Source organism: Xyrauchen texanus, chromosome 26 (genome assembly GCF_025860055.1).
Source record: "Xyrauchen texanus isolate HMW12.3.18 chromosome 26, RBS_HiC_50CHRs, whole genome shotgun sequence".
Taxonomy (NCBI): domain Eukaryota; kingdom Metazoa; phylum Chordata; class Actinopteri; order Cypriniformes; family Catostomidae; genus Xyrauchen; species Xyrauchen texanus.
In genome coordinates this window covers 3,255,384-3,327,472 of record NC_068301.1, presented here as the reverse complement: position 1 = coordinate 3,327,472, position 72,089 = coordinate 3,255,384, and the positions used below count along the sequence as shown (strand labels likewise).

At 40.3% G+C, this 72,089-nt stretch overlaps 2 protein-coding genes across 5 annotated transcripts in view; both read left to right on the top strand.

Moving 5' to 3' along the window:
* The first annotated feature begins 12,235 nt into the window (after positions 1 to 12,235).
* Positions 12,236 to 58,245, top strand: LOC127619785 (sorting nexin-13-like). 3 transcript variants are annotated; one of them, XM_052092768.1, is made up of 26 exons: positions 12,236 to 12,378; positions 24,027 to 24,139; positions 24,257 to 24,359; positions 26,095 to 26,184; positions 30,559 to 30,680; positions 30,919 to 31,040; positions 31,189 to 31,293; positions 32,958 to 33,046; positions 36,746 to 36,829; positions 37,101 to 37,239; positions 37,422 to 37,510; positions 38,928 to 39,027; positions 39,111 to 39,307; positions 39,538 to 39,642; positions 41,688 to 41,820; positions 41,907 to 41,944; positions 42,037 to 42,106; positions 45,367 to 45,509; positions 47,167 to 47,274; positions 47,368 to 47,478; positions 49,516 to 49,677; positions 49,982 to 50,053; positions 50,201 to 50,346; positions 53,002 to 53,070; positions 53,152 to 53,264; positions 53,846 to 58,245. In XM_052092768.1, the coding sequence occupies exons 1-26, from the start codon at positions 12,367 to 12,369 to the stop codon at positions 54,076 to 54,078; spliced, it is 2,868 nt and encodes a 955-aa protein (XP_051948728.1). In that variant the 5' UTR covers positions 12,236 to 12,366; the 3' UTR covers positions 54,079 to 58,245. The 3 variants fall into 3 exon arrangements, with proteins under 3 accessions (XP_051948728.1, XP_051948727.1, XP_051948729.1); XM_052092767.1 differs by having other exon boundaries at positions 45,316 to 45,509; XM_052092769.1 differs by lacking the exons at positions 45,367 to 45,509; positions 47,368 to 47,478; positions 49,516 to 49,677; ... (3 more) ...; positions 53,152 to 53,264; positions 53,846 to 58,245 and having other exon boundaries at positions 47,167 to 47,253.
* A 9,386-nt stretch (positions 58,246 to 67,631) lies between these two features.
* LOC127619784 (serine/threonine-protein phosphatase 6 regulatory ankyrin repeat subunit A-like) overlaps positions 67,632 to 72,089 on the top strand; it is a 42,397-nt gene continuing 37,939 nt past the window's right edge. For both annotated transcript variants that reach the window (XM_052092766.1, XM_052092765.1), the window contains exons 1-2: positions 67,632 to 67,977; positions 71,533 to 71,616. In XM_052092766.1, the coding sequence (XP_051948726.1) occupies positions 67,849 to 67,977; positions 71,533 to 71,616 (213 nt within the window). In that variant the 5' untranslated portion in view covers positions 67,632 to 67,848. The remainder of the gene's footprint in view (positions 67,978 to 71,532; positions 71,617 to 72,089) is intronic.

Here is a 72,089-nt window from a genome sequence, read left to right as displayed (position 1 = left end):
TTGTGCAAAAGACTTTTAAATGAAGATATTTAGTTCATTTGGGGCATTATTTAATTATTTTTATATAATAATCCTACAACAAAACTCATTATGTGTATATTAAAATACATATTGTCAGATGAACATCATGATTTAAGTCTTAAATGGCGAAATGAATGACTTGCAGTTCATGTTTTTGACTCACTAAAATGAACTGATAAGAGATATAAGAGCTGATAAGAGTCATTCGTTCGGCAGGTAGCGGTGTATGTTCTGCTGTCTAGATTCAAAAGAACCATCTCATATGAGTCATCCGTTTAGGAATTGGGCTGCACTGTTCAAATTGGCACAGTAGATTCAAAAGAATCGGCTCATAAGAGTCATTTATTCAGGAATCAGCCTCCACTGGTCACGCTGTATATTTCACCCTATAGATTCAAAAGAATCGGCTCATAAGAGTCATTCATTCAGGAATCAGCCTCCACTGGTCACGCTGTATATTTCACCCTTTAGATTCAAAAGAATCGGCTCATAAGAGTCATTCATTCAGGAATCAGCCTCCACTGGTCACGCTGTATATTTCACCCTTTAGATTCAAAAGAACCGGCTCATAAGAGTCATTCATTCAGGAATCGGCTACAATAATTCTGCGCCATTGAGCAGCTTGAAATATTGACAGAGTATTTTGTTCCTTTGTATAGACAAAAGAATGCTCATTCAAAAACCCTTAATGGAAGTTCATAAAAATTATGAGGTTTTTGGTATTTTTCAGTTCTGACATGTTTTTTCCCAACCCAAACCATGGCATACTCTGAAAATTGTACTTCACAGTTTAAATAATATATCTTTCTTTCCACATTAAAATAGGCTACTGGGGGTGGGGGGGAGGGGGGGGGGGGTGTTGCCCTACTTCATGGTCCAAAAATAGACTTAATTTCTTATTTTATTTCTTATTCTGTTGGTTTGGGGTTGAAATATGGCCTGAACATGTTTAAGATTTACCACACTGTCTCTCTCCTAATCTCTCTCTGTACCCTTTGAATCTCTCTCTATCTCATGTATTCTCCGTCTTTGTCAGAATCTGTTGCCTCGAATCCTTTGTGGACAATCTTTCTGTCGTTGTCTGTTTTTCTGCTGTTTGATCTTTCTTCTTATCTGTTCACTTGACATGACTGCAAAAAGCTTTCAAAGAGCAACAGATGAGTCTGTATCATCTTCCGGCTGCATGTTCTCATCTCCTCGCTCTTGCAATCTTCTCTTTACCTGTTTCTCTTGACAGTTTAAGCTCCGTAAATCCATTAGCAGGTTCATTTCAAAGGGAGATTTGGCGACATCCTGTTTTCAAAAGTCTCATCAGTAAATAAACAAAATGAGTTCACTGTCTGCAGAACTAAGATTGAAGCTCATGGAAGCGAAAATTCGAATTTTTCAGTAAGAGTTTTTGGCATCAAATTTACATAATTAAAATAAAAAAATTGTATGTCTGCTAAAAGTTTATTTTGTACTCTTTTAGGAATACACAAGCATATAGATGACCTCAGAGCTAACAGACATGGACTAAAAGCCACAAGTCTCATGTCACCCGCACTAAACTACCCTGTGGGGAAAACACCTGACAATCGGCCAGTGTCGAAAGAAAAATAGGATACAAAACAGCGGCTATTGCGGAATTGTGGAATACCCCGGGCCTGCATGAATTAGGAAATGGAGGAAATCTTTTTGTAATCCAGAAACAGCACAATTCCCAGGAGAGAGACATTCCTAATGTCTGACAGAGATGTAGTTCCTCTGTGGTCGCAAATGGCATCACAACGTTTTTTTCCCCAAGCATTTTTTAGTGTTTGCAAAGGCAAGCACCACTATTACTAGACTAGAATAGAACTCCAAGACTAGTATATAATGGAGACTTGGGGATGGGATTTTTTGACTAAGCAACCACCCAGAAAACCTTAGCAACCACATAGTAAAGTCATAGCAACCACATAAAACCCCATATCAATTGCATAGTAATGCCCTAGCAAACACCCAGAACACCTTAGTAACCATATAGTAATTCCCTAACAACCAGAAAGAACACCATAGCAACCACCTAGCAACCACAAAAAATAATCTAGCAACCATTCAAATCACGAAAGCAACTGCATAGTAATGCCCTAACATAAATCCAGAATACCATAGCAACAACTTAGCAAACAATCAGAACATCAAAGCATCCACCCTGAACACCCAAGAAACCAACTAGAAACAACCCAGTACATTTTTGCAACCACATAATAATGCCCTGGCAACTGCCAGCTACACCCCAACACCCTAGAAACCACCCAAAACACCCAAGCAGCGCATATTAATGCCATAGCAACCACCTAGCAAACACCCAGAACATCCTTACTTCCACATAGTAATGCCCTACTAACCACACAGAACAGACAAGCAACCGTGTAGCAACCACTCAAAAGAAATCATATAGTAATGCCCTAGCAACAACAAAAAACATCATAGCAACCACCCAGAACATCCTAGCAGCTGAATATTAATGCCCCAGAAACCACACCAAACACTCTAGCAACCGCCTTGGAACCACCAAGAACATTATTGCAACCACATAGTAACACTCTAGCAACAACAAATTACACCCTAGTAACCACCAAAAGCACCTAAGCAACTGCATATTAATGGCCTAGCAACCACCCAGAATACCCTAGCAAACACCCAGTATATCCTAGCGAACACCTAGAACACCTTAGCAAGTTAGCAACCACCCAGAAAACCCTAGCAACAACCAAGAAAACCATAGTAACCACATATCAACCACCCAAAATACCATATCAACCACTCAAAACACCAAAGCAACCACATAGTAATGCCCTAACAGCAACCCAGAATACCACAGCAACAATCTTGCAAACACCCAGAACATTGAAGCAACCACCCATAACACCCTAGCAACCACCTAGAAAGCACCCAGAACATCCTGGGAACTGAATAGTAACGCCCCAGTAACCACCAAGAACAGACTAGAAACCACCTAGTAACTACCTTAAATACCCTTTCAACCATGCAAAGTACCCTAGCCACCACCCAAAACACCCAAGAAACCACATAGTAATACCCTAGTAACAACCAGAACACCCTAGCAACCACCCAGAACGTCCTAGCAAGTGAATAGTAACACCCCAGTAACCACTGAGAACATCCTAAAAGCCAGCCAAAACATCCTAGCAACCACCTAGAAACCACCCAGAACATCCTTGCCTCCACATAGTAACACTCTAGCAACCATCAAGAACACCCTAGTAACCACCAAAAACACCCAAGCATCTGCATAGTAACCACCCAGAACATCCTAGCATCCGCATAATAATGCCCTATCAACCACCCAGAATACCCTAGCAACCACCTTGCTAACATCAAGAACACCTGAGCAAGTTAGCAACCACCCATAAAACCCTAGCAACCACCAAGAACACCCAAGCAACCAAACACCCAGAACTTCCAAGTAACCACCCAGAACAACCTAGCAACCACCAAGAATATCCTATCAACCACCTAGAAACCACCCAGAACATCCTTACAACCACAGTAATGTCCTAACCACCCAGAAAATCCTAGAAACCACCTAGAAACCACCAAACATCCTTTCAACCACATAGTAACAACCTAGAATCTGGCTAGCAACCACCCAAAATACCCTATCAACCACCCAAGACACCCAAGAAACTGCATAGTAATGCCTTAACAACAAACAGAACACTTTAGCAACAACCAAGAACATCCTAGCAACTGAATAATAATACCCCAGCAACCACCCAGAACACCCTAATAGCCACCCAAAACATCCTAGCAACCACCCAGAACACCTTAGCAACCACAAAGAACATTCTTGCAACCACATAGCAACACTCCAGCAACCACCAAAAGAACACACTAGCAACCACTAAAAAACCTAGAACATTCTAGTAAGCGCATAGTAATGCCCTAGCAACCACCCAGAATACCCTAGCAACTACTCTGAACATTTTACCAAGTTAGCAACCACACAGAAAACCCTAGCAACCATCAATAATGCCCTAGCATCCACCTAGACACCACCCAAAACATCCTTTCAACCACATATTAACGACCCTAGCACCTGCCTAGCAACCATAAAGAACTCCTTTGCAAAATGCTTAAGACAACTCAGAACACCTAAGCAACCATATTAATACTGTTGCAGTCACTCACAACAGCTTTGTGGCATCTGGTTCTTCATGGGAATGCACCGCTCACATTTTCTTCAGAAAATGAAAAAAATCGACTCAGTAAATATGAAATATGAAATACAGAACTGAGTGCTGGCAATGAGGCCTGGATCACTCGCACGCACACACACACACACACACACACACACACACACACACACACACACACACACACACACACCAATAGCTTTCCTGGACTTCCTCTGTAGACAAAACAAAGGCAGTGTTGTACACAGGTCATCTACACAAGTCAGTGGCAGAGAAACAGGCACTCCCAAGGTAAAAGGGGACAGATAAAAAATAACCACGACAACAAAACAAAGTCTGTTCTGTATAAAGACCATAAACTCTTTCTCTCTGGCTGTGTTTGGAATTAAACGCTGGGGTACTGCTTACTGCATACTGTACAGAACTCCACAAGTATGTGAAAAAAGATATTGATTCTAGTTAATTCGTCACACTGAAAATGGAAGGTCAGGTCCATCATATTGAGGGATGCAGTAATTGAATACGAAGTAATACTAAGAAATTAAGTAGGTCATTCACAGTGTACATACTGCAAAAGTAGTACTACAGTATGGAAACATGAGCTATCAAGAGGATGCACGCGCATGCAAACAGGTTTGAACACTCATGCAACAGCTCCTTCTTGAGGCTACATGACAAAAGTACATGGCAGTTAGAGATGGTTAGACATGACACATCCCAAGGGTGAGTGTATATATATGTGCATATATAAATAATTATATTGCAATAATCGTATATAATTCTAATATTCCTTGTATGATCCGTGCATGATCACTGCAAAATGTCATGGAGAATCTGTCTACGTTTGTGTATTGAACGCATCTCCTCGGTGCCACCTGTCAGTTGGACACCATCTGTCTCCATAAACCAGCCAGAAACATGTCCAGAACGTGGTCTGCTGCGGGTGGACACCAGATGAGGCTAAATATACTTCACCGACATCTGCACATCACCTTTACCTGTGGCCTGAAAACAGCCCCTAATAATGGAGTGGTACCTGAGTCCTGAGACAAGCTCATTGTGGGGGTGTGTTCAGTAAGTGATGCAACCTAGGGGGCCTGGGTAGTTCAGCGAGTAAAGATGCTGACTATCACCCATGGAGTCGTAAGTTCGAATACATGTGCTGAGTGACTCCAGCCAGGCTTCCTAAGCAACCAAATTGGCCCGGTTGCTAGGGAGGGTAGAGTCACATTGGGTTTAACTCCTCGTGGTCGCTATAATGTGTGGTTCTCACTCTCGGTGGGACGCGGGGTGAGTGGATGCTGCGGAGAATTGCGTGAAGCCTCCACATGCTCTAGGTCTCCGTGGTAAGGTGCTCAACAAGCCACGAGATAAGATGCGTAGATTGACAGTCTCAGTCACAGAGACAACTGAGATTCGTCCTCCGCCACGAGGACTTTGGGAATTGGACGCTATATCACGAAAAAGGTTTACGCTTAAAACCATCATTTGAATGGTTAGAATCTGAACTTTTCAGAGATAACCAGCACATCTGCATTTATGTTACTTACAATAACAAAATAAGGCTTCAAAACATTCGCGTTGAAAATTAGCGCCCCCTAGAGGAAAGGGGTAGAAATATTTATATGAAAATAAAAAGTCTTTTACATGCGCCGTTTTGTGGCCCGTTCTTCATAAAGCTTCACTTTGGGGGCCGATCAGGGGTGGATTTGGGCCGGCCACGAAACGGGCTGAATGGGCTGAAATGAGCTTCCTCGTTATGCAGAACGGGCCACAAAATGACCCAATACAGCCACCCCCGCTCAACAACTTTTGGGCCAGTTTCTATGTAAAATCCTGGGTCGATTTCTCTTCCCGGTCCGCCCCTGATCGCAGGCCATTCGGACCCGTTTCGAGGCAGGCCCATCGGGAAAAGTCCCGGTTCTCCCAATGGCCAGTCCACCCCTGCTTTTTGTAATTTGTCCACAGTATTTGTTAATGGTGAGCTTTTAAATTTGAGTGTGAAAAATTGTGGGCAGCAGCAGAGTTTAAACTGTATTTATTTTCCTGTGCAATAATGGTAGAAATGTTGTTTTTTAGTCAAGACATCAAGGTATATGGCTATACAGAAATCGACTGGAAAAAAATCTTCTAAAGAAATATTCAATGGGGTGTGACAACTACATATAATACACACCTATACACTTATAATTCCCTTATACTCAATAATAGCACCAGACTGTGACACATTCATTGCTAATTATTGTACTATATATAGCAGACCTGTTGATGTAGCCAATGAACTTTTCCTGAGGTTGCCATGGATAGGAGCCATAACAATCCACCTGTGCATGCTTCCGACTGTCTCATCTTTATGCAATAACACACCACTGCATTAGAATGAAGCAGAGATGCACTGGAGGAACAGGTTCTGAGGCATCCTCAGTGTGTGTGAGTGTGTGTGGATGCTGTCAGTTCTATTAATAGCGCAGTGATATTCCCCCATGCATCCAATGAGGAAAAGATGGTGGTTATACAGTATTCTATACCTGTTACCTACGTCTCTAAACCCTTCTATTAGAATAAAACAACAACACAATAATTTCAATTAAATTACATCTGCATTACAATGAGTATTTTTACAGTGCATTAGTGATTGCAATGTGTTATTAGACCTATTCTGGTGTTAAAACTGCTCCAAATAATGCCATATATTATAATGCATCGTGTTATATAATTGTATGACCCTAAATAACACATCTATCTATCTATCTATCTATCTATCTATCTATCTATCTATCTGTCTGTCTGTCTGTCTGTCTGTCTGTCTGTCTGTCTATCTATCTATCTATCTATCTATCTATCTATCTATCTATCTATCTATCTATCTATGAGAACGATGAAAACCCTAAAAAAGAAGACCGCACTTACCTGAGAGACTCTGTTAGTATTTCCCTGTTCCTGCTCGTTTGTGGGGTGAAATGAAAGAAATGATGGCGATCACACACTCATTCATAAAAACACCCTTCAAGGCTTCAGACGCGCGCGCGCGCATCACTCAGTGCACTCTTTCTAAATAAATAGCGCATCTCCACAACAGTGAAGAAGATGCACTAGACTGGTATCACAGCGCACTGGTCTATAGGAGGTGTCGGGATTTCTCACATGACATTTACAGTCTGATATGTCTCAAAATGACCAAACGCTGACAGTGTGAGAACTTGGCTCGAGCCATGCTTTGAGATCGATGTGATTTCACCACATAAAACAGACATGTATTCTTTCAGCAAAGAAGGATCAAACATCAAAGTTAGTCAGTGTAATTATTCATGTGTAAATTATTGACATCTGAAGCAATGCATAGAAGGCGTTGTCATGTGGCATCTGTCTGAGGCGCATCTTATCACGTGACTTGCTGAGCACGTTACCGCAGAGACGTAGCGCGTGTGGAGACTTCACGCTATTCTCGCAGCATCCACCAACTCTCCACGTGACCCACTGAGAGCAAGAACCACATTATAGGGACTACAAGGAGGTTATCCCATGTGACTCTACCCTCCATAGCAACCGGGCAAATTGGTTGCTTAGGAAGCCTGACTGGAGTCACTCAGCATAATTTGCTATTCATATTCTAGGTCATATTCACAAAGGACCGGTACTAGTTTGAGATATTTGGTTGGGCCTGACCATGGAAAGGGGGACTTCATTGTTTCGCCATTTTTTAGCGGGCATCATAAATTTCTGGAGGGTTCAAAGAAAAAGGAAAAAAATATATATGTTTCTATATTTCATATATATCATCACTATATCTTACCCCACCACAAAGCCTATTTCTGTTTTATTTCATTGCATATTTCATAGTATTGTATTAATATTCAATTATATTTATTTATAATATTCAAAATATTCCAATTTATAATTTTTTTGTATAAAGAGTAAAACCATATCTGCTTTCGTGTCATTACCTGTTTATCCGATTCTTTCTGTATGCTCAAAACTAAATAATTATTATTATTATAAAAACTTTTTGACAATTAAAGGGACAGTTCACCCAAAAATGAAAACTCTCTCATCATTTACTCGCCCTCATGCCATCCCAGATGTGTGTGACTTTCTTTCTTCTGTTGAACGCAAATGCTCTGTAGGTCCTTGTAATGCAAGTGACTGGTGGCCAGAATTTTGAAACTCAAAAAAGCACATAAAGGCAGCATAAAAGTAATACATACAACTCCAGTGGTTTAATCCATGTCTTCTGAAGTGATCTAATCGATTTTGGGTTAAAACAGATTTTACTCCCTTTTCACTGGAATCTTGCCAGTGCGGTCACGTTCATGATTTCAAGATTGATTACACTTCCTAGTGCTTGATGGTGCTAGGAAGTGTAATCGAGCTTGAAATCATGATCGGCAAGGAGACTGATTTACAGTGAAAAAGGAGTCTTATGGATTACTTTCATGCTGTCTTTATGTGCTTTTTGGAGCTTCAAAGTTCAGGCCACAATTCACTTGCACTGTATGGACCTACTGAGCGGAGATATTCTTCTAAACGTTTGTAAAGTCATACACGAGATGGCATGAGAGTGAGTAAATGATGAGAGAATTTTCAATGTTGAATTTTCACTATCGCTCATTTATGACATGCAGTTGCACTTAAGAAAGATTATGCATCAAGTCTGTGAACTGTGCAGTTGTTGTGTTGTTTAAGGAATGTGTCACCTTTCTTCCTGGTCCACGTGTGTTAAGTTCACTTCTGGCCATAAACCTGAATAGGGTTTAAAGTTTATTTGTAATGATTGAGGGTAACGTCATAAGGAACTCATGGAGGAAACGTATTAACATGTTTCTTATTTCTGCTTTGGGCAACTGGATAAACTTAAGCCTTATGCTCCATATGCTTACCTGGAATCAGAATTGGACTTAAAATGTGAGGAACATACCAACCTTTCGAAGGAGCCATTGTATCTGCAACATTTGGCCACAATGGTTCTCTCGGGCGTAGCGTCCCTTCCTCACCCCTGCCTGCAGTGTGACCCAGCCGGGGCTTTGCTAAACTGGAAACAGGTAAATTCCAATACTGGCAAAAACATAATGTCACCCTGTGTCTGTTGAGGCACTGCAGTTAGATTAATCAAACATATACACTGTAAAACATGAAAGCCCCATTAAATTTTGCTAACTTATTACTAATCTTTAACTCCAGTTGTCATGACAAGTTTTGGATAATAAACTCAAGTTTATACATTTTAAAAAAATTACACTTAAAGCAAACCATTGTCTTGACTGCTTGTGAGTTTTGTCTGGGTTTAGTGTTTGTGCGAGTGACAATGAGCGCTGTCTCTACGTGATTATTGCATTATTTTGATTTCACACACGTTACCCTGATGGTGTTTAGTGTTTGTGCGAGTGACACTGATGGTGTTTAGTGTTTGTGCGAGTGACACTGATGGTGTTTAGTGTTTGTGCGAGTGACACTGAGCACTGTCTCTACGTGATTATTGCATTATTTTGATTTCACACACGTTACCCTGATGGTGTTTAGTGTTTGTGTGAGTTACCCTGATGGTGTTTAGTGTTTGTGTGAGTTACCCTGATGGTGTTTAGTGTTTGTGCGAGTGACCCTGATGGTGTTTAGTGTTTGTGCGAGTGACCCTGATGGTGTTTAGTGTTTGTGCGAGTGACACTGAGCACTGTCTCTACGTGATTATTGCATTATTTTGATTTCACACACGTTACCCTGATGGTGTTTAGTGTTTGTGCGAGTTACCCTGATGGTGTTTAGTGTTTGTGCGAGTGACCCTGATGGTGTTTAGTGTTTGTGCGAGTGACCCTGATGGTGTTTAGTGTTTGTGCGAGTGACCCTGATGGTGTTTAGTGTTTGTGCGAGTGACCCTGATGGTGTTTAGTGTTTGTGCGAGTTACCCTGATGGTGTTTAGTGTTTGTGCGAGTGACACTGATGGTGTTTAGTGTTTGTGCGAGTTACCCTGATGGTGTTTAGTGTTTGTGCGAGTTACCCTGATGGTGTTTAGTGTTTGTGCGAGTTACCCTGATGGTGTTTAGTGTTTGTGCGAGTGACCCTGATGGTGTTTAGTGTTTGTGCGAGTGACCCTGATGGTGTTTAGTGTTTGTGCGAAAGTGACCCTGATGGTGTTTAGTGTTTGTGCGAGTGACACTGATGGTGTTTAGTGTTTGTCATGCTGTAAGTGACCCTGATGGTGTTTAGTGTTTGTGCGAGTGACCCTGATGGTGTTTAGTGTTTGTGCGAGTTACCCTGATGGTGTTTAGTGTTTGTGTGAGTTACCCTGATGGTGTTTAGTGTTTGTGTGAGTTACCCTGATGGTGTTTAGTGTTTGTACGAGTGACACTGATGGTGTTTAGTGTTTGTGCGAGTGACACTGAGCACTGTCTCTACGTGATTATTGCATTATTTTGATTTCACACACGTTACCCTGATGGTGTTTAGTGTTTGTGCGAGTGACACTGATGGTGTTTAGTATTTGTGCGAGTTACCCTGATGGTGTTTAGTGTTTGTGCGAGTGACACTGATAGTGTTTAGTGTTTGTGTGTGTGACACTGGTGGTGTTTAGTGTTTGTGCGAGTTACTCTGATGGTGTTTAGTGTTTGTGCGAGTTGCACTGATGGTGTTTAGTGTTTGTGTGAGTGACACTGAGCACTGTCTCTACATGATTATTGAATTTTTTGATTTCACACACGTTACCCTGATGGTGTTTAGTGTTTGTGTGAGTGACACTGAGCACTGTCTCTACGTGATTATTGAATTTTTTGATTTCACACACGTTACCCTGATGGTGTTTAGTGTTTGTGCGAGTGACACTGATGGTGTTTAGTGTTTGTGCGAGTGACACTGAGCGCTGTCTCTACGTGATTATTGCATTATTTTGATTTCACACTCATTACCCTGATGGTGTTTAGTGTTTGTGTGAGTTACCCTGATGGTGTTTAGTGTTTGTGCAAGTTACCCTGATGGTGTTTAGTGTTTGTGTGAGTGACACTGAGCGCTGTCTCGACACAATTATTGCATTATATTGATTTCACACACGTTACACTGGTGGTGTTTAGTGTTTGTGTGAGTTACCCTGATGGTGTTTAATGTTTGTACGAGTTACCCTGATGGCGTTTAGTGTTTGTGCGAGTTACCCTGATGGTGTTTAGTGTTTGTGCGAGTGACACTGAGCGCTGTCTCGACATGATTATTGCATTATATAAATTTTTAAGAGCAATATCAAGTTTATGACATTTTTTCACTGTAAATTTGACCTATTTTTATATTTTTTTACTATGCCAGCGTGGTCATGTAAATTACAACAGTTTTAAAGTGTACAATTTACAGGTTGGTCTGTAATGTATAATATGTGACCAAAATAAAGGCTTCTATTCTAGGCTTCTTCTATTACTTACCAAATATAACATTGTAAGTCTCATTTCTCAAATGTGAACAGAAATATTTGTTATGTAACCGCTGTCTTGGTGCTGGTTCAGCAAAATGTTCAAATTTGCTGATTGTGAAATATTATTTTTCCACAAACCGGTGGGCGTTACTATGTATAGATCTTTGCTACCAAACATGGCCTATGTTATTCAAATTTAACAAAAAAATAGTAGTGCACAAGTCATGGGTGATATGGGTGTGTCATCACACGCTGACCAATCACGGAGAGCGCTACAGGCACTACGGCGCCGCCCATCGAGTAGTTGAGCAAAAGATAAAAGGGGGTCCTAATAGTAAGTACTTGTAAATAGAATACCATAGGGTTCACAGATAACATTATAAATATAGTTATATCTGAGGCATTGTGTTTGAAAATATTAATAACACACGGAAATATATACGTCATATATTCAAGATAATGCAATCGTATATGTTATATAGTTCACAATAAAGTATAATAATTATACTATTTAGACAAAACCGCTAGCTTTGCAGCTAATCATCCGTGCGTGCGATTTATGTAATCCAATCAGAGGCCGTGTTTGGGATCACATGACCATTCCCCAGAATCGTGCAGGAGTGTTTGGTGTTGTTTCGTCGAGCTCGCGCTCATGGCGGCTGCACGGAGGGCGCGAGCAGTCCTGAAGCGCCTCTGTTTGTGAACTCTTATAGAAAGTAAACGTTAAAAATGCGGCGGGAATAAACGGAACAACCTCCGGTTTTACATTTTAAATAATGTTCGCAGAGGTAAGTCATTATTCGCCCACAATTTGGAGACAGTTTTGTCTTTTTAACCAATTCACGCACTGCACAGCTGACGTTGTTAGCTTAGCCGTGTGTAACCTGAACAGGTAAATAGACATGCACACTGAATCACACACACATACACAGTTATATGCAAACACACAGACTTTGACTAGGCTTGTTTTCAGTGTGGGATTACACACACTAATGCGATGGGATTAGATGTTTGTGATCACTGACAGCTAGCTCAGCTAATATCAGATGTAAAACGGTGTGTTTATATGATTGAAGTGTGTGACAGCTGTGTATAAGGGGTTCATATGTGACGTCTAAGCATGTTTGTGTGTTTTCGACGTGTTGCTGGATGATAATAGGTGGGAAATGACACATGCGACGTGTCGTGTGAATTAAACTTTGATTGTTGTCAGCCATATGTGTGTATAAATTCTTAGTTATCAACGTAACGTATATTTAAGTATAAGCACCTGTTTTGAATATATGTGACAAATAACCCCATGTAAACTTTGTAGTTCAAATTAGAGTCGGTGTTTTTGAGTATGAGCCGACACACTCTCATGGCGAAATCGTCAGGATTCATACGACTTTTCTAAATTCGTCTGTATGGTACGACTTTCACAACACAGCCAGTGACGTCGCTGGACATCGTTTCCCTCACAGTTACTTGCTTCTGTCACACACAACAGCTTCCTGTCATGTTTACACACTACTGATTGATTAGGTTTATAGATAATAAGCATGTTCTTAACGCCTTGTGCGTGAAACCCGCTACTTCTGTGTTAGACATCTTGGTGTTTGCGCGAACAAACTCGTACGAAATCATATGAAATGCCAACTCGTAAAATATGTAGGATTTTCATTAGACTGGGTTGGTACGAGCCTGATAACATTCCAGTTGATTGAAACGTGTTATGTGTGTGCGTGTGCGTGTGTATTCTGATTTGTGCGTGTTTAGCATCTATCAGTTTCACCGATTAATCAGTGGCGATAGTTGCTTTTTGGAACTAATGGTTATCAATAGTTACTGATAGTTTTTGCATTGTTTTGTCATTTCAAAATAAAAGTCCCCGGTTTGTTTTGTGCTTGTTTATACTTAAAAGTCCAAATCTTTTGTTTATTATTGTGATTTTGTTTTGAACGAAAAAAATGCATGTGAGATTTTAATCATTTTGGACTCGTTCTCTTGGCCCTCCATATTTAAGAAAGAATAATTTCTATATATTTCTATAAATCAATTTTAAAAGCCATCGGCTGATTAATAGGTTATCAGCCTTTTCCACCACCTTAGTTATCGTATCGGCAAAATCCACTATCGGTCGACCTCTAATTCTGATTCACAAGCTCACGATTCTGTTCTGATCTCGATTCAAATGGCTACATTTCTGTTACAATGTCCCTTTTGCTAACATAAAATTTTTTTTTTTTAATTATAAACAAACTTACTAGGTGCAATTTGAAAATATACATTTTTACAAATCAAATTGTATCATTAGTTTTTCATCAAATTGGTTACATTTTAGCTTTTGAAAAATGTTCAAATTCAGTCTATTCCATCAATTAATGTCTAGAAATTGCATATGTTCCTTATGTGTTTTTGTAACATTTTTGTTGTTCACTTGCATCATTGTTACTTAACATTGATATGTTTAACACAAGTTTAATCAGTACTGTCTCTTTAAGACTACCAGCATCAATCAGTAAGCGCATATAATGAGAGAAGGTTTCTTTAGTGCATCCATGTGTGATTGGAGTTGAAAGTTTCTTTTTTGGTGTTGTTTTAATTAAACAACTGATGCTAAAAAACCCAACGGGTATCTGTGGATCTTGTCTTTGGACACAGAACGAGTTAAACGGATCTATACATCTCACTGGTGAGTGTAATCTGAACATTTACTAGCCAGTTTTTAATCACAGACATTTTTAGTCGCATAGTGTAAGATTTGTTTTTACATGCATTATAGAGGGTTGCCACATAGAGCAAAATATCGATCTTGGGATTTAAGAATCGATATCGATATCATTCAAATGAAGATCGGAAAATCAATATTTTTACCCAGCCGTAGTTTTGACTATATAGGATAATTAAACCCGTGCTTACTGTGTAGTTCAGATCATAAGGCCTCATTGTATGATGCTGGTCATGTGTGGAGGTTTTTGTTTTTTTCCCGCCCCATTGTGGAACACCCAATTCCCAATGCGCTCTAAATCCTTGTGGTGGCGTAGTGACTTGCCTCAATCATGGTGGCGGAGGATGAATCTCCGTTGCCTCCGCGTCTGAGACCATCTTATCACATGGCTTGTTGAGCGCATTACCGTGGAGATGTAGCGCATGTAGAGACCCATGCTATTCTCCGCGATCCACGCACAACTCACCATATGCTCCATAGAGAACGAGAACCACATTATAGCGACCACGAGGAGGTTACCCCATGTGACTCTACCCTCCCTAGCAACCGGGCCAATTTGGTTGCTTAGGAGACCCGCCTGGAGTCCCTCAGCATGCCCTGGATTCAAACTCGTGACTCCAGGGGTGATGGTCAGCGTCAACACTCGCTGAGCTACCCAGGCCCCGTGAATGTTATTTAGATGTTCTGAAAATATGACAACAATCTGGTTTTATTTCAGCCTTTGATTATATAGTACTAAATTAAAAACACCTGTTTTGACTGTAGTGGACAGTTCAACAAATGCAAACTGGGATCAGATCGTAAAGGTGGTTATAATAACAAACTGGTTGAATGACATTATTCTGCACTGTTGAGATTATTCATCCACTGGTCACATTAAATCTGTGGCTGTGTTGTGTCGCCTGATGACAGGTGCATGAGGTGAATCCTCTTTAAGGACGCTCGCACGTGTCTCTGCCGATATTTGAGGACTGAAACACATTCACTATGTCTTTGGATTTCAGGACTGGACCTATAAGTTAATTTACAATGGCAAATGTTTAACTAGCCCAACGAACCAAAGAGTTTCTCACATGTGACAATATTACAGGTCATTTGTTTGGGTAAAAACTGGGCCATACCTGTGCTCTAGAACATAATGTGCTATTGCACATAATTGATGAAGTTTCTCTTTCATAATGCAGAAAAATCACATGTACATTTATTATCCATAGCATGTAGTAGAGTTGAATGTATGTATAGTTGAATGGGATACAGCTAGTTAAGTGTCAACAGAGGAATGCTGTAAATGGCCAGTGCTTGACTACGAGCGGTTGTCATGTTACAACACAGTAGCTCAGTTTACCTGCGTGTGCTGAAACTGTCACTGCGTGTGCCCTGTTCATGCAGAAGTTGTGAGATAAGCGCTCATGTCAATCTCATTATCTGATGTTAATCAAAGCTTTGGGAAGCTCCTAGTTATGGGGTGTTAATTAGCTGGGTATCAGTTATAAAATATGTTTATTTGGCATTGGCAGGCTGTTTTTTTTTTTTTGCACAGACCCTTGTTTGTTTATATAGTGTATCATACTTATAGTAATGAATAATGATCTCAGTAGACAGAAGAAGAAAAAGTGGCAACACTTAATGGCATTTGGGACTATAGCTGGCAATATATCTCTCTTTTTTTTTTGCCTATTGAGAATATTAAATATATCTCGATCATGTATTTGCTCTGTGTTTTCCGCAGGGTTTTGTGAGACTGTGCTGGGTGGACTTTGGTCCCCCGTAAGAAAATGTTGTACATTTTAAAGTTAAATGCATCAATCTGTTGCACTTTGAGAGCAAAATTAAGAGGCTGGATAGATCTATGAAGAACTTTGTGCTCTTGTAAACAATTTTGTGCAACATTGGTTGTATAGATATTAGTGGTTATGACACCAAAGTCACACCCACAAAGCATAAACGAGACCCAGTTCACAAATGGTCAAAACACAAAATCTACTATACATTTGAGACAGGACTCGTCATTAAGCATTGTCACGCGCTTGTCCGAGTAAAAAAGTTACTTGAATGTTATATATGTTTCTAAAATGATGACTGATGGCCAACCTAATAGTGTACCTATACAATCAACTCGATTCTCTGCGACAGAAATGTAAACCCCACTGGTTAAGACTGGAGACTGTTGTAACTAATGAGGCTTTTCCACTGCACGGTACAACTCGACTCAGCTTGCTTTTTTGGGAGGTTTTCCACTGTGGATAGTACCTGGTACCTGATTTTTAGTACCACCTCGGTCGAGGTTCCAAGCGAGCCGAGCCGATACTAAATGTGACATCAAAATCCTGCAGATCACTGATTGGTCAGAGAATCGTCGCTACAGGCGTCACTGGATTTCCGATACATGACATCAACCCGCTAGTTATAAAGTTAGCAACAGCGATAGCAGTATTGTTCACGCAACTTTCGGATTGTGAAAAAAGAAATGGCTGTGCGCAAAACCACGCCGTGGTCAATAAACAAGGTGCAGATGGTCCACTCGTTAGCGATTAGCAAAACGATAAAGTCTTTCAGGAAGTGTCTCAGCTGTTGGCCGCACACGGCTACCACCGGACCTTCCAACAGTGTAGGGAAAAGTGAAAATAAATGTAAAAGTGACTACAGAACTTTTTAATTTATTTTAAAATGTTTACTTCATGCATTAAACATCTTGAATGTGCTGGGCTACAGTGGCTGTTTATATGAAACGATACTTCCTTTGATAAAAATTAGAAATAAATAATTTTTAAGCCATTTCAGAGCCAGTGTTTCTCATTAATTACCTAGACTGTGGTGCCCGCCAAGGTCTAATTTGTCCCGCCACAGTATATATGTGAACCGAAAATGTTTTTACACTTCTCAAAATAACGAAAGATCTCTAACTTTGTGTTTTGCGCTGTTCCTTCGGCAAAGCGTCTCTCATTCCCGTCAGTCAGTAAGCCCCACCCCCTGCTGTACGTGTGCATGTGCGCATACTCAGACACACACACAAAATAATGCGTTCCCAAAATAAATCTTTTCGAATTTGTGTTTGTATTGCGTTTCGTTAATGTAGTTAATGCCGCATAAAGAAAAGAAAATAGAATTTGTTTAATTGTATGTTCAAAGGGAAAGTGGTCTTGCATTATTTTATGTTTAAATTGTTTCTTTAATACAAACATCTATAAGTGAACCTGCTGAATTTTGCCATTTCACGATATTGTAGATCATCACCTGTCAATTACCATCGCAGTCGGCATCTGGACATCGTCCTAATCCTATCGCCAAATCCTTGGGTGGAACTTTGTTTAATTTTTTGGGAATTGATTGAATTGTGAAAAGAGGTCTTTATATGACAAGTATGGAGGACAAAACATGCAAAAATAATAAATAAATACATAAATAAATAAATGTAATAATAAGAAAATAAATAAAGGAATAAATGTCTTGATAAAACAAATATAATTCGTTTTTAATGAAAGTTATTCCTGAATTTATTTTTGTATGACTTTTTTCCTTTATTTATTATTTTCTCTTTTTATTTTTATTCTTTAAAACTTTTTTTTATTCTTTCATTTGTTTTGTTTTTATTATTTATGCATTCATTTATTTTTATATTTATTTATTCCCACATGTATTTATTTCTATATTTAAATATTCCCACATGTATTTATTTTTGTATTTATTCTTACATTTCTGTCTCTTGTATGATAATGATGTGGGCGTGGCCTGTTTACCATTGGCTTATTGTAGATTGAAGCGTGTGCTCGATTACTCTTGTCTTGTTTTGATGTGACGTCAGATCATAGCCATATCACGTGTAAACTAAAGCTATTTGTGGGGCTAAAAACATAAGAGCTTAAGTCAATCCAAGATTTATTGGTTATACTACAATCACAAAATAAACGGGGAACTGTTTCTTCAACAAATCCACAAAATGAGCAAGCTTCATAAATGATATGATTTAAACTTTTCTGTGTATATAACTTAATTTTTTGATGTCTGCAAATCCATAATATTGTTTTCTGTTGTTATGATTGTTCATTATAAAAGATACAACCATGCTTCATTTCCCTGATCGTTTATGTATGTTTACATCTGCAATATAAATATAAAAAAATCTATAGCTGACTCTTCACATGTATCTAGAGAGTTGCGCGACATGCGAATGAAGTCGATAACCGTGCATCAAATAACTGTTTCATTTAGAGTAGAGGTGCTTCTTGATGTTTTAGGAGAGCTGTATGCCGGTATGAATGTTGAAGCACATCCTGGATTGTTAAACTCTCTGCAAAACGTTTCCTGCATATTCAAAATCTGTGCGAGTCAGAGGGTGCTGAGGTGGGACGTCCATCTGCTCACGATAAGTGCTATTGAGTCTTAACCAATGATGCACTGGAGCTCCGCAAGGACCGCCTCCCTCATTTCCATGTTGTACACAGAAAAGTAAAAATAAATACATGTATAAATAAATAAATATAATATATAAATATGGAAATAAATATATGTGGGAATAAAAAAATAAACAAAATAAATTAACACATAAATAAAAAAAATATGCAAAATAAATTAATAAATAATTAAAAGTTAAAAAGAATAAAAATAAAGTTAAAAATAAATATAGAAAATAATAAAGGAATAAAGTCATACAATAATACATTCAGGAATAAATTAAATTAAAAACTAATTGTATTTGTTTTATCAAGACATTTATTCCTTTTATTTATTTTTTTATTATTACATTTATTTATTTATTATTTATGCCGGTTTGGGCCTCCATAGGTCTTTATATGACAAGTAGTTGCGCAAGTGGGGTTAATATATAAAAAGGGATTGTTGACGTCACCTGTAGCCGTAGTGTTATATGCGTGTGTCACTCTTTTCCTGTTAAGCAGAAGGCATAGATCTCGATTTAATACACAGTGTTTAGGGGCAGTGGCACTCGAGCTCTGGGTTTTTACACCAATCTTAAAATAGACACAAGTCTGACTGCCCTGAATTAAACTCTGTTGGCTGATAATGTTTTTGTGACATCATATTCACACTTTAAACCTTCGGGAACTCTAGCCCAAGGTGGATTTTGTTTATAGGTCTTTGAATGGCGGTCAGTGGATAATAATCTTAGTCAGGCTAAAGACTCTTCTGACCTCTTCTCTGAGGACATTTCAAGACACGATGCTTAACCAATGAGACCGCTGTAGTTTAGAGACCCATTACCGTTACAGCTTTACACCTTTCTGTACACTTTACCATTGAGAAATGTAGGATTAGGCAGGTAGTTTATGTATGAGATGTAATAATGCCCACTTGCAGCTCTTCGTTTACATTACGTCTCTTTTCCCGCCGGATGAAGATAACGACACTATGACCTGCTTTGGTGTGAAAACATGATAAAGGTAAAACGCCTGGCGGATTATTGTGTGTTTGATGATAAAGAGAACAGCTTTAGTTTTCTAGTCCGTGGTGGCTCATAATCTGCTGTTATCTGCTTTATCAGTTTGTTTGGTGATAAGAGAGGCTGAAACTCGCTTTTCAGAGCACTCCGGAAACATTCCCGCTGTTAAAGACGTTATAGCAACAGTCAGATCATATGTGCACTCGTACAGTCTCTTTCATCCAATATAAACTCTTAGACTGATAATATTAGCTAGTACAGTATTGAGTGATATACCAGTTAAATCAATATACCGATAGCGTGTTAGCGTGCGCATCAGCCGGCAGAACTTTAAATCTCTCCCGGTCTCTTAATTAAGGATGAAATAAAGACATATCGCCATGCTGTGATCTGTGTTACTATCAGACACTCGAGCAGCAGCGCTCCTCTCGTCTCACGTGTCATCATTATAGTTTTATATGATCTCAAGTTACGTTAAATGACATCAAGCAACTATTCGACAATGGAATTTTTTTTTGTATTATTGCCGAGATTTGTAGTTACAAATGACAATCCACCGAGTGCAACGCTTGTTAGTGTTTTCCATGAAGACACCCACCAGAGTTTTGTAGACAGCCGAGGGGGCACGAAATTTGACGTGGCTGCCTAGTAATTCTCTATGAAGGAAAAACCCTGTATATTTGTGAAAGCCTAGGCCTGTGTCTCTTATAAGTTCATATTCTTATTCTGCTGTTGAAAATTATCAAGAGTGCGTAATTTTATAATTCGCTATTGATCTAGTAACAGCTGCGCCCCGTTTGATTGACAGGCGACTTATGTGTGTGTGCGCTGAACATGCGCGTGATCGTGATCATATGAAAACAGTCTCCTCCCCTAACCAGTGCATTTTACATTTCAAGGAAATCCACTCTTAAAAATAAATGAGTAAATGCCATTTGAACTATTCCTTTAAGTATCCCTAAAGTGTTGTTTGTTACATGTGCAAATTTTTTTTTTTTTTAGCTGTAATATTTTCGAGTCTTGTGACACAGCAGCCATGTACAAGCATGTTTGTTTTTCCCACTGATAGCAAACACATGTATGCATTGTGGCAGGAAAAAGGATGATCTCTAGAACATTACAGCAGCACCCAGTGAGGATTTGTTATGCTGGCTTTATGATTCATCCCTCTGAACAAATCCATTGGAAGTCAGCAGAAGTCCTGAATAATCTACCGAGTGAATCGGCAGGGGTCACAAAGTTCAGGGTACTTTAACCAGTTGTGTTGTTGATGTTGTTGAGCCGTGGAGGTTAAATCAGTACGTTTGTATGGCCTTTTAACGGTTGACTTTTAACATGACGTTAGCTCCACATCGCAGCTTATGATGCCTTCCTTTGGAAGTTCCTGCTTATGAGTTCAGAAGTCGTACAATGCAATGTGCATTTTTTGGGATGCACTGATCGATCAGCCTCTGGTCTCTATCAGCCGATATTCCTGTATCATTGCATCTGCAATCGGCCGATCATGCTTAAATTTTTTAGCACGCATGAAATCAAAGATACGCCGCTACACTAATGAATTAGTACTTGCTCAGCCCTCGAAATAGGGCATTGAGGCCACTGGATGTGGCAATTATATTATTATTATTGAGGCATTTTTGTAGTCTGAAAGGTCATAATTGTATCACATTGAAATAAATAAAAAGCACCATAATGTTAATAATATACAATTCTATATATTTATTGTGTACATACTAATGGTAGATGTAACAAGGTAAAAGGGAAAGGATGCGGCGAGAACCGGCTTGACAATATAAATAATAAATTAATAATAAACTTGAACAAAAAGACAAACACATGCCGGGCAGCTGCTCGTATGTATCTATCTATCTAGCTAGCCTGCTTCCAGTCACCTTTATGCCTCTAGAGGGCTTGATTAGCCTGATAAACAAAAAAGAAAAACTTTTACATTTTAAAGTTAAATACTTCCATCTGGTGCACTTTAAGAGCAAAATTAAGCGGCTTGTGTTGTGCTCTTGTAAACAGTTTGAGCTCTTAAAGCTGCAGTAGGCAACTTTGAAATAAATTGAATTGTGAGCACCAGTGCCCCCAATTCTTCCCCATATACATGATGCTCTTCACCCCCAACCAGGGTTACTTGACAGCTGTTCACAAACCGAGCCAAGGCCTGCCTTTCACTGAGTCCGTGGTGCTAACTAATTTCTCACAGGGCTTCATGTAACTTAGACACCATGTTTATATATATATATATATATATATATATATATATATATATATATATATATATATATACTATATTTTTTTTTTTTTTTCAATGATAAATACTACCTACTGTAGCTTTAAGAATTTCGTACTCTAAGCATTCTGTAAATCAGGGTACAAACTAGTGATGTCCGTTTCAGCTTTTAATCTTTTAACGTTAACTCCGACTGCTAACGATAGCTAGCTAGTGAAACCGTAAGCAGTGTAACGTTATGCCAATTAACCTAGTAATGCTTACGTTAATCATCTTGATTCCAGCCAACCTGTATAGCTATTATATTAATTATATTATGCAATAGTAAAATATTTCTGCTTTAAGTTTTTCACTTTCACACATTATTTTAAGGCTCACTCACAAGCCCTTATTTCTCATGAAGGAAGCCTTTGAGATTTTGTTTCTTGCATTGGATCATCTCCACAGAAATGGAGCATCTCCTCTGTCTCACTGCCTGTTATTAACCCTGTGTGAATAAACCCACAATGACCATGGATATTTGACATTATGTGGCTGTTAAGTGAAACTGGAGTGCTTTGCATTCACAAAATGAATACGTTTATAGCTTGTTTATATTTTCGTGGGAGTTTGCCGCAAGTCTGTATAGACGGCAACTGAATGAGACAAGTGTTTTTTCCGGCACGCATGAGACATCATGCAGGGAAAGACGAAGCTGAATCCAGCTTCTTAGGGTTTTTTTATTCAGTAAAAGGGACTCGGTGCTTCGAAACTACACAACTCTATCACTGGCAAGTGAAATGTTAATATTTACTTGTTGCCAGTGGCTAATAACAGACATTTTTAAAAATGTACTCACATATGCGAGTGATTTACTCACAATGTAGAGGGCTGGTTAACGTTTCTTACCTCAAAAATGTGTCATCCTCCTCAACCAAATAACATTAGACGGATCCAGGAATACTCCAGTGCAGATATCTGCGTGTGCGTGTGCGTGTGCGTGTGTGTGTGTGTGATCGCGTGAGTTTACGGCAGCGGGGGAGGAGCTGACTGAACTGACTGGCGCACGAGAGAGAGCTTAAAACGCAACCTTTTATTGTATGTTCTTATGAGACTGAGAAGTGCAACAATATTTTAGATGATAAGTGTAAAAATGTTTTCGGTTCATTACGAGACCGTGGCGGGGCAAATTAGACTGTGGCGGGCTGCCATAGTCTAGTCAATTAATGGGAAATGAGAGATGGTTACGTTGAGGTCCCGGTAGCCGTGTGCACTCGAGAGATAAATTGTGGATAAAATATAATTTTGCACTACTGACTTCAGACCTGTATGCTCCTTTCCTGGAACTTGGCATGGATCCAAAGCAATATTCTGACATTTTTCTTGATATTGTTGCTCCCTCCCGCTGATGGTCACAAATATGGCCGCTGCTAGAAAAAGTGACATCACTGAAACAGGTCAGAGTTATCCTGCTACTCATTGTCTCCAACTGTCGTTCTTTCACTGATGATCATGTGAGGAGGTTCTTGGGTTATGATGATGTTTATGTAGCTCAATTCATCCTAAGAGAGAACGCTCCTGAGCTTCTGATCAGAGGACGTGAGTGAGTGAGTGAGTGAGTGAGTGAGTGAGTGAGTGAGTGAGTGAGTGAGTGAGCGTGCGTGCGTGCGCGCTGCCTGCCTGCCTTTCTGCGAGTGAGTGAGTGAGTGTGTGCGTGCCTGCGAGTGAGTGTGAGTGTGTGTGTGTGTGTCGTGCACGCTCAGGAGAAGGAAGGGATGGCACAGATTGGTTTACTGTGTTTCCTGTCTTGGGAAAAACAGGAAACCTGGCCACTGGACACAATCTCACTCGCTCACACTCGTCTCTCTGTTCTCTGTCTTTTTTCTTTTTTTGTCATCTGTTTGTCTTTTTAAGACCCGTGTAGCTCAACTGGATGAACATTGGTCGTGGTCAAAGGGTTTGATGCACTTTAAGTTGCTTGGATTAAAGTGTCTGCCAAAGTTATAAATATACCCATCTTAACCTGTCAGAGAAATGAATTAAAACACACTCGGTAAGCCATATGCTTTATAGGAGATAATGTAATTAACTGTGTTTGTGTTTGTTTGTGTTTCAGGCCAGTCTGTCCGTCTGGGGATGGGGGGGTCTGGGAGTTGTGCTCTTCCTCATCTCATTTGGACCCTTTGCTATCTTTTATCTGGCCTTCTACATCCTCTGTTTCATTGGCGGGTAAGTGAAACTGGAAAAGGCCAAATGAATAATTTATTTATTTTCCAATATCTCTCCTCTGTGGCACCTGTTGTTGATGCTGTTGTTTGATGATGAAATGTCTCTGTCTCTCTTTAGGGGATTTGTAGTGCTGCTTTTATTTGGAAAGACAAACTCAGAGAAACACTTGGAAAGGTGTGAACACTCCTACCTGCCACCTACACAGGCGGCCATAATGAAGGTATGCAAATGCTCACTGTAGCGTGTTCAAGTGTCAAATATTGTTTCTCTTAACTCTTTAGCTATTTAGCTATTATTGGTTTATATACCAATAATATTGGTTTTCCCCCCTAGTTACAGTGAGGAAAATAAGTATTTGAACACCCTGCTATTTTGCAAGTTCTCCCACTTAGAAATCATGGAGGGGTCTGAAATTGTCATCGTAGGTGCATGTCCACTGTGAGAGACATAATCTAAAAAACAAAATCCAGAAATCACAATGTATGATTTTTTAACTATTTATTTGTATGATACAGCTGCAAATAAGTATTTGAACACCTGAGAAAATCAATGTTAATATTTGGTACAGTAGCCTTTGTTTGCAATTACAGAGGTCAAACGTTTCCTGTAGTTTTTCACCAGGTTTGCACACACTGCAGGAGGGATTTTGGCCCACTCCTCCACACAGATCTTCTTTAGATCAGTCAGGTTTCTGGGCTGTCACTGAGAAACACGGAGTTTGAGCTCCCTCCAAAGATTCTCTATTGGGTTTAGGTCTGGAGACTGGCTAGGCCACGCCAGAACCTTGATATGCTTCTTACAGAGCCACTCCTTGGTTATCCTGGCTGTGTGCTTCGGGTCATTGTCATGTTGGAAGACCCAGCCTCGACCCATCTTCAATGCTCTAACTGAGGGAAGGAGGTTGTTCCCCAAAATCTCGCAATACATGGCCCCGGTCATCCTCTCCTTAATACAGTGCAGTCGCCCTGTCCCATGTGCAGAAAAACACCCCCAAAGCATGATGCTACCACCCCCATGCTTCACAGTAGGGATGGTGTTCTTGGGATGGTATTCTTCTTCCTCTAAACACAGTTAGTGGAATTATGACCAAAAAGTTCTATTTTGGTCTCATCTGACCACATGACTTTCTCCCATGACTCCTCTGGATCATCCAAATGGTCACTGGCAAACTTAAGACGGGCCTTGACATGTGCTGGTTTAAGCAGGGGAACCTTCCGTGCCATGCATGATTTCAAACCATGACGTCTTAGTGTATTACCAACAGTAACCTTGGAAACGGTGGTCCAGCTCTTTTCAGGTCATTGACCAGCTCCTCCCGTGTAGTTCTGGGCTGATTTCTCACCTTTCTTAGGATCATTGAGACCCCACGAGGTGAGATCTTGCATGGAGCCCCAGTCCGAGGGAGATTGACAGTCATGTTTAGCTTCTTCCATTTTCTAATGATTGCTCCAACAGTGGACCTTTTTTCACCAAGCTGCTTGGCAATTTCCCCGTAGCCCTTTCCAGCCTTGTGGAGGTGTACAATTTTGTCTCTAGTGTCTTTGGACAGCTCTTTGGTCTTGGCCATGTTAGTAGTTGGATTCTTACTGATTGTATGGGGTGGACAGGTGTCTTTATGCAGCTAATGACCTCAAACAGGTGCATCTAATTTAGGATAATAAATGGAGTGGAGGTGGACATTTTAAAGGCAGACTAACAGGTCTTTGAGGGTCAGAATTCTAGCTGATAGACAGGTGTTCAAATACTTATTTGCAGCTGTATCATACAAATAAATAGTTAAAAAATCATATATTGTGATTTCTGGATTTTGTTTTTTAGATTATGTCTCTCACAGTGGACATGCACCTACAATGACAATTTCAGACCCCTCCATGATTTCTAAGTGGGAGAACTTGCAAAATAGCAGGGTGTTCAAATACTTATTTTCCTCACTGTACCTTGTGTTTGTTCCTCAGGTTTCAGAAGAAATGAAATCAGAGCCCAAAACCATAAAGATCGACCGGCGTTTGACAGGATCCAGCATCATAGATGAACCTCTGCAGCAGGTACTACTCAACTGAACAAAACAATAGACAAATGGACAAACAAAGTCAGTGAAAGTAGCAAGTAGGGGGGGATTTGGAATTTCAATTTGTTATACCCAATTCCCAATGTGCTCTTAAGTGCTCGTGGTGGCGTAGTGGCTCAATTTGGGTGGCGGAGGATGAAACTCAGTTGCCTCCTCGTCTGAGACCGTCAATCTGCACGTCTTATCACGTGCCTTGTTGAGCTACCGCGGAGATCTAGCTCATGTGGAGGCTTCACGCTATTCTCCACGGCATCCACGCACAATCCACCATATTATGGCGACCACGAGTAGGTTACCCTAACGTGACTCTACCCGCCCTAGCAACTGGCCAATTGGTTGCTTAGGAAGGCTGAGTCACTCAGCACACCATGGATTCGATCTTGCGTCTCCAGGTGTGGTAGTCAGCGTCAATACTTGCCGAGCTACCCAGACCCCCTCCGAATCTTGCTTTTGAGGAACGCTAGATCAGCTAGTTTGAAAGTTTAGGCTGAACTGGTGTATTCATAAAGCTGATGTGCACATGCCACTGTATTTTATTTCACTCATATTACACACATATTTGGTTTCACATGCTTTTCAATCAGGGTTTAAGTCTGCTTTCAATACACATATTCTATATGAGTCACGTGTTCTTAAATACGTCATATTATGCACTTTTGTAGCATTAGGTCCACTTATAATGTCAGTCAAGGTCTCTTGCACCAAAACAGTTGTATTGATGTTTCATGGCCATTTTCCACCCTCGGTTTTGGTACTGCATTTTCAATACTCCTGTTCGTAAATAACATCTGTTATGATCGGCTAATCTCGGCTATATGAATGAGCTCATGGTTGTGGCTCTTTTCTTAGACCAAGAAAATCCCAATTTCTATGACCCTTTAAAACCGTGTCATACCGTAAGGGCTCTCTTTGACTGAAATTGCTGGGAGGTTTAGTTTTTAGTTTTTTCGAGGAAATTGTGTTACGGTTAAACACAGTCAGCAGGTTTGAGAGCTGTTCTGTTCAATGTGGACACCTCCAGATCCTGAGGGCCTACCCAGAGTTCCCTGCAGTAGAAGTGAGAGCTCATTATATCTGCACTGCGAAGAATTGATAGCAAAACGCACTTCCTTGTTTGATGTTTTTCACACACACACACACACACACACACACACACACGTTCTGAAACACCATGTAAACGAGACACTTAACACACCCAGGTTTCTCACAGAGAACGCGGCTTAATGTGGTCAAGTAAACAAATGAGCGACGTTTTAACAGTTTTTTGAGGTGTGCGAATGTGCGTAAACAGACAGAGTAACAAACGTCATAGGATGGAGCCCAACAATAATTCAACACAGTCTAAATAATTCAATTTCTCAGAGTACAGAGAATGCACACACATTAGAAACTGTACCCATTTATACACACCCATGTAAAATATTGACTGTCCCTTTCGTTCACTTAAATGCGTTTGTACACTGGGGGAATCCCAGAGTTTTACATAAGAGGGGAAACCCCAATATTGCAGCGCAATTCCACTACAGGTCGCGATAGAAAAGGAAACAAACACAGCATCGAATCTGGAAATAAAGCAAAGCAATGGGAAATTAAATTGTGAAGTCTTCATCGGATACCATGTTTGTTATTTAAAGAAACGTCACGGGAAAAATTACAATTGCTATGGAGAAAGCTGCTTACTCACCGAGCGCATGTATAGGCCTTTATCACACTTTCGCGTTCGTACAGCGAAGCTTTGCATAGTAGCATAAGCCAACTTCCGCTGCAGGCTGTTTCAATGGCAGTGCGCATAGTGCATAATTATAATGGTCTATTTTATGTACAATTTATCTCAAATAATTCATCGAAACAGTCCTACCTCATCTTTCAACCATTACTCATGGATGGTGAAGCTAAGAAAATGGTGTCATGGTCTCCAGTGCTTTCACTCGCATCAGCTTGTGGCTGTAGAGTGCCAATACTTCACATGTAGAGATGTGTTTTTGTATAGAGAGTGTGTAGATGACATGAGGTGATGATCTGAGGTTAGTTACGTTGATATCATTAATATTATAGGTTGTTATGGCCACCAACAACAGCACAATTGAGCCTGAAATACATTTTTGCTCCAAATAACACTTATATTTTTGTTGTTCTCTGGATTGCTCATTTTGGCAGTTTTGAGACTAGAAATGGAAAACTGGCACTCAGAAGCATCCATGGCACCAGCGCCACCCAGTGGTTGGTTAGGAAAACACTTACACAGTACATGTAAACGGGAACGCTGCTTTCTCGCAGTAAGCCACTATCTGGTGTCCATGTATACATAGTCAGTGTCGAATTATGTGCTGGAAATTATGCAGATTTTTAACATTTTCAACACGGTGAAAATTTTGGCAAAATTACAGCTTGACTGAAAATGACACCCAATGAAAATATTCTACTCACCAGGGATATTTACCTTGAATGTTTTTGTTTCTTCAAACATCACTTGTCTCAAATTTCATCTTCACTGACCACTTTATTGACATGGTTGACAAGTACACACCGAAATTTATCATGGACAAAATTGATGGATGAGGTGGAAATTATGTGTTAACTGTCTTAATTATAAAACATTTCACACAATAGGTATTTAAATAGTTTATTGCACTCTATGTTTTGATGATCATAGTTTTAACCGTGCAATAATTTGGATTTTCGTTGTTTAACCCTTGTGCGACCTTTGGGACATTTTTGTCTTTTCAATCATGTTGGCTGTGTTAATGCCAGTGGCATACATTTTGCCAAAGGTTAGTATTTTTATATTTCAACCTCAGTTCCTATAATACATCTATAATACACTGTGTACAGCAAATAGTTACACTCAGGACAAAATGTCCCCATTGAAACCCATTAAAACAGCAATATTTGATCCCAGTGCCATTAAAGCATAAAATCATGAATTCTATGATATTATGCTTTCGTTCCAGAGCCCTGGCTTCATAATTAAAAACATTTATATTTTCCACCAGATGGCGCCATTTTTCTCATATTTAGCCTATGGAGCAAATACAAGCTTTTCCCCTATTCACTGTTTACTGTATTATAGAGACCTGCAGGACAACTGAATAAATGATGCAGCTAAAAGTGTGTGTGTGTGTGTGTGTGTGTGTGTGTGTGTGTGTGTGTGTGTGTGTGTGTGTGTGTGTGTGTGTGTGTGAGAGTGAGTGAGCGTGTATTTATCACTTTGTGGGGAACAAATGTCCCCATAAGGATAGTAAAACCCGAAATTTTTGACCTTGTGGGGACATGTTGTCGGTCCCCATGAGGAAAACAGCTTATAAATCATACTAAATTATGTTTTTTGAAAATGTAAAAATGCAGAATGTTTTCTGTGAGGGTTAGGTTTAGGGGTAGGGTTAGGTTTAGGGGATAGAATATAAAGTTTGTACAGTATAAAAACCATTATGTCTATGGAAAGTCCCCATAAAACATGGAAACACAACATGTGTGTGTGTGCCAGAGTGTGTTTTGTATGCGTGTATTGAGACATTTTTGTGAATGTGTGTTTAAATAAAACAACAGTGGTATTATGTAAACAAACTGGCATTTAAAGTGTTAGAATCCTGAAAATGAATTAATATTTGAAAATTAGTTATGATCAGGACTGATGTTGGTTAAAAAATCTGTGAAAGTGGAAAATAATATTTATATATAATATTATTTTGACGTGGACATTTTTGTCCTGTACGGACCTCTGAATAAGGTTTTTTTATTTTTATTGACGCACAAGGGTTAATATTGAAAGTCTGGGTTTGGGACAAGACTATACAAAAAATCTATACAAAAAAAGGCATTTAAAAAAAAAAAAGTTTCAAATTCAGTTTTAGTGTGACTATAATATAGAATATAGAAGAATATAATATAAAAACAAATTTTGTTTTAATATAACCTTAATTCTTGTGTCATGAAAGTGCCTGAAGTTGAAGAAAACCCCATATATATACCCCAATTCCCTGCTTGTTCCTCAATTTTCTGCAGTTCAACTCAAAGCACATAATGTACAATGTTGATGGTTTCAGCCTTATGTGTGCTATCCAATAATGTTTTTTTTTCTAATTAAAAGTTTGAAAATCCCTTGTTGATTTATAATGGTAGAATATTCAGCATTTAAAATCCACAATGCGGTGATGTCATTTCTGCATTTGCATAGCTTCCTTTTTTGCATCTATTTAACTGTATTTAGCCTTCTTTAAATTGCAAAGACTATGTTGTGTTATTGATTCTCATACTCTGAACCAAAGCCTCAAACTTTAGCACTATTATTTTGCAGACGCTGCTGTTTCTTCAGGAAGCTCTTCTCTGATCCTCCTCTTTTATCATTAATCAGGTGATCCAGTTTGCTTTGAGGGACTATATCCACTACTGGTACTACACACTGAGTGACGATGAGACCTTCCTCCTTGAGATTCGGCAAACAGTTCAGAATGCCCTTGTAGAGTTCTCCACCAGGTGAGACACACGCCTGGCCTGTTTACCCACAGACTCCGATCTGTGCCTGTCAGTAAGTGTTTTCAAAATCACTGCTGCATTAGTGTGAATGTGAATGACAGATTGTGGTTTTTCAGGGCTCATTTAACATCAACCCCAAAGCAAGCACTGCATACAGAAGTTCTTGCACATTTTCCCAAGAGACAGACTGGAGAGAGTAAATTCCACTTAATGAAGGGCTCATTCTTCCCTATCTCAGGTCTAAAGAAGTGGACTGGCAGCCGTACTTCACCACCAGACTGGTGGATGATTTTGCAACACATCTGCGTGTTTTCAGGAAAGCTCAAGAGAGGCTGAACGAGAGAGAAGATCCGAAACAACGTAACTACCTTTCTACCTTCTCACTGAAATGAATGGCTGGTTTTCTAACACTTATTCCCAGTTATGGAGTAAAGGACATCTGCAACGGGAGCTCACTTCTGATGACTCGGCGTGTAAGAATATGGCTGTTTTTGTGTATTTGTTGCAGGTGACGCTCCGGACGAGTTGCTGGACTCGTTTTTTGAGGCAGAGTTAGAAATGGAGAGGAAGATTTGTAGAGACATGGTGTGCATGTCCCACAAACATGAAGAAGGTAAGACAAAAGGGAGAGATGGCTTTGTCTCTATAGACAGTTTAAAGACTCCAGCCCAGGAGACTCTGTGTCAATAGAATTAGATTTGAAGTTCATATCTCTAAAGGGCAGATTCCCATTGGCCAGACCAGCTGAAAGAAATACAAAACACACACCATAAATGGCACAGTCCTGTCTGGAATGCTAAAGTGGTGGATAGACAATTGAAGAAATCTAGTAAACCATTTATGGGTGTAATTCTACCTCAATGTGAAAATCTGCACTTATATAGCACCTTTTTAACCTTAACGGTATTCAAAGTGCTTTACACTGTGACTCAAACACCAATGGTGGCAGAGCTGCCATGTAAGGTGCTAGCCAGCCATTATGAGCAACTTGGGGTTCAGTGTCTTGCCCAAGGACACTTTGGCATGTGGAGTCATGTGGGCCGGGAATCGAACCGCCAACCCTGCGATTAGCAGCTGACCCGCTCTACCACCTGAGCCACAGCTGCCCCGGCACAATACAAAATTGTTATCTGAGAATTTTCAATTTAATATTAAAAATACAAATATTTTAAAATATCTAAAAATCCTTTAATAAAAGATGCATTGACCCGAGAAGCAACATATAAAATATTTAGAGTTAGATCTTGAATATAAGTATATATTGTCTTTAATGCACTCGCAGAAATCATACACTTGTATACAAAATACACTTATATTTAAGATATATTCTCTAATTACCTTATTTGTTGCTTCTCAAGTGAATGTTTCTTGTTTTATGGATTTTTAGACATTTTTAAATGGAAAACAAGAGAAAAACACTCGATAAAAACAGGATTTTTTTGCAGTGAATTTCTTTACTGAATTAACCTTAAAAGTATTTTTTCCCTTTAATTCAGTGAATGTCATTTAAAGGTATTTTTAAAAGATGATTTTGTCCTCTATATTGTTAGTAAGCACGTTTAATACAACATTTAAAGTCGAGGCACAAGCTGAATAATCAGTTAAGAGTGAACGATTAATCAATGCAATAATCGTTAGATTAGTCGATTATCAAAATAATCGTTACATTTACATTTTACATTTATGCATTTGGCAGACGCTTTTATCCAAAGCGACTTACAGTGCACTTATTACAGGGACAATCCCCCCGGAGCAACCTGGAGTTAAGTGCCTTGCTCAAGGACACAATGGTGGTGGCTGTGGGGTTCGAACCAGCAACCTTCTGATTACCAGTTATGTGCTTTAGCCCACTACACCACCACCACTCCATTACACCAATCTATTACCAGATGAAGGGTTTAATATACAAATATTGTACCAGATGAGGTATATTGATGAGCAATACAAATTAAAAATGATAATCGCCATCTCCAAAAAGCAACTATCAGCACTGATTAGTCTGTAAAACGGATATATAGGTCAACCTCTAGTTACAAACAAAGAAGTTGCTCCCTAGCAACTAGGCCAATTTGGTTGCTTAGGAGGCCTGGCTGGAGTCACTCAGCACACCCTGAATTCGACTCCAGGGGTGGTAGTCAGCGTCATTGCTTGCTGAGCTACCCAACAAAGAAGTTCTTGTGTTAATCACGAACTTGCCAGATATGAATGTATGGAAGCATAAATACTGTATTTGTTTAATCTGTACCCGGAAGTTTGACTGTAGCATGTTTGCTGCAGGTTACCTGCGGGATCTCTGTGAAGTGCTGCTGTATCTGTTACTACCTCCTGGAGATTTCCACAACAAAAACATGAGATACTTCCTCAGGGTAAGAAGCTAACTCACCCCACATCTGTTTAGGTCAACCGTAGACCAAACCAAGACATACATAGTGTTCTGCATATGGCTGCTTCTAGCATTTTTGTTACTTTAGGTTGTTTGTCATGTCTTTTGTCACACTTTCCTGATCACTTTCACCAGGGATGAACTGTTGAACATTCGGCAGAGCATACCTGATCATTTTTTGCCGGTGTTTGATTATTCGGACGTTTTGTTAGACATCTTAGTTGGAGGCGCAGCGATGCTCTACACACGGGTGGGAAGCGAGCTGGCGCGCTTGTGAAGCTTCGTTGACGCGACTTGAGGACTCCGTTGATGAGTATTCCTCTGGCGAATGTCCGTTCCCTCGCTATAAAACGGGAGAACGGTTTCTGCTCACTCAAACAAATAAGGACTTCTAACTCCGCTGCTCTGTGTTTCACGGAAACCTGGCTGAATGAAGCCATACCTGACAGCGTGTTTCATCTTCCGGGCTTCCAGCTGTTCGGAGGTGATCGCATTGCAGAACCATCAGGGAAAATGGCAGTGGAACATGCTTTTACATCAACGAAAGTTGGTGTACAGATATAAAAAGGTTGAATATGATGTGCTATCAACTGTAAGCCTTTCTACTCGCCATGTGTTTATATCCCCCCACAAGCATGTGTGAATGCAGCGTTGCAACAGCTGGCTGATCACATCACAGTCATGGAGCAACAACACCCGGACTCTCTTATCATTACTCTAGGAGATTTTAATAAAGCTAACATCACCCTTAAACTGCCAAAATACAAACAGCACATTGCATGCCCCACCAGAGACATAAATATACTGGATAACTGCTACTCCACTGTAAAGGATGCATATCACTCAGTCCCACGTGCAGCTATGGGTCTCTCTGATCACTGTCTGGTTCATCTTCTCCCGAAATACAAACAGAAACGGCTACAGCTAAGCATGTTGTAAGGACTGTGAACCTGCCTGTCTGAAAGTCTGCACTGACCAGCTAGCCCCCATCTTCACACAGATCTTCAATAGATCACTGGAGCAGTTTGAAGCTCCCTGCTTCTTCAAACGCTCCACATTACGGTCCCCAAAAAAACTTCATGACTGCAGGCCTGTCGCTCCCATGTCTGTGGTCATGATGTCATTTGAAGAGACTGGTTTTGGCCTACCTGAAGGACATCACTGGACCCCTGCTGGACCCCCTTCAGTTTGCTTACCGAGCAAACAGGTCTGTGGATGATGCTGTCAGCATGGGACTGCATTATAGCAGCACGTCTGTTCTTTAATCAACCAAAGAGAGCGCATGTTACACCAATCTTTGTCTCTCTTCACTAGCTGCCGGTTGATGCACGTATCAAGTTCAAGGCTCTGATGCTGGCATACAGAACAGACACAGGGTCTGCTCCAGCATACCTTGACAAGTTGCTCCCAATGGCAGGCTAGCACCTTGCATGGCAGCTCTGCCGCCATTGGTGTATGAATTGTGTGTGTGAATGGGCGATTGGGACACAGTGTAAAGCACTTTGGTAACCTCTAAGGTTAAAAAAGCGCTCTATAAATGCAGACCATTTACCTAAAATAATTTCTGCAGAGCTACGTTCCCACCAGAAGCCTTCGGTCGGCTAATGAGCAACACCTTGTTGTACCAACACAGAGGCACCAAAACGTTGGTGAAATGACCTTCCACCATGTGAAGTTGACTAAATTTGTCTTAAAAAAATGGCTAAAAACACATCTTTTCTATGAGCACTTACCCAGTCACTAAAAAAACAAAAACAATACTTGTTGCTTGTCTATTCTGATGCTAGTGAAACTTTGTAATACGGCATTTTTCGTAGCACTGTCTCCTTAAGATGATTCCCTTTTAATGTATTCCTCTTTTGTTAGTCGCTTTGGATAAAAGTGTCTGCCAAATGAATAAATGTAAATTATATCCTGTAACACCTCGACATACCTGGGACTTATGCAATGATCCTATCTGTTGACTTTAGTTCAACCGTCAATACCATCATGCCTGATCTTCTCTCAACCAAACTGACCCAGCTCTCTGTGCCCACCCCAATCTGTCGATGGATCACCAGCTTTCTGACTGATTGGCAGCAGCTAGTGAGACTGGGGAAACTCACATCCGGGACCCCCACTATTAGCACCGGTGCTCCTCAGGGATGCGTTCTCTCTCCACTGCTTTTCTCTCTGTACACGAATGACAGCACTGCAAAAGACTCTACTGTCAAGCACCTGAAGTTTGCAGATGACACCACAGTCATCGGCTTCATCCAGGACGGTGAAGAGTCTGCATACAGATGGGAGGTTGATCAGTCACAACGACCTTGAGCTGAACACACTTCACAATTTGAACAAAAAATGTCCAGAACTTCTTAAACGACTTCAAAGTGTTCTCATCAAAAAATCATCCACATGCAGCAATGACGGCTTTGCAGATCCTTGTTATTCTAGCGGTCAGTTTGTCCAGATACTCAGGTGACCTTTCACCCCACACTTCCTGTTGCACTTGCCATAGATGTGACTGTCTTGTCGGGCACTTCTCACGCACCTTACATTCTAGCTGATCCCACAAAAGCTCAATGAGGTTAAGATCCGTAACACTCTTTTCCAATTATCTGTTGTCCAATGTCTGTGTTTCTTTGCCCTCTCGAAACTTTTCTTTTTGTTTTTCTGTTTCAAAAGTGTCTTTTTCTTTGCAGTTCTTCCCATAAGTCCTCCTGAGTCTTCTCTTTACTGTTGTACATGAAACTGGTGTTGAGCGGGTAGAATTCAATGAAGCTGTCAGCGGAGGACATGAGAGGCGTCTATTTCTCAAACTAGAGACTCTGATGTACTTATCCTCTTGTTTAGGTGCACATCTGGTCTTCCACATCTCTTTCTAGTACCAAATTAGCCATTTAGCATGATTACTCGAGGATAAGGTGTTGGAGTGATGGCTGATGACTTTTGGCCGCCAGCGTGTGTATGTACATTATATATATATATAATGGAAAAAATGTCTTTTGAGTATTTAAAAATGTGTAGATATCATGTTTTGCTGATAAGCAGTGTTAAAGCCTTGTTGAATGTGTGCCCCATCCTGTTAAAGTAAAAGAAACTGTGACATATGATTTACTTTGAGATTGTGTGGGGTTTGTTGTGGTATGGACGTACAGTATTATTTTATTTGTGCAGGTCTGAAATAAGGTCTTAAAAAGTCTAAATTTTGACTTTTAAAATCTCTGCAGCAACCCTGCATCCTGTGCATTCTTGTTCTGAATTGTGGCTGATTTATAAGTTATATTTGATAAATAATAATAATAATAATAATAATAAAAAGCTCTGTTGTAGTCTTTCCCATTCATTATCTATAGTCGGTCATGACTGAGAACAGTAAAGCAATCACTTCTCTTTTCTTTTTTTACAACCACTTAGACTTATCGAATCAAGTCCGTGTTTTTTGTGTGTGTTCAGATGGTAAGTGGAGGAAAAGTCACCAAGTCTTGTATCGATCAGATAAAGGAAGCCATTTTTATTCAATCGACAAAAGTGATTTTGGTCAAAAATGACCGACCAGCACCGGAAGGATAATACACTATAGCTGGGAGCATATTTATTGAACGCAAACAGGTCTTGACGCGAAGACTATGGCTTCAGATTAGGTGTCTTGTAAAGAGACAAGCATGAACTGATTGATTGTTTGATTGATGTCCTGCAGGAAGTGTTGGCCAGAGGAGTTCTGCTGCCTTTAATTAACCAGTTGAGTGACCCGGATTACATCAACCAGTTCATTATCTGGATGGTGAGACAGATGATGCTCTGTTACTTTCTTTGCTGTTGTTTTTGGTGATATGATTATGATCAGGTGTTTAACTACATTTTGAAGTTTTGTATTAGATTTTTTAATGTATAAAGTTAATTTGACCATTTTTCAGCCTCTTTCTGATGCTTTGAATAAAACAGGCTGTTTTTTGCTACTGCACCTTTAAGACGACTATATGTAAATTATGTGATTGACTAGCCGCTTATGCATACTGCATATTTATGGTAAAGATTTGTGTTTGTTTAAACAGATCCATGATTCAAGCTGTAACTATGAGGCCTTCATGAACATCTTAAAGCTGACCGACAAACCAAACGAGCTCGAGGCCGTCAAAGACAAAGTCCTGGAAGAGCTTCAGTATTTGCGATCTCTGGACACCGCTGGAGATGGTACACTAACATGCGCACGCACTCACTTCCCCTCTCAGAAACAATACTGTTTGCGCACACACACACTTGAAGAGTTCATAGAAAATAAACACGGATATCTGTATAAGTTTAGGGCTTCCGAATAACAAACACTGTTTGCTCCATCTGTCTGTATTTCTCTCTACTACATCTCTGACTTCCAGATATCAACATAATAAAGAATCAAATCAACAGTTTGCTTTTTGTGAAGAAAGTCTGTGAAACCAGAATACAGAGGCTACAATCAGGGAAGGTAAACAAATGCCAACTGTTTCATTTACATTTCTTGGATTATGATTCATGAATATTCTTGATGTACATATTAGAGGAATTTTCATAGTTGATTGTCTTAACTGATTCATTGATTGATTAATGCATATGGAGGAATACAAACATAATGTACACATAGATTTACAGCAATTTAAATAAATATAATTAAAAACTCCCAGTATTGGTATATTCAGTTTGCTGTATTTTAAAGTATTTAATTAGTCTAATTAGTTTACTATAAATGTGCAGGTAATACTGACATGACTCTTTCTCAAATTAAACTTTAATTTGTAGGTCATAATAAATTCCAAACATGCGTTTTGTCTCGATTATTACATTTTAAAAATAATTTAAACTATTAAACACATTAATAATAATGTTAATTAAAAATACAGATATTAATTTTTCAAGTTGACTTAGAATATTTAATTATATTATTTAAATATTAAAAATGTAAAAATAATTTAAACTATTAAACACATTAATAATAATGCTAATTAAAAATACAGATATGACTTTCAAGTTGACTTTGAATTTTTAATTATAATTAAGTTATTAAAATATTATTTACATTTTTTTAATTATTTAAACTATAAAAAACATTAATGCAAATGTTGATGAAAGTACATAGTGACTTTCATGTTAAACTTTTTTTTGTGGGTCACAATATATTTTAAACATTACTTTAAAAATGTTGTATTATAATTTATTACTTGGATATTAATTTAACTTAATAAAAAAATATATATATATATATATATATATATATATATATATATATATATATATATATATATATATATTTATTCTCTCCCTTTTCTCCCCAATTTGGAATTCCCAATGTTCTTTTAAGTCCTCGTGATGACGTAGTGACTCGCCTCAATCCGGGTGGCGGAGGACGAATCTCAGTTGTCAATCCACGCATCTTATTACGTGACTTGTTGAGTGCGTTACCATGGAGACATGGCGCGTGTGGAGACTTCACGCTATTCTCCGCAGCATCCACGCACAACTCGCCACGCGCCCCACCGAGAGCGAACCACATTATAGCGACCACGAGGTGGTTACCCCATGTGACTCTACCCTCCTTAGCAACCGGGCCAATTTGGTTGCTTAGGAGACCCAGCTGGAGTCACTCAGCACACCCTGGATTCAAAACTCGCGACTCCAGGGGTGATATCCAGCGTCAACACTCGCTGAGCTACCCAGGCCACAATTTTAAAAAGAATTTAAACTACAAACAACATTTATAGATCATTAATCTTTAACACCCCTAATCTCTTCTGTTATCATCACGTCATTAGAGAGACCATAAAAAAAAGAATAAACCCTTTTTACAGACTCCTACTCTACACCTTCAACACCAAATGAACTCTTAAACATTTGTTTCTGCCAAACAGGAAGTCGATGCTTTAAAACTTGCTGCTAATTTTGGGAAATTGTGCGTGATTCCGTTGGAACACATCCTAGTGCATAACATTGCACTTCAGTTCTTCATGGGTGAGTCAAGATGGACGCAAACCGTTCTCTCTTCTGAAACACTGCATTATCAGCTCACCCCACATTACTATCTCTGTTTCAAGACTACATGCAGCACATGGGTGCACAGGCGGTTCTGTTCTTCTGGCTGACGGTGGAGGGGTATCGGGTCACAGCGCAGCAGCAGCTGGAGGTGTTACAGAGCAGCCAGAGAGACAGAAAGAGTCAGAGCATCCAAACCACCAAAGGGCTACTGAGAGCCGCTGCACTGGGCGTCTATGACCAATACCTGTCTGAAAAGGTGAGCAGCAGAGGTTTCCAAAATCTGAAAGCTCCAATCTGATTGGCTGGCTTGATTTTGGAGAGTCTGAATGAAGTTGTGTCAGACGGTTTCTTGTCTAAGTGGGCAGTCCTTGGCCAGAATAAGCTGCAATGTGGACCAGATTTTATACTCAAAGTCTGGCACTGTTGATTGGGATAGGGGGGCGTGAATCCATGCGGTGGTGATTGAAAGGTGCTCTCTCCAATCAGGCCTCTCCCAGGGTGCAGGTGGACGAAGCATCTGTTGCCAGATTGGCTCAAAAACTCAGCAGTGAGGATCCCACACCTGAGATATTCGATGAGATCCAGAGAAAGGTATTTAATAATTGTGAAAAGTGCCGACTACCATTGTGTACATTTTTTCCATTTTCTATCTTCTATAATATATTGTATTATTTATTCAAAATTTGCATTCTGCAAAGATGGTCAATGTGAATTTGATAATTTATTGATATATAAAACGGCAAATAATTCAGCAGCACAGTTCTCAGATAGTGATCAATGTGTATACAGCACTCAAATGTTGGGCTGGGAATTGATACAGATTTCCCGATTCGATTTAGATTCAAATGCTCTCAATTCCGATTTAGAATCATATGGAAATATTTCAGTTATATGGTCTATTTTGCATAGATATTAAAAAAGTATCTACAAGCTAATGCTGTTAATTATACAGGGGACCTTCTAGCTAGGTACAGTTGAAGTCAGAAGTTTACATACACATTAGCCAATCACAATTCCAGACATTTCATCGTAGAAAACATTCCCTGTCTTAGTTGGTTAGGATCACCACTTTATTTTAAGAAAGTGAAATGTCAGAATAATAGTAGAGGGAAGAATTTCTTCATTCATTACATTCCCAGTGGGTCAGAAGTTTACATACACTTTGCTAGTATTTAGTAGCATTACCTTTAGTTAAAATGTTTAACTTGGGTCAAATGTTTTGGGTATCCTTCCACAAGCTTGAATTTCTTCCCATTCCTCCAGACAGAACTGGTGTAACGGAGTCAGGTTTGTAGACCTCCTTGCTCGCACACGCTTTTTCAGTTCTGCCCACAAATATTCTATCGGATTGAGGTCTTGGCTTTGTGATGGCCTCTCCAAACATAATGATGGTCATTATGGACAAACAGTTACATTTTTGTTTCATCAGACCAGAGGACATTTCTCCAAAAAGTGAGATCTTTGTCCCCATGTGCACTTGCAAACTGTAGTCTGGCTTTTTTATGGTGGTTTTGGAGCAATGGCTTCTTCCTTGCTGAGCAGCCTTTCATGTTATGTCGATATAGGACTCATTTTGCTGTGGATCTAGATACTCGTCTACCCGTTTCCTCCAGCACCTTCACAAGGTCTTTTGCTGTTGTTCTGGGATTGATTTGCACTTTTCTCACCAAACTATGTTCATCTCTAGGAGACAGAATGCGTCCTAGAACCATATGCACCTTACTTTGTTGTCATTTAAGCCATTTTGCCACAACTTTGGAGGTATGCTTGGGGTCATTGTCCATTTGGAAGACCCATTTGTGACCGAGCTTTAACTTCCTGATGTCTTGAGAAGTTGCTTCAATATATCCACATCATTTTCCTCCCTTATGATGCCATCTATTTAGTGAAGTGCACCAGTCCCTCCTACAGCAAAGCACTCCCACAACATGATGCTGCCACCCCCATGCTTCACTCCATGGAGGCAACATATTTGAAACATGGTGGCTTCTTCCTTGCTGAGCAGCCTTTCAGGTTATGTCGATATAGGACTCATTTTGCTGTGGATCTAGATACTCGTCTACCTGTTTCCTCCAGCATCTTCACAAGGTCCTTTGCTGTTGTTCTGAGATTGATTTGCACTTTTCGCACCAAACTATATTCATCATTTACCAGCCAGTGGCTAATCGCAGAATATATTTGTCGCTCAGCGCAAAATTTGGTATCAAATACTCGAAATAGTAGATAGTTGCGCATGATCGATCTTGGGATTTAAGAAATGATATCGAGGTGATTCAAATGAATATCACTATGCATCGTAAAATCTATATTTTTACCCAGTCCTACTCAAATTATTTCTTTAAGAGAAATCCTTCAACAAAATCTGCTTTCAAACTCTGTTTTGTTGATAATCACAGGCCTATGTGTGCTCTTTCTTTTCACCTTATAAATGTTATACTTTTTAAGATGTGCAAATCTTGCATTTACTGACACTTAGTATGCTCAGCATTCAAAATCGAATTTCTCTTCTCTCTGTATCTGATTCCTGAATCATCAAACTTTTGCTGCCTTGCAACTGTTGTTTTTTCCTTTCTGCTTTGGCAGGACATTTGTACTCAACACAATACAAAGCCAATTGTGCTTTCTTTGTTTCTCAGGTGTACGATCTGATGTTGAGGGATGAGAGGTATTATCCATCTTTTAAGCAGCACCCGCTGTATATACGGATGCTGGCTGAGCTGGACATGCTCAAAGAACCCAGTTACAGGGGTTCTGATGATGGGGACATAGGTGAGATACCCATACGGTATCAAATGTTTCATGAAAGACACAACAATGAGTTTTCTGTATTAATCTGTCTCTTTCTGTTCTTCCAGAGTCATTCAACGGCTCTCCAACAGGAAGCATTAATTTAGTATGTCAAAGCTATCCATATCTTTATGTACATACCAAATATGATCACTGCACTGTGCTGAAGTGTGTTTTTGATGCATGTCTGTGTTTTAGTCATTAGATGATCTCAGCAGTGGGAGTGTGGATGAATCTGCTCAGCTTCATGCGTTTATCTCTGATACAGGTGAGAGTTTGAACTACTCTACGTGCCCAATTATTAGGCAAGTGAGTATTCTGATCTTATCATTATTTCCATGCACATTTTCCAACTCAAAACCATATAAACTTGAATACTTATTAGATTCAATCATTTCCTGGTGGGATGCATTTGTGTAATGAGGCAGGGTTTGGCGAAAGTGACTAACACCTTACATCAAGGTGTGCATCATTATTAGGCAGTCAAACGTTTTGTTTTGCGAATAGTCAACCAGGGCACAATAAAAGCATGGAGAAGAAAAGCCGCAAATTAACTGTAAAATACTTGAGAAGAATTAAACGTGAAGCTACCAGGAACCCATTATCCTCCAGTGCCACCATATTCCAGAACTGCAACCTACCTGGAGTGCCCGGAAGGTGCCAAGTGCTCCGAGACATTGGCACGGTCAAGAAGGCTGAAACAGGACCACCTCTAAATATATTCACAAGTTGAAGCGTCAAGATTGTGCAAAGAAATACCTGAAGACAGATGAAATGAGAGTGACTCTTGATGGACCAGATGGATTGTCCCGTGGCTGGATCGCTAATGGACACAGGGTACCACGTCGAGTCAGGTGCCAGCAAGGTGGAGGAGGGGTACAGGTATGGGCTGCTATCATTAAGAATGATGTAGTTGGACCTTTTCGAGTTGGAGATGGACTGAAACTCAACTCTCAAACCTACTGCCAGTTTCTGGAAAGTACTTTCTTCAAGCGGTGGTCCAGAAAGAAGTCCTCAGCATTCAAGAAGGCCGTGATCTTTATGTGGGACGATGCTCCATCACATGCATCCAAGTACTCCACTGCTTGGCTAGCCAGCAAGGGCCTCAAAGATGCCCAAATAATGACTTGGCCCCCTTCCTTACCTGAGAACGTGTGGGCCCTTCAAGCGTGAAGGAAGACAATACACCTCTTTGAACAGCGTTTGGGAGGCTGTGGTTGCTGTTTCAGCGAATGTTGATCGTGAACAGATCGAGAAACAGACAGACTCATGGATGGACGGCTCATGCAGTTATTGAACAGAAGGGGGGGCTATATTGGTCACTAAATATTTTTGAAAGGCCAAAAATGTTATTTAATTGTCATTTTGTGTTACTTATTGCACCTATTGCACCTACTCTAAAAATTGAGAATAAACAATTGAGTTGGGAGAAATAATTTTTGTAATTTAGTTGCCTAATAATTGTGCACACTTATATATCCCCCTGACAACGATAAAACTCACTTTTCCTTTGTTAAACATTCAGGTTTGAGGTTCAATAACATTTTGGATTGACTGAGAGCATTGTGTTTGCTCAATAATAATAATAATAATAATAATAATAATTGGGCATGCAGTGTAATAACAACTGTTTTAAGATATAAATACAGTTTCAAAAGTAGTTAACCAGACAGGATGCGTCAGGTTTCCATCATAAAGGAATAAATGAGTCTACAATGTCACCAGTATCACATATCATCAGAACATATATAATGTTTGATTTATAGCCATGTGAAGAGTGATTTTAGATTATTGAAATTATGGGCTGAGCTACCAGATGTGATGCAACAAATAAAAACCAAGCGACTAGTGACGGACCAGGATGGTCGATTAGTCGTCCAACAACTTGCCAGTTTGTGAGGTCAATTAGTGAGTTTTAGATATTTTACTTTATCTAGCTTTTAAATACATTATATATTGTTTTTCTTTTCTTTAAATGGTAAATTAGCTTTTTGAAAACGCAACCCCAAAGTGGATACATTTGAAAACGGTGGTGCATTTTTAGTCATGTGATCTATCCAACCAAAACAATCAAGATGGCTGCTTGTTATAGCGGCGCTGTTGTGCCTGATACTCACTTTTGATAGCGTTGTTAAAAAATAAATGTCACTTTGTACAACCTTCACTTTGTGTTCCCTCAACGTCAAAGTGAAGTTTAATCTGAATTGGTGTCCGGCCTTGTTGGAGGTCTGTGTAGCTCAGTGGTAAAGACGCTGGCTAATACCCCTGGAGTCGCGAGTTCGAGGCGTGCTGAGTGACTCCAGCCAGGTCTCCTAAGCAACCAAATTGGCCTGGTTGCTAGGGAGGATAGAGTCTCATAGGATAACCTCCTTGTGGTTGCTATAATGTGGTTCTCACTCTCGGTGGGGTGTGTGGTGAGTTGTGTGTGGATACCGTGGAGAATAGCGTAAAGCCTCCACGTGCGCTACGTCTCCGCGGTAACACGCTCAACAAACAGCATATAGTTTACGTCTTTTTAACGTTAACGGATTGGCTCCATTCACTTCCATTGTAAGTGCCTCACTGGAACCTAGATTATTTGCTTCTTTTAAAGAAAAGGAGGGATGAGTTGGTTGTAATCAACATTGACCCTGTTTCCAGCTGTTATTACGATTTGTCTCGGGTGATCTGATCACATGTGATCTGGTGAGACACATCGCTGTTTACATCAGGTCACATAAATGCGTCTCCTGTGACCACACATGTTCGGATTTGGAGGCGAGGGTCTCTGTTTCATGACAACATACATCAATCACTATGTCTGTGTGCTACTGCCTGACATTAAAGCGCAACAAAGTCAGAAAAGACAAAGAAATTGAGAAATAAACGGCGCGCTGTTTCTCCCAGATGCGTCTGAAAGTTCATCTAAGCACAAACGCAACATGTCAAGCAGAATTATTTAGTGGATTACCTGTTTTAAAGGAGCTTCAGGTGTTCATGCTTGTCATCTGTGTTGATATCAGACACACTAAAGAAGATCCGTGAAGCTCTCGTGATTGTGTATGTCTCCGCTTTTTTACATTTTCAGATCGGACGGTTATTTCCTTTTTAAAGCTGCTTGTAAATGGAAAAGTTGAAACTCTTGTTTTAGTGCAGCGGTTGATTGACAGGTGAGGGGAGGTGCTTCACTGCTGTCTCTCTTCTCTAGTCATCACTTCTTCTAATTTTCAAACCTCATTTATTTGGAGGACCCTTTGTGTATTCATTCTTTGTGTGGCTATCATTCCATCTCAGTTGATTTTTTTTACATTCATCTTTTCTCCTCTCGTCCCTCCATTGCTTTGTCTCCCGTCGTCCTCTCTCTGCTCCCTCGTATTGTCCTGTCACTCCTTTCTTTCTGTTTTCATGTTGTCTATCCCTTTCTTCCCCCTGCTGGCTCCTTCATCATCGTTTCCATTGCTCCTGTTGCCTCTGCCTCGCTCTCTCGCTCCCTGTCAGACTGCTGGTTCTCATTAGCTGATGCTTTTCTAAACCACCTTCCTGTGGCAGGCGTTTGTAACGATCACGGGAAGACCTACGCCCTCTACACCATCACCGTCATCCGCAAGAACTCAGACGGCAGTGAGGACACCTGGAAGACATACCGTCGCTACAGCAATTTTCATGACTTCCACATGCGCATCATAGAGCAGGTGAGTGAATCAAAGGAGAATTTACTTATTTCAAACCACATCCAAATGTGTCTGTATTGGACTAGATTCTCATTGGTAGCTAAAAGCTTTATCAAAATATTTAATAAACTAATATGCAAGGGATTAAATGGTAAATGGTCTGCACTTATATTTTTATTTTATAAACATATCTTTATTACGAGGATTAACCCCTTGAGATGAAGCATCTCGTTTTCGAGGGGGTCCTCCAGTACATCAAAGCAAAAAAAGAACCAAAACAGCAGAGCAAATATCACGGTCAAAAACCGCACAACAAAACACAACAACACACACACACCAGCTCACAATGCTCAACCCCACCCTACCCAACACGATCCCTATAGATAACATGATAGAGAAACAACCACATGACTAGCATTGCACAAGGTCAAGGACTAAGAGTAATACAAAAGAAAAAAAAAAGAAAAAATAAATTGAGGATAAAAATAACAATAATAATAAATAAATGAATAAAAATGAAGACATAAAAATTAGAATTAATAAACACATGACCATTGAAGCCCATGGTCAAACAAACAAAACTAGAAACAAAGACAAATATTCGAAGATTTTCCTCGAGAGCCCTTCGAACGCTGTAAGTGAAGTTAAAGAACGGATAAAAAGAGGAAGATTGTTCCAATCATATGGAGCCTTAAAACAAAATGCATACTTGCCTACTTGTTTTTTAACTCTAGGAACAACAAAAAAAATCTGATCATTGTATCGCAGGCTGTATAGCGAATTATAAAGCACCAAGTGTTGCTTGAGATAAACTGGATAATTCAAGTAAAAACTTTTAAAAATAAACTGTAACCAGTGAGACTGTCTCCTGGCCGAAGGAGACAGTCTAGAGACTATATGTGTCCCATTCACACACACATTCACGCTCGCACACCAATGATGGTAGAGCTGCATGCATGGTGCTAGCCTGCCATTGGGAGCAACATGGGGTTCAGTGTCTTGCCCAAGGACACTTTGGCATGTGGAGTCATGTGGGCCGGGAATCGAACCGCCACCCCTGCAATTAGTGGCCGACCCACACTACCACCTGAACCACAGCCGCCCCATGAAGGGATGTATAGAACTGTGTACAGTGTTGTGAAAAGTATTTGCCCCCAAGTTTTTGTGCATATCTCATACTGAATTGCTTAAAATATTCAAATTAAATCTAACATAAAACAAAGGCAATCGGAGTAAACACAAAATACAGTTTTTAAAGGATAATATTATTTATTGCAGCAAAAAAGTGTGGGTCAAATACTTTTTCACATCACTGTAAATGACATTTGTTCTAATTCTGCAGACATTTGTGCATCTGGATATGCCTAAAATGTTGATTTGGGCTGCCAATGTGAACAAAGCCAGATTGCTCTTGTAATGGACCGAAGTCAGATTAGTGCCATATTTAATTTTTGATAGAAATACATTAAACAATGTTTAACATTAAATGCATTTTCCCAAAAACAAATTCAGTACACAAAAAAACACGGATTTTCTAATTAGATATGAAAATGAATGGGACCTTTTATATGTTGCCATTTCACATCAGCATAAAGGTTATTATACCCTCTACCCTGACTAAGGTCAATTGGGTTTGATGGATTTGACCTACACTAAACTGTGTCCTCTGTCTTCTTAGTTTGAGAGTCTTGCACCAATTCTCAAGCTTCCTGGCAAAAAGACCTTTAACAACATGGACAGGGAGTTCTTGGAGAAAAGAAAGAAGGATTTGAACACGTATCTACAGGTGAGTCAGATCAGGCTGTGTGTTTATTTTGGGATGTGCTGGCTCAGGTGTTCTGATGGTCCAGGTGTGCTTAGAGATGACTTTGTCTTACAGCTGCTGCTGAATCCAGAGATGATGAAGGCCTGTCCCATGCTCATACCATACGTCAATGACTTCCTGGAAAACAAAGCGTACAGCAAAGGCAAAGGAGACTTTGCACGCAAGGTGAGAACCGCCACGTACCCACTTAAACGAGCTGTCGTTTGGGACATTGAAGGAATATTTGAGGTGTTCTGTAATGTCTAGGTGGGCAAGATTAAATTATATAAAAAATTATATATTGATATCTTTAGCCCATCTATATACAAGGATGCAAAAGGCTCACCTTTCAGCTTAAGTCACCTTTTTCAGCTAATTTTTTCAATTTTGAGTATAAAATAGCTTGAAACCGGTACTTTACGCATAATCGCAAAAACAAAATACAACATGCAAATCAACTGAAAATATACACCTGAAACACCGGCTATGACTTTCTGAGTTTGCAACCCTGAATATAAATATATAGAGTTCCCACGGTCACGGAAAACCTGGATATATCAGAACATTAGTTATACTAAGCTCTAAAATATTTTAAAAAAAATCCTCAACCAGTCAAGAGCGACTGGAAAAATCTTGTTATGGAATAATCATGGAAATGTATTGGCCAGAAGGTGTGGGAATGCTGTATATATGTACCAACATTAAACCCCACCTGCCTAATATGGTGTAGGTCCCCTCGTGCCACCAATACAGCACCAACCCGCATCTCAGAATAGCATTTTGATATTATATACACTCACCTAAAGGATTATTAGGAACACCTGTTCAATTTCTCATTAATGCAATTATCTAATCAACCAATCACATGGCAGTTGCTTCAATGCATTTAGGGGTGTGGTCCTGGACAAGACAATCTCCTGAACTCCAAACCGAATGTCAGAATGGGAAAGAAAGGTGATTTAAGCAATTTTGAGCGTGGCATGGTTGTTGGTGCCAGACGGGCCGGTCTGAGTATTTCACAATCTGCTCAGTTACTGGGATTTTCACCCACAACCATTTCTAGGGTTTACAAAGAATGGTGTGAAAAGGGAAAAACATCCAGTATGCGGCAGTCCTGTGGGCGAAAATGCCTTGTTGATGCTAGAGGTCAGAGGAGAATGGGCCGACTGATTCAAGCTGATAGAAGAGCAACTTTGCCTGAAATAACCACTCGTTACAACCGAGGTATGCAGCAAAGCATTTGTGAAGCCACAACACGCACAACCTTGAGGCGGATGGGCTACAACAGCAGAAGACCCCACCGGGTACCACTCATCTCCACTACAAATAGGAAAAAGAGGCTACAATTTGCAAGAGCTCACCAAAATTGGACAGTTGAAGACTGGAAAAATGTTGCCTGGTCTGATGAGTCTCGATTTCTGTTGAGACATTCAGATGGTAGAGTCAGAATTTGGTGTAAACAGAATGAGAACATGGATCCATCATGCCTTGTTACCACTGTGCAGGCTGGTGGTGGTGGTGTAATGGTGTGGGGGATGTTTTCTTGGCACACTTTAGGCCCCTTAGTCCCAATTGGGCATCGTTTAAATGCCACGGCCTACCTGAGCATTGTTTCTGACCATGTCCATCCCTTTATGGCCACCATGTACCCATCCTCTGATGGCTACTTCCAGCAGGATAATGCACCATGTCACAAAGCTCGAATCATTTCAAATTGGTTTCTTGAACGTGACAATGAGTTCACTGTACTAAAATGGCCCCCACAGTCACCAGATCTCGACCCAATAGAGCATCTTTGGGATGTGGTGGAACGGGAGCTTCGTGCCCTGGATGTGCATCCCACAAATCTCCATCAACTGCAAGATGCTATCCTATCAATATGGGCCAACATTTCTAAAGAATGCTTTCAGCACCTTGTTGAATCAGTGCCACGTAGAATTAAGGCAGTTCTGAAGGCGAAAGAGGGTCAAACACAGTATTAGTATGGTGTTCCTAATAATCCTTTAGGTGAGTGTATATTCGCCACTATTGTGCAGAGCGGTTCTTCACAACTGTATCAGAGTAGGTATTTAGATACGTTGTAGTACTCTCATAGGCTCTCAGTACAGTAACTTGGTGATGTCCAGTAATGTACTCAAACTTATGCTGGCAATCAGTGGATGGAGAACGCACAACGCTGTTGTCTGGTTTTGTAAATGTGTCCTGTTCTCTGGACTCGGACAGATGGACACGTTTGTGAATCCTCTCCGGAGCTCCATGCGGAATGTGTCCAATGCCGTAAAGTCACTTCCGGACAGCCTGGCTGAGGGAGTGTCCAAAGTCTCGGCGGACATGGGCCGCAGATCTGAGAAACTTGGCCAGGACATGAGACAGTCCATATTTAAGGTAGAGCACACCTAGAGATTTAACAGCAAATAGTTGCCATTTGTTTGTCCTTCTTACAAAAGTCTATGATCCCAAGGACACCTGGACTCTCAATGTTGGCTATTCATTTATTTAATTTACAATTTCTTTACCATAATTGAGAAATTTAGTCGCTCCCCTTCCCAATATTTTCATACGGTAGGCCGAGCAGGTGCATAATTATATTGCATGTGGTCAGAAAGGAAGTTTGTGTGCTCATCAGACATTATTCAGCACCTTTATTGTCATTTATGTGTCATTAACTCCAGGTGTGTTTGCTTCACAGGTGCCTCCTTTAATCCCAAAACCTGATATTGATTCTGAACACTGCCGTGTCTCTGCCCAGCTCGATGATAATGTAAGTAAACACAACAGAGCCAGTCTACATACTGCAGTCACTCCCGTTTATATTATCTTGCAGTTTATTTATAGAAAGTATTAATAGTGCTGCAGTCATGACTGTCACCGTAATAAGCAGCCACCTAAATGTTGTTTTGTGGTTTAGGTGGATGATAATATTCCTCTGAGGGTGATGCTGCTGTTGATGGATGAAGTATTTGACTTGAAGGAGAGAAATCAATGGCTGAGAAGAAACATTAAAAACCTCCTACAGCAGCTCATCAGAGCCACGTATGGAGACACCATTAACAGGTGCGATAGATGCACATGTGCATATACACACAGGGCGACTCAAACTGGAGCTGTCTGTCCATTTAAGAAAAAAATAAAACAAATTATATACATGATATGCTGATTAATTAGGGTTAGTATAGGATAGAATAGTACTTCTGCTGTATATATTGATTGAGGAATTACAATTAAATTGAAGAGTTACAGCAAGAAACATAAATACAGGTTAGAAATGAATAATAACAATGAATACAATATAGAAGTATGAGAGAAGACAAATAAAACAGGCTATTGAGTAAAGATAAATTATTAGAATATTAATATGCATCATGGGCAGGTGCTTTGTAGAAATTATGTACAAAAAAGTAGATGTTTTACAACAGGTCCTTGTAATACTACTACTACTACTACTACTAATAATAATAATAATAAATATAGCTGCAAGCAGCAATTAACGGGGTTCAAGCTGTTTAAGGCCTTTAAGCACATGTGTAAAAAGGTATTATGTTTTATTTATCAAGCCTGTAACCACCTATATCATAGATGGAAAAGACAATTTTACAGCCAATACAGGCAATTTACTATGGAAAATATGCTATTTAGTATTATTGAGTTTGAGCTAAAAACCTAGGACTAGTTCGCAAAAGTAGTTTTTTTTGCATAATCGTGAATATTTAATGAACGTTTTGATTGACAGCAGTGCTTCTTGAGGCAAAGTTGTTCAGAATGAGGAGATCTAACATATGATATACATATTGTGTCTGTGTGAAAGTCAGCGTGATTACTGAGGCGTAAAACTCGTTAGCGCCACTCTGTGTCCGATTTCTTTCAAATTTCTCACAGACCTCTAGGGCCATGAGTCAAACAAGCCCACCGAGTTTTGTGCCGATCGGCCTCCGTTAACCTTGTCTTATAGGTGATCAAACTTCATTGGCCGATGGCGGCCATGTTTTTTGAGATACGCCATTGTCCACATAGACAGTCGTGGCACCTTGGACAAAGACAAATTTTCAACTCAATCAGACTAACGGTTGCATAGTTAGTCCAAAGTCCAAAGACTGACCTCTTACATAAGCATGGCAAGTTTGGTGAAGATATCTAATTTCCTTCAAGAATAATTGCCATTTACGTAAAATTGGCCACTCCTACTTCCGATGTTTTCGCATACAGTAGCCAACTCGAGTCAAAAGTTCAAACTTTTTTTGATAACTTTTGATATTGATACTCCATAGAATCATTTAGCACTGGTTTGGTCCCGGTCGGACAAAAATCTAGTTTTTGATCGCTGTAGCGCTGACCAATTGTCCGATTTGGCCGAGTCTGTGTTTCTGAGTAGCGAGCAATACTACTACCATCTGACCAAGTTTCAAGTCACCAGGCCTTGCGGTTTGCTCTGCCCGTTCAGTTTTATGGCGTAATAATAATAATAATAATAATAATAATAATAAAAACCTTCGGGCTTGAACCTTAATTATTTGCAGTGATTTGAGTGATATGAGTTAACATTAATCGTATATATTGAGTATATTGAGTAAAGATTTTTACATTATTATAGTAATAAGTTAATAGACATTACAAAAAAGTGGCTGTAGAAGTCAATATATTAGTTGTGTTATTTCCATATCTTTAAATTTTTTATTAACCCTTTTTCTCCCCAATTTGGAACGCCCAATTCCCACTACTTAGAAGATACTCGTGGTGGCGCGGTTACACCTCAATTCGGGTGGCGGAGAACAACCCCCAGTTGCCTCCGTTTCTGAGACCGTCAGTCGGCACATCTTATCATGTGACTCGTTGTGCACGACACCGCGGAGACTCACAGCATGTAGAGGCTCATGCTACTCTCCACGATCCACACACAACTCACCACACGCCCCATTGAGAGCGAGAACCACTAATCACCACCACGAGGAGGTTACCCCATGTGACTCTACCCTCCCTAGCAACCGGGCCAGTTTGGTTGCTTAGGAGACCTGACTGGAGTCACTCAGCACACCCTGGATTCAAACTCGTGACTCCAGGGGTGGTAGCCAGCGTCAGTACTCGCTGAGATACCCAGACCCCGTATTTCCATATCTTTTGAACAAGTCTATTTTTGGCCTACAATCTACAGGAATCCATTTTGCCATTTAAGTTTGTCCATCTGTCTGAGGTAGACTTGGGGGGGCTGTTCGCTCAAAACACATTCTAGCATTTAAAAAACTTGATGGAATGGAAAAGGCAAGAGACGTGCTCAAAGCCTAGCAATGTTTCAATTACGTCTGTCTGGCACATGTTCATACTCTGCAAAAAAATACTTTTCTTACTGAGTATTTTTGTCTTATTTTCTGTTTAAAAAAAAATCTAAACATCCTTAAAGCTAGAATAGCTTGAAGGTATTTCGTCTTGTTTTCAGAGAAATCTAAAAAAATTTGGCAGGGTTGATGATAAAAACTAGATAAAACGATTTTAATGGGGTAAGAAAAATAAACGATTCCCTTTGAATCAAGTTGTTTTTTCTTACCCCACTGACAAATTTGTAAAAAACATTGCAGGTGGATTGTGCATGATTAAATGCATTTCTTTTTTCACATTATTTGTTTATGGTTAACGTAGCTGAACTAGCATGTTAAATCGACAGCCCAGACATAAATGCATGCATAAGCATCACACTAGTTTGTATTTGCTTCATTTTAGGAAAATCGTGGATCACGTCGACTACATGACCTCACCAGAGCAGGTGTCTGATTACGTGAAGAGATTCAGGTGATTTAACTCGTTCTGTCTGTGATGGGTCATGTGTGGGGTGCTGTTTTTGATTCTGACTTTCGTTCTGTGATTCTACAGAGACTCCTATTGGCCGAACGGCATCCTTGCCGAAACTCCATCCCGCAGGGACAAAAGTACCCGCATGAGGACGAGAGTTGCCGCGAAAACCACACTCCTGGGCATCATGCCAGGTAGACAAACCTCTGCCCAGACTTTTGGCCTATATATATATTTGTTGTTGAAATAGTTATGCTGATTGTGTGGGGAAAATCCTTGCCATTATGTTAAATGGATTAAAATGTGTTAAAGGGGTAAAAGATCCATTTTTTGGATTAAGAAGTGATAGGGGAGGGGGTCTGGGTATCTCAGCAAGTATTGATGCTGACTATCACACCTAGAGTCACGAGTTTGAATCCAGGGCGTGCTGAGTGACTCCAGCCAGGTCTCCTAAGCAACCAAATTGGCCCGGTTGCTAGGGAGGGTTGAGTCACATGGGGTAACCTCCTCGTGGTCGCTATAATGTGGTTCTTGCTCTCGGTGGAGTGCGTGGTTAGTTGTGCGTGGATGCTGCAGAGAATAGCGTGAAGCCTCCACATGCACTAGGTCTCCAATTCAACAAGCCGCGTGATAAGATGCGCGGATTGACGGTCTCAGCGTTCGGAGGCAACTGAGCTTCATGTTTACGACCCCCTGTAGACAGTGAAGCAGCTTAGAACTGACCCAATTAATTTTACATCACACACTTATGTTTTTTATTCTCTCTTCCCATCAGACGAACTCAAGCACATTATCGGGGCGGAGACGACGCGGAAGGGCATCCTGCGAGTCTTCGACATGTTCCAGCACCAACCGCTGAACCGACGGCTCGTCTACGTCTTTCTGGAGGGCATCTTGGAAACCCTGTTTCCACAGTACAAGTTTCCCAAGCTGTTCGTGAAGCTTCACTCTCGCTCGCTGCGTGTTCTCAAATACTCACAGAAAAAATGCAGTTTGCAAAAGAGGTGACAGATGGACGCTTTTCCCGCCGAGAGCCACCTCGCTGCTGTGGGGGGGGGAGGAGTCAGCGCCCGCCCACCGCCGTAGCGGCATCCGAGCAGGGGACAGGGGAGGGTGTACGTGATTTGAGTGTTGTTTTTGCATCGCAATGAAATTTGCGACAATTGATGCCTGAACACGCCGCCCCCCTTTAGTGCCTCCCGTCTTTATGTGATAAATGCACTGTATCGACACGGCCATAGTGTAGAGGACTCATTTTATCATCGTGAAGCGTTCGGTCAAACAGTCACCACTTCGAAAGACTGCAGCGCCTGAATTGCGACGTTCTCTCCGTTTGCCGTTTGGTTTAACTTTTAAATGACTTTAGAATGACATTGTGTAGATACGATTTCTGTGATCAAAAGCCTTTTTATTTTTGGTTTATTTTGGATTTGGCAGTGGTCAAACCCACCACACCGTAAATATTGTATGGTAGAGGAGATCTGACCGAACCAACCTATGCACCTTAATATAAAACACTCATCGCAACGAAGAATAAGAGGCCAAATGGTAACGATCAGCAGCAACTTGTATTACGATATTCATTTACAAACACAATATTTTGTGGCACTGAAATGCGTGGTGTGTGATTAAATATACAAAAGATGCAACATTGTCCTGCCAACCAATCGGTTGCATGTAGTGGGTGGGGTTTAATACAGGCCACACCCCTCACTGACTGTCAGTCTCACGCTTGCAGATCTCCAAGCGAATCTAAATTGACTTGATAATCTGAAGCTCCAATAAACATCCTTCATCCAATAGGAACGATGACATGAAAGACCCCGATGGCCGCCTCGGACATTCGGGTGACTATGTGGATTTCATCGCATACGGGATGTGCTTTAAAGATTGTACCTGTCGTAAGTGAGTGAGTGAGTGCGTGTGTCCTGTTTTTATAACTCAATTCAGTGGAGGTCGTATACATGATTTATTTTAATACTTTATTTTAGAATAGCAAGTGTAGCACTAAATCGCAGCTGAAGACCGTTTCGGCATGAGATATAGATTCAGCCTTAATTCTAAGACCAAGAGATGTCCGTCTTAGATGTAGCGTTCCCTTCAAAACACTACATGTACGAGCCCTCATATGCACACAAAAAAAGATATTGACAGTTGTTCAAATCTACTTTCAATCAGAGGATATGTAACTTGATTTTTGTGCAATATTTCTTTAATGCATGTTTATATAACCGTATATTGAATAGTTTATATTTAATGGTGTATTCGAGTATTTCAAAACCGAATCTAAAATCACGTGATCTTCTCGAAACCACTGAACATTCCGTTGTTGTAAATGGCTCATTTTAAGGACTTGTTTTATAAGTCTGGCTTTTATGCTAATTTTGGGGATGTCTGTTTTTAACATTTCATCACTCCTGGTGAATCTACTTTTCTTGGACACGTTTTGCTTTTAGGAACTTTTGAAAGCACATTCTAGATAAAATAGGCTCCTGAAAACGTGACCGCATTGCTGCGTAGTGCAAGCGCATGTGGCATTAGAAAACACAGTTTTAAAACACTCTTTCTGTTGAGTTCCCTCCAATCACACTTGTTATGAGATATCATCACGTGGCACATGTCCAAGTCATACTTCAAACCCCAAAATCAAAGTAGTTGAAGCCGTTTTTTTGCATTGTGACATTATTTGCATGGCCAATATTGGCGAAGAAGTCTCGTTCATACTGTCGCACACCATTTTAAAAAGGTAAATAAGCATCAATTAAACTCCGTTTAAAAATACCACCTTGCATACTTGACCATTTAAATACGTTTTTTTCCCTCAGAATTACAGTAGTGAGATTATGGCGGGAAACGGGCTTGTTCCGGGTTCAATACAAGTCTAGCGCCATCAACAGCATTTGTAGCATAATGTTGATTATCCCTCGTTTATGTTATAAAAAGCAATAAGCGCGGTTACAGTGATGCATGTGAATGGGGCCAGTTCAGAAACATTAAAAAACACACTATTTCAAAAGTATAGCCACAAGTTAACGTGATATTAGCGTGATGTGTACAGTTATTAACCATTACACCATATCGTAGTAAACGGTAATTATTAAAAGTAATTTCATCGCACTAAAATCGTGTTAAAGCGCATATCGTTTACGTCCTGTGGCTATACCTTTACAGATTGACACCATTGACTTCCATTGTAAGTGCCTCACTGTAAACCCCAAATTTGCTTCGTATTTTAAGTGATGGACGAGTCAAAATGATTGTCGGTTGTAATCAACATTATGCTACAAATGCTGACAATTGAGCTTAACTAGTATTGAACCCGAAACACTCCTTTAATTGCTGTACAATACTGTCACAATACCAAAAATCGTGATGGTCCTAAAATAGGCTTCAATATCTTTATTTTGGTTTTCGAGGGAGATATGACCCAACCGTTTTCTTGGCAGGTTTTCGAGACATTGCCCCACCTAGTCAGATCTGAGACCTGGATCAGATCAGTAAAAATTGATGCAAATAGACCAGAACTACTAATGTTCTTTTATGAAGACTTGGCACTTAAACTCTTAATTCAAAGAGGAATTGAATATTGTTTCAGTTTGCTTGCGGTGCGGCGTGTCTGCAGCGTCACAGTTTTGTGATTTGCCCATTAGTGGCTCTTGTCTACTGTGATTGGCTGGCTCTGAGAAGCTCTGTTGTGATTGGTCAAGTCATGCAACGCCTCTCTTAAAGAGACATCACACCTTCTAATAAGGGAGCACACTTTACCTTTAAATTCACTAAATGATTGGTTGACACGGATGTTTCTGATTTGATGTTTCCTGAATCCCTGTACGTATGAATCTAAATGAGCTGTGCATATCGGTGTATTTGTGTCAGCAGTGTGCCTAAATGTACTATTATATTTTCTTATGTTTCTTTAACAAAGGAAGTCAATTTGATTGTCACGGTCGTTTTAATAGACTGACAAAAGGACTTTTAAAAGGAGTAGAGTGTTTGCATTATGCTTCTAAAACATTAATTTTGAGCAACTTAACTCAATATAACACTAATAAAATGAACTCCAACTCACTGCCCTATTCAGTGTCGTGTCATTTACTGTATGAATAATGTTTGATTGAGTCTACGTCAGCTTTAAAACTGAACTAGCATTGAAAGAGTAGGTGAAGAAATCTCAGAAACAGTTTAAATCGAAAATAACAATAATCATTCCTGATATAATTTACCTCCAATTTAAAAGACAGCAATATTTGTCTACCGAGATAGTCACTGATATACTTAAAATCACTTGTGTTTTTAATGAATGGACTACAAAGATGTGATTAATTTATATTGTTTGGACATTCACTGTTGGACCACAAATTGGTGCCAAACAACACTGTTTCTAAACATGCACATGAACTGCTTGTATTATGGAAAGTATCTTTTTAGAAAAATGTCAAGTCAGCTAAAGGTCAGTTATCGAGTGAGATGCTATTTTTTACATAGAGAGGTAAAGTATAAAAAGAAACAGCTTTCTCTAGAAACTCAAAAGTTGTTTTGAGGAATGAAGGCGATACAATGCTTGAAATGGACATAAAACTGAAGATTTCATACAAAGGTGTAACTACAGTCTTCAAAGACAAAGCACAACTGTCTCTAACAAGGACAGAAAGAGATGTGGAAGACCAGATGTGCAACTAAACAAGAGGATAAGTACATCAGAGTCTCTAGTTTGAGAAATAGACGCCTCACATGTCCTCCGCTGACAGCTTCATTGAATTCTACCCGCTCAACACCAGTTTCATGTACAACAGTAAAGAGAAGACTCAGGAGGACTTATGGGAAGAATTGCAAAGAAAGACACTTTTGAAACAGAAAAACAAAAAGAAAAGTTTCGAGTGGGCAAAGAAACACAGACATTGGACAACAGATAATTGGAAAAGAGTGTTACGGATCTAAACTCCATTGAGCTTTTGTGGGATCAGCTAGACTGTAAGGTGCGTGAGAAGTGCCCGACAAGACAGACACATCTATGGGAAGTGCTACAGGAAGTGTGGGGTGAAAGGTCACCTGAGTATCTGGACAAACTGACCGCTAAAATGCCAAGGATCTGCAAAGCTGTCATTGCTGCAAGTGTGTAGATTTTATTTTATATTGAGTCTACAACTATTTTACACCCATTTAAGCCTCTTAAAAATGTGGGGTGAATTTTTTTTTTTTTTTTTAAATAAATAAATAAATACAAATATTAATGTTGTGTAACAGTACAAACTGTCCTGTTTGAATTTTCATCTCAACTAGACATTTAGGCACAAATTATTAACAAGTTTGGAACCCTAAAAAATTTATTATACGTATAACAATAAAACGCTTCATGAAAAAGTGTATTTCATCATTGTTTCTTTGTTTCAGACAAAGATTTTTTTTGTTGTTTTTTTCAACAAAAAAAAAGAGAAGCATATCCACTGTTTTGTAAAGCCTACGTATACTGTTGAATCCTTTTGAATAAAAGAATATTAATAATAAACGTCCACTGATGATTTACTTCCGTGTCGAAGTAAGGCTTTATTGATTTTAGTCTTTCTAGAACTGTCGGCCATCTTTGGAAAGCTCTCGGGAGTCTATTTCCAGTCCTGCTAGTCCAGCTCCTATCTGCTTGAATGGGGGAACACCGAAATCTCAAAAACGGTTGGTCACGATTACAATCAAACGACATATTTCAAATCAGCAATAAAATATGATAATATTTTAATAATACATTTTGATGCTTTACCTCATTTTATGCTAAAAAGCGCAATTTTCCTGGCTTGTATAGCTAGCGCGCATGCGTGTTGTCGAGTTGATTGACAGGCGAGGTCTGTATCTAAAAGGTAATTGGCTCATTAACCTGTAAGGCGGGACTTCCTTTCTACATCCGTTAACCGTTGGGCGCTAGAGCTTCTTGGTTGCGCGTTCCAATTTCTCATTCATTTAAATAGAAGTGACTCGTCTCTGCTAAAACGTCTCTGGTTTTATGATTTGATGTCCATGATAGAGTGGCTGTGCTAGAATCTGACTAGATATCAACATCTTATTAAAGAAAAATTAACACCCAGATGAATCGTTTGAGTTAAAAGTAAATATTTTAGTATACCAAGACCATAGTTGTAGGATACATCAATTGTTTATTCTTGTGAATCTATTAAATATCTGAAGAACGTTAAAAGTGTTTGTTTTTCTTGTCAGATTTGTTGGTAAATGATGCTCAAATACTGTAACATTCTAATACAGAAAGTATTTCTGCATTATATGTTGATTAAAGTATTTACAATCACTGATTTGAGCAGAAGGGAGAATTTTGGTTTACAAACATGACTATGGCAGTGCCATATTACAGAATGATTACCATATATTTAGTTTGAAAGAACTATGTTTTCCAGACAAAATTATATATATATATATATATTTGTTTTAATATTTTAAATTGGAAAATGTATTACAAAAAATATTCTACTTGGGAAAGGAAATGAGTCAAAACATTGGGATAAAAGAATTTTCGAAACGCCCCCAACTGGCAACTGTTATGAGCAACATGGCATAAAAATGGCATTAAGCCTCAAAAATTCGCTGCAACTACAATACTATGAGAAAATGCCAAATAATTGACAGGCAGAAAGCGTCAGAGACCGCGGACACATTTTTGTTTGCTGTTTACAAACTCTACAGTTGTCAGTGAGATCTCAGGACACTTATTTCATTAATATCTTATATAATAAGCGAGTAGTAACATTTTTTGCGTACCTTCCAATGAAAAAATCGCTTTCAGCACCTTTAAATTATTTTATTGCTGGAATTTATTTTTTTTAATCTTTGTTGGACAATGTTTTTGTATTTGAATGTTTTCATATATATATATATATATATATATATATATATATATATATATATGAAAATGACCCAAATATATCTGGAAAAACAAAAAAATAAATATATTCAAAATTAAATTGAAAATAAAATAGAAAATGTACCAAATATGTTTATATGGACTTTTCAAGTCGTACTGTATTAAGAATATATGTTCCTAATATATTTTTGGCCATTTTGTAAATTTTAAAAATATATAATTTTTTGTCTGTAGGGGTTTAAATGTGGGTTTGTATCTGTTTAACGTGGTCAGTGACTCTTTTAAACTCAAAATGCAGAGAGATGAGTTGAAGATTTGCCACTTTAAGGCAAAATATATCTGCGCCTCTAGATTTGAGTGACACATGCAGGTAGTCCTTTATTGTTATTAGTTATAGTACAAAAGTGTACTAGTAAAATCACACTGAAATAGCAGCATGCACCAGTCCAAGGGGGTTGGCTGGTCTTAAATGGTTTTAGCTGGTCTCCCAGAACTGATCGATGGGCTAGACTCTCAAACCCATTAAAACCATTAAACCAGACTGATGAGTGGAAACCAGCTTGGTTGTTATGAGTGTGTGTGTCCTCTAGAGGGAGTCTAACTCATCAAATAATTTTAGACTCCATTCTGAGACTTTTAAACCAGAATTGGTGTTTTGATCCATTTTTAGGGAGGATTGGAGGATGTCCGATAATGACCAGGACAGAATTTCCAATTTGAGATTTGACTAAGTATGGAGGCCCATTTCTGCCACATGAAAAATAAGTGCTTGGTATCAAGTGCATAATTTATTCGATTCAAGGTGACACATTTAAGTTATAAAAACATAGTTATGAGACAAAAAGGCAAAATTATCAGATTTGTTTCATGTGGCTGAAATGGGCTTCCATATGCAACGCAAATAGAAGCTGACAATTCTTGAAAAAATAAATGTTAGCATAAGTTGTGCTGGATAACCTTTTTTTTTTTTTTTTTTTAAATCATCTCCCCTTTTTCTCCCTAATTTGGAATGCCCAATTCCCAAAGTCCTCGTCCTCGGCATAGTGACTCGCGGAGGACGAATCTCAACACACATGAACTAGTAACTACAGTTGCCTCCGTGTCTAAGACCGTCAATCCGCGCATCTTATCATGTGGCTTGTTGAGCGCGTTACCGCGGAGATGCTTGCGGCACAATCTCAAATACTTATTATTATTCCATAAATGCATTTTATGCATTTTTATTCCTAAAACATGCTAACAACGCCTAGCAAAGTGCTAAAACATGCTAAAAACTTGCTAGCGTCATGATGACACATGCTAGCATTGCCTAGCAAAGTTTTAAAACATGTTAAAAATGTGCTAGCATCATACTAACACATGCTAGCAATGCCTAGCGAAGTGTTAAAACATGCTAAAAACGTGTTGGCGTTATGCTAACACATGCTAGCATTGCCTAGCAAAGTGTTAAAACATGCTAAAAATGTGCTAGCGTCATGCTAACACATGCTAGCAACGCCTAGTAAAGTGCTAAAACATGCTAAAAACGTGCTAGCATCATGATAACACACGATAGCATTGCCTAGCGAAGTTTTAAAACATGCTAAAAATGTGTTATAGTCATGTTAACACATGCTAGCAATGCCTAGCGAAGTGTTAAAACATGCTAAAAACGTGCTGACGTCATGCTAACACATGTTAGCATTGCCTAGAGAAGTGTTAAAACATGCTAAAAATGTGCTAGTGTCATGCTAACACATGCTAGCAATGCCTAGCGAAGTGCTAAAGCATGCTAGAGTTTTGACACGGCAAGAACCACTCAAAGTTTCTTCAGGAAATATACCTATCTAGTATTATTATTTTAAATGCAGTAACAAAACAAAAAGTCTAAAGCAAATTTCCCTCTGGGGACAATAAAGAGCATTTCATTTCACAAAAATAATGTTTTAAATATTTGAAAAACTTTTGTCCACCAAATCACTCATGTGGCATAACCAACATTTAGGTAGAAATATTGTTGTCATGTCACAAAAATCATAAAACAGAGAAGAACCTTTTTAGACCCACAAGACTGTGTTTGAAGATTTTAAAATAAATCATTATTTTGTCATATTAAATATCAATATTTTGACATTTCTATGAAAAGGCACATTATGTTCAGGTCATTTGGTGTAACCATGAGAAATCGTCTTAATACACTTGACATAAAAAAAATCATGATATTTGTAAAGAAAAATTATTCAACTTGAAACAATGTTTCTGTCATGTATTCAAGGTGCAAGGAAACTTTTTTAATACATTTTACTCGATGGTTGTTGCACCACATGACATTAAGTCATTAAATAATTGTTTTTGTAGAAAATCCTACAGTATAAATGTTTTTCAAACAAGCTGTAAAATGAATATGAACTCAAACATTACATGTCTACGAACATGACACATGTCTTAAACTAGAGTTTTTAAATATTTCTAATTTATCACCTCGGACAACCTTATTTTTCAATGACACATATATGTGATGTATTCCTCGGTTTTATTTGTTTTTAAGGAGGTCGATGAAGGTATCACTTAGGGATGCTAAACATAGTTTTAATCAAATCTTTACTTTTATCAGTATCATTCTGAATTAGCTGTTATTAGAAGCAGATAATATCAGGGATCATCCTTTAAATTTGAACATTAAAAATGTTTCTACAGTATATCATGTTTCCAAAGTAGTAAACAGTTCTCCATCTTTTCAGCTGTACATTATAATGTTTAGATGCATGATTTCATATAGAAATATCAACCATTTGAAATTAACGAAGTATCGTTTCTGTTGCGGTAAATGCGCCACATGGTAGGGAATCATTATTGTGTTAATTGTGTTTTGCGTTAAAAGGTTATTTTCACTTGGCATTGCTAACATGTGTTAGCATGATGCTAGCAAGTTTTTAGCATGTTTTAGCACTTCACTAGTTGTTGCTAGCATATGTTAGCATGAGACTAGCATGTTTTTAGCTTGTTATAGCACTTCGCTAGGCATTGTTAGCATGTGTTAGCATGAGACTTGCATGTTTTTAGCATGTTTTAGCACTTCGCTAGGCGTTGCTAGCATATGTTAGCATGAGACTTGCATGTTTTAACACTTCACTAGGCATTGCTAGCATGTGTTATCATGAGACTAGCATGTTTTAGCACTTCGCTAGGCATTGCTAGCATGTGTTAGCATGACTCTAGAAGTGCTTATTCTCTGGGTGTTGGATGAGAGCGTTTTCATAATTATTTTCATTATTTACTTTTTAAAAACTAATCATTTTTCAAGACCTTTGATCCACTTTCCCTAAAAAATGTGCGTATCATGAGATATAGCCTTATGATTGTCACAAAATAAATGTTTGCTCATTTTGCCCACCCGTGTGAACCATGTAACATTCTGAATTTGAGCTTTAGTGGGAATGCTGTTTTTTGGTTTAGATGTATAATATTGGCCGTCAAATCAAAACAATCATCAGTTATCGGTGTAAGGCAAAATTATGATTGATTTATCCCTTATCACACTGTATCTGACAGGATGCTTGTGATGGCATGTTTTCATTGGCTGCATTCTCAGATAGATTGGCTTGTTTTTGCAATAGGCTCCACCCAGCACTGTCAGTGAGGGCGGAGCTTAGAGAACTCCCATCGCTGGAGGGTGTTTACTCAGGCATACCATCTTGACTGCTGGCACTGTTTAGTCCTGAACACTTAACTCTCAGACAGCTCTGCAATGAAAGAATCAACCTATTGTCAAACTATAAACATACTGTGACTTTAAAAAGGATTTGAACACTTTATTACAGATCAGATCAGATTTCCAGTCTGTTATAGATCCAGTACAGAGAGCAGGTGTATGATTGATTTAGCTCGGTTTGCTGAGGTTGTCTTTAACAGTAGAGGTGTTTGTATGGACAAGGTCATATTTAGGGTCAACTGAATTGTGGTTCTGGTTAGTAACAGTCAAAAACGGCATCTGAAAATCATTTAGTTAAGCAGCCATCTACCAGAAGAACATCAGTGATAAATCATGTTGTAACAACATGCTCAGTGGTGTAATTTGCATATTCTGTAACCTGTGGCGCAATACCATCTTGTTAAGCACATTAATTTTTTTTTTCTATTTTACATATTTTGAAGACATATTTTTAAGTTGCTAGGGCGTTCTGTTATTGCTATGGATTGGCTAAGGTGTTGTGAGTGTTATTTAGCTTGTTCATATGTGGTTGCTAGGGTGTTTTGGTTGGTTGTTAAGGAATTGCTAGGTGGTTGCTTACTGGTCCAAGCCAAAATAGCCCACCTCCAATCATATCGACCAAATCATACCATCAATTAAAGATAAATTAAAGATTTTAATCCATTCTATTGTAACCCAAAGCCTTTCCATGAAATAACTTTTACATTCTTTAATACATAAACATTATTGTATTGTTTTACCAAGCACATATTTCCCCAAATGTCCTCAAAGGGAGGTTTAGTCAGATTTAGCTCACTTCTGCGGACAAATTTGTCTCCAAACTATCCTTTAGAATTACATAAAATCCTTCATAAATAAAAGTTGTAAGTCGTGAACCAAACCAACCAGCTCCGAGGTGAATCACAACATCACAAACTTTGATTTTGAAGCAAAAAGTATTTGAAAATTGGAAATATGTAAATATATAAGTCGAGAGCATTAACCAGAGCGGTGTGAATGCCTCTTGAGGATGCCATATGCCCTAGGAGCCTCTGAAAGGATTTCAGTGGGACCGACGTCTTTTGCCTGAATGTACTCAGACAGTTGAGCACCAACTGCACATGCTCATTCGTGAGGCGCGCCCTCATTGAGAAAAATTCTAACTCCATATCAAGAAAAGAGAGCTTGCTCTTTTCCGTCGACCCGAAGCCCAAGCCGGCGGCGCCTGAGCACCAGGTCCCTGTGTGCACACAACAAATCCCACGAGTGAGCTAGGATCAGCCAGTTGTTGAGACTGCGGATGCCCACTTCCCTTAACGGGGCAAGGGCTGCCTCTGCGACCTTCGTGAAAGCGTGAGGTGACTGGGACAGACCAAATGGGAGGACCTTGTACTGGTATGCCTTGCCCTCGAAAGTAAACCGCAGGAAGGGTCTGTGTTAAGGTAAAACTGAGACATTGAAGAATGCGTCCTTCAGGTCTACCGCCATCACATTGGGGGTGGATTTTTGCCACAGCTGGGGACGTAGGGGCGGGAACCCTGCCAGAGAGAAACGGTGCCCGGCGGTCGTGATAACGATGGCCACGGACACCGACTGTGAGGCCCAGGAAGTAAGGAAACTACTCTTTTCTTAAAATGTGGGTACCGCAGCCCTTGGGGCATTCAGCGAAATTATAAGAAAAGGTAAACAGGGATCCTCCGCCTGGCCCTCCACCGGGGGAAGGAGTGGTGCTCTTACCAGCTCCTGTGCAGCTGGTCTCCAACTTCCTGGACTGCCCAACTTTCTTGGGTTCTTGCCAGCCGGCCATGAGATGGGTGGCATTTGCTTTCTGTGGGTGGCTCCAGGCCAAGGCCGGCCTACTGGGGCGGACTGTGGTGGAGCCAGTGTTGGCAGGGGGACGCCCTTGGCGACGAGCAGACAGGGAGCGGGACCTTGAGTCACGCCAGAGCAGGATGTGTTGTATAGTCTCCGTCTGCTTTTTGACTGCTGAGGATTGCTGGGTGAAATCCTCTACGGTGTCGCCGAATAGGCCAACCTGGGAGACCGGGCGTCAAGGAATCGTACCATGTCAGCCTCCCTTGACTCAACCAGGTTGAGACAAATGTGGCGCTCCTGGACCACCAGGGTGGACTTCGCCTTCCCGAGAGACCATGTCGTGACCTTCGTTGCCCAGAGGGCGAGATCGGTCACCAAGCGTAGCTCCTGCATCAATCTTGGGTCAGAAATATCCTCGTGCAATTCTTTGAGCGCCTCGGCTTGGTGCACTTGCAGGAAAGCCGGGGCGTGCAGGGCGGAGGCATCCTGTCCAGCGGCAATGCCGGCACTAGTCGTCAATGACGACGTAAACCTACAGGCCCTGCACGGGAGTCTCGGACAGCTCCGCCAAGTGGCAGCGCTCTGTGGGCACAGGTGCACCTCAATCGCGCTAACCACCTGGGGAGTCGCCGAGCAGCCCCACCGTCGAGGGTAGTGAGAGCAGATGAACCCGTGTACCGGGTCCAGGCAGTATAAGGTGCCTGTCGCAATTGCGTGAGTTCATTGTGCACTTCCGGGTTCCCATTCCACTCCAGCCCAACGTTCGCAGCTGCCCAGGCAAGCTTGGCTGTCAGCTGCGCATGGCGTCAGACTGAACCAGCCCGTTCTCCGATGCTATAATCGAAAGCTCATCCACTTTGCAAGCCGCGAACGAGACCGCGGACTCGCCATGAGATGAGCCTGCAGTCCCATCGCAGAACTCGCTGGGGGCAAATGAACATGCTGGGGAATGGGAGGTCAGTGGGGGGTTTCCTGGCGGAGCGGCTCCCATTGAAATCCCCAAATCGCTCCCAGTGCTAACCGACGTGGCCTCGAACCTGTAGGTAGAAGGACCGCGGTGGGGAGCCACTGGGGGGCTTTCCATGGGGAAATCCGCGACCACAAAGTTTCCATAATCATCTTCTCGCAGTGAAAACATGACCCGTCCACAAATGCTGTCCCCGCGTGGGCAGCGCCCAACATGTGAGGCAGCGATAGTGGCCATGGGAAGCGGAGAGGTAATTATCGCAACCAGGAAATATACACAAATGGAAAAGACATTTTTAAAAATGCTTTCTCCATGAGTGCCACTCTATTAGAAGGTAAATATACTCTTTTAGGCTGCTGAAACACCTAGGGGCATTCTCTGCACTCAACCTGTGCAAGAGGGGGAGAAGCCGCTGTAATGCGCCATAAATCCAACAGCTTCACTGGACTCCGAGATGAATGGATCGGCAGAGTAATACATTTACATTTATGCATTTGGCAGACGCTTTTATCCAAAGTGACTTACAGTGCACTTATTACAGGGACAATCCCCCCGGAGCAACCTGGAGTTAAGTGCCTTGCTCAAGGACAGAATGGTGGGGATCGAACCAGCAACCTTCTGATTAACAGTTATGTGCTTTAGCCCACTACGCCACTACCACTACGCCGCCACCACCACTCCATTCAGTAATTTAGCTCAGAGAATACAACCGCTCGGCTCCGAAGAAGTCGTCTGAATGAGTGGTTGCATTCCAGCTCCTTATATGTCCGGGGAAGTGGCATGCAAATTCCACTCACCAATTTTCATTGGCCTTTTCTCAAAGATCAGAGATGTCTGGGGCTCCCAGGAGTGAGCCCTCGTGTCACTACATAGACAAAACGTCGAATGAGTGACAGAAGGGGAACTTCTGGGGACAGTTGGGGGTTTTTTTTGTCCCCAAACTAAAAACACAGTGACCTTGTACTCAGTCCTGACAAAGAATAATTTGATCTGTGCTGGACTGCTATTGTACCACAAGCCTCTCTTTCTCTCTCTCTCTCTCAATTCAATTCAAAGTGGCTTTATTGGCATGACTGTAAACAATACAATACTCTCTCTCTCTCTCTCTCTCTCTCTCTGCAGTAGGATTGGTGTAATATTGCAGTGGGGGTTGGATCAGTGTGTGTGTGTGTAAAGTGCAGGTTTCAGCAGACTGGAGCTCACACACCATTGTCCTCTCAGTTCCCGGAGTGTGTGCGTGTGTTTATATGCATATTCTCACTGCAGCAGTGCTGATTCTTCGCTGAAGAATTCCCAGTTCGGAATGTGTGTTCAAAAGAGGGATATTATGCTTGTTTGGGATCTATAACAGATAGTCGCTGCACTGGAGCTGGTTCAGGACGATCCGTACCATATGCAGGAAAAACTCGAGGGGGTGTTCATTGCGGAGAGCTGCTCTATGTGTGTGTCTGTGTTTGCTAAGCCATGCGGTCGGAGCGCATGAGTCGTGTGTGTATTGTAGTGTTGGAGGAGGTGGAAGATGACGAGCCATCCCCTCTCCATTCCAAAAGCACCCAGGACCACATATCCCAGAATTCCTCTCAGGACGAGAAGGTAAGAGATGATTTGACTATTAGGAGACAGGTGGATGATAATCGTTTCTTTGTTCTGAGTGTAATGCAGCAGGTGTCTTCAGGTCATTTTGGAGTGAACATCTATAGCAGGGGTCGCCAACCTTTTTGACATGGAGTGCCATTTTTTATTTTCCTGGTTAATGGTTGTGCCAACGTCCACCCATTTGCTTCATCCATGCAAACTGACTGAAGGAAAGAGGGAGCGTTTACTCGCGCAGTTATCCAAAAGTGAAGCTTGTGATGCGTGAATGGCGTGCTGCACGGGTCTGCAGTCTTAAAAGAAACTTGGTATTTTTAGTAAGTTAAAGGAATATTCCGGGTTTAATACAAATAAAGCCCATATAACAACAGTTGTGGTATAATATAGATCGCCACAAAAACATAATGTCGAATAGTTCCTTGTTTATTTAAAACAAGCAAAAATGGGGGTCTGGGTGAAATCAACTATGGTGTCGCCGAATAGGCCAACCTGGTAGACGGGGGCGTCAAGGAATCGTACCTTGTCAGCCTCCCTTGACTCAACCAGGTTGAGTGAAATGTGGTGCTCCTGGCCTTCCCGAGAGACCATGCCGTGACCTGTGACCATGCGAGTATTGACGCTGGCTATCACCCCTGGAGTAGCGAGTTCGAATCCAGGGGGTGCTGAGTGACTCCAGCCAGGTCTCCTAAGCAACCAAATTGACCCGGTTGCTAGGGAAGGTAGAGTCACTTCGGGTAACCTCCTTGCGGTGGTGATTAGTGGTTCTCGCTCACAATGGGGCGTGTGGTGAGTTGTGTGTAGCATCCACATGCTGTGAGTCTCCGCGGTGTCATGCACAACGAATCACATGATAAGATGCGCGGATTGATGGTTTCAGATGCGGAGGCAACTGAGACTTGTACTCCGCCACCTGGATTGAGGCGAGTAACCGCGCCACCACGAGGACCTACTAAGTAGAGGGAATTGGGCGTTCCAAATTGGGGAGAAAAGGGATAAAATAAAAAATAAAATAAAAAAATAGCCGTAACAGTGAGGCACTTACAATGGAAGTGAATGGGGCCAATGCACAAACATTAAAATACTCACTATTTCTGAAGTATAGACACAAGATGTAAACATCATGAGTGTTAAGATGATTTTAGAGTGCTAAAATAGCTTATTAATCTTATCCATGTCAATTTATACAATGTTACATCTCCGTTGTCATGACGACGCAATGGCGGTAAACCATGTAATCGGAAAAATGCCGGTAAATCCATGATTTTATCACACTAAAATCATGTTAACATGTATAATGTTTAGGTCTTGTGGCTATACTTTTGAAACGGTGTGTATTTTAACGTTTATTGACTGGCCCCCATTGACTTCCATTGTAAGTGCCTCACTGTCAAAACTATTTTGTGTGGTAATCAACATTATGCCATTCCATTCAATTCTGTCACTAACGGATAAGTTTGGATTCAGAAGTTGGGACGTTTCTGTAATACGTTCATATGCTCATATGGGGCGGCTGTGGCTCAGGTGGTAGAGCGTGGTCGGCCGCTAATCGCAGAGTTGGTGGTTTGATTCCCGGCCCACATGACTCCACATGCCGAAGGGTCCTTGGGCAAGACACTGAACCCCAAGTTGCTCCCAATGGCAGGCTAGCACCTTACATAGCAGCTCTGCCGCCATTGTTGTGTGAATGGGCCACATTTAAAATGCCATGTGAACAATCTCACAGTAAAAATCTGATTTGAGCAGACAACAGGATTCAGGTTTTTTGGCTTGCAGTGTAAACGTTGCTTTAGCTGCGGCTGGGTTTGACCTGTCACTTGTTATCTGAGGACAAATGCTGACATCTTTATATGTCCCAATTAAACATTAAAAGTGGATGAGGTGAGGACGAGATATGTGCTGCTGAGATCCAGAGAATGATTCATCTGGAAATCTTTAACCCTGTGTCAGGAGATATTTGCAGACCTTTGACCTGGACTGAACAGCAGCTGTGATCTGAGAGACGTGCTTTAGACGACACTTACTGCAGGGGCCATTCATACATGACATGCTCGTGCATTTAAGGTGGAACATGCATTTTTTATATATATATATGCCTTAAATGTGATGCTTTCGAGACACTGAATGCATGGAAGATTATTGAGACCTTGAGTCTAAGTGGTTCTGACTGGTTAGAGGCCGGGTTCAGAGATGTTGCTGTTCCTTCAGGCTAAAGGTTTTGCTGTTATAACATGCTGCATTTCCTTAATCGGCGGAAACCAGCATTCCTTCATTTACGACGCTTCCCTCCTGTCTGCGTGCATTCACTGAGATAATAACAAGCCACGTGCGTCACATCTGCTGTCAGCTGCTGCATCATGTGTTTGTGAAGTCAGCCCACATACACGACACCTGCAAAGTGATGGCAGTAAGTGTGTGTGTGCGTGCACGGCTGCATGCAAACTCAGGCAGGAACTGACAGTACAGGATGTGGTGGGTGTGGCATAAAGGGGCGTGGCCAGCTACAGCATGATACCGTCGGCAGTGCATTATAATATGGATTCTTATGTGACTTTGTTGTTGATTACAGCTAAATATTTAATTCCCCTCTGAATGTTCTTGCAAAATATTTAAGAAAAAATCATTCCAGGGGGTCTGGGTATCTCAGCGAGTGTTGACACTGACTATCACCCATGAAGTCGTGAGTTTGAATCCAGGGCATGCTGAATGACTCCAGCCAGGTCTCCTAAGCAACCAAATTGGCCCGGTTGCTAGGGAGGCTAGAGTCACATGGGTGTAACCTCCTCATGGTCGCTATAATGTGGTGCCCACTATGCCACCACCACTCCATAGCATGGGGGAAACAAATCCCAGTTACCATAATTACCATATCTCTCCCACACCTGGCTCACACTCGCAGGTGAAGTCTCGATTCTCCATACAGTAAATCCGCTCTAGTGTTTTGAGGGTTCCCTCAGATCATTAAAAATCCTTAAAATGTCTTAAATGATACAACAAAACTCTTAATTGTCATTTAAAGAGGTCTTAAATTTGAGGGCAGAAAGACAAGTGGTGTGTGGTGGCGTAGTGGGCTAAAGCACATAACTGGTAAGCAGAAGGTTGCTGGTTCGATCCCTACAGCCACCACCATTGTGTCCTTGAGCAAGGCAACTAATTCCAGGTTGCTCCGGGGGGATTGTCCCTGTAATAAGTGCACTGTAAGTCGCTTTGGATAAAAGCATCTGAAACACTGATTCATCCTCATAAGGTTCATTTTATCGTCACAGAACTTCTGTTTTTTGAATGACGGCGGTTGTTCATTTGAATTTGAATTATGATTATCAGCAGGGTTGTTTCAGATCATTCTGGCGCCCTAGGCGAGATCCCTTTTCCCGCCCCCGGGGGGTTTGGGGTGTGTTGCGGTGGCGGCCTCCCCTTTGGCGACCCCCCCAGCAGGTGGCGCCCTAGGTGACCGCCTAGTTTGCCTATGCCTAGAAACATCCCTGATTATCAGACAGGTGGAATGTGTCGATTTTTCTCCCCGAGTTAAACAAGGTCTTCCTCTCTCTCTTTTTTCAGCCTTCTCTGATAAAAGCAATATTTAATGTGGATCCAGATGAAGTTCGTTCTCTAATATTCAAGAAAGAAGATGTCAATGTACAGGTAACTCATTACTATGTAAAACCAAACAGATAAGCGGACATGACATGAGGAATCAATTTTTCCGGTCATTGCACTATAAAAACATACTGTAAGTTTCAGAACTCAAAACTTCCTCCTCACTGCATAAAGAGTATTTGTTGAAGCCAAGTTGCCAAAACGACGATAACTCTACTTCCTCCACATTGTGATGTCACACTGTGGTAGACATTTGCATCTGACCGCCTCCACAACAACACATCAACGCCTACTTTACCTTTAATCACTTCCGTAGCCCCGCCCAGTTGTGGCGCGCAGTGAGAGAGCACTTGGCAAGTAGAGAGCGCATGTCAATCAAGAGCAGAGAGCCAATCAGAACAGTGGGCGTGAACTGACAAGTCTTAAAGGAGAAGCAGCACCAAAAATTAAGCGTTTCTGGCATAGGGCCATAATGAGAGTGGTTAATGATCATATTTAACAATTATATGACTGTTTTT

Coding starts and splice junctions, on each gene's coding strand:
- LOC127619785 (XM_052092767.1), top strand. Junction 33,047..36,745: donor ACATGAGATACTTCCTCAGG/GTAAGAAGCTAA, acceptor GATGTCCTGCAG/GAAGTGTTGGCCAGAGGAGT. Junction 49,678..49,981: donor TGAGACAGTCCATATTTAAG/GTAGAGCACACC, acceptor TTTGCTTCACAG/GTGCCTCCTTTAATCCCAAA.